Source organism: Neolamprologus brichardi, chromosome 16, assembly GCF_056152115.1.
Source record: "Neolamprologus brichardi isolate AB-2024 chromosome 16, ASM5615211v1, whole genome shotgun sequence".
In the NCBI taxonomy this organism is placed as follows: domain Eukaryota; kingdom Metazoa; phylum Chordata; class Actinopteri; order Cichliformes; family Cichlidae; genus Neolamprologus; species Neolamprologus brichardi.
This window is the reverse complement of record NC_142119.1, coordinates 30,090,812-30,148,238: the sequence shown is the minus strand read 5'-3', so window position 1 is coordinate 30,148,238 and position 57,427 is coordinate 30,090,812. Positions and strand designations below refer to the sequence as shown.

Sequence of the window (57,427 nt, the reverse complement as noted above, 5' to 3'; positions counted from 1 at the left end):
AGCATGAATCTGTCACTGAAAGGGCATGGGTAATGTAGTCACAAAAAATGCAGATTACAGTACTTTTGCTTTTTCTCAGTCTCTCTGAATCTCAGGTGGAGGTTTGCAGGAGAAAAATTGCTGAGTAACAATCAAGCTCCCTCGTGCTCCTGAAAACGGCTCATCTGCTAATGTGGCTTTTCTCTCTGCCTTGAAGTCACCTTGGTAGTTATCTGAAGACTTCCTTACATGTTCAGTACCTCAAGAATCTCCTGGATTCATGGAACATTCCTAACATTGCAAACTCCCCACTCCTGCCTTGATGTAAAAGTTAGATGCAGCTTCTGGGTCTGAATAGTTAAGTGCTTTAAATCTGCATTATTTTTAATAATGGCCACCAGGAGGTGATACCTGTGGTTGCAAAAAGACATCTACATGCATGTGGGAAAAAAGCTCCTCAGACTTCTAAACACTTCCCTGCTTAGTTTAGGGTCTTAGTCATTGATTTTTGGGTCATGTTGAATAAAAATTAAATAAACTTTGTATATCCCCTGTTTCAGAAAGAAGGGATATTTGGAGTATTCTCAGTCAAAGTCAGGCCTGTTCCTATCTTATCACATCTGGTTTCAAAACCAAGGTAGTGATTGGACTGGTGACAGAGAAAATGTTAATCCCAAGGCTTTAAAATGGGACTGACGAATGGTAAATGGTAGTGATGGCCAAATGAAGCTTTCTGAAGCACTGAAGCTTGTATTGAAAAACGGTTCATTACTCGAAGCTTTTAAACACAGTCCTCTCTGGTGATATCTGGTGGGCATAAATATGAAGAGCAGCTTGAATCCACAAAATAAAACCAACCGCTTCATTATGACCAGTGTTGGTCAAGTTACTTGAAAAAAGTAATCAGTAATTACTGATTACTTCCCCCAAAAGTAATCCAGTTACTTTACTGATTACTTATTTTCAAAAGTAATTAATTACTTAGTTACTTAGTTACTTTTTAAAAACACGATTTACAACCTGAATAGGTGATAAAGCGATAGATCTTTCAGCCCAATTCTACTTTTTCTGCATAACCCATCATACAAAATGTAATCAAATGGAAAAGTCTCTTTTTAAAACTTATCTTATTAGTTTTAATCTTTTAACTTTATGCATCAAGCAAACATTTAATTATATGCAACATTCTCTGACTGGAAGAAATTTGTTTAACATTTAAACCTATTTTCTGCACATTCCAGCACATAAAATATTTTTTTGTGTGTGTTTACACTCAGTCTTTCAAATAGATGCAAGTAAAACACAGCAGAAAATAAATAAAATCAAAGACTAGCGGTCCTTTGGCTCTATTTTCACCTGTAAAGCAGGAGCAGGATAGGCGGAGGTTTACCCTGGTGCAGGTGTGCCGTAGCGGTCAGTGGAAGAATCCTCGAGTTTCTCTGTAAGTTTCTCATTACGTCGTTGCGCACTCGGTGCTTGCTTGGAAGTTTAGGGGTTTTTTTCACTGTAAAAAGAAGTTTTCTTCCCACGCAGCAATCAGCGTACGCTAATGTTTTTGTCACTTTTTATGGAATCAAACTCAAAGTAAGGTCAGTACTTCCACGCTTTAAACGCTGCACGCTCATACTCTCTCCCGCACTCGATGTATTATCCATTGTTGATCTGCACACAGCTGTTGTCACAAATGTCGCACTCGCTTACGTCACTGTCATGAGACACTCTCGCAAAAAATCACGGTTTTAGTAACGCAGTAACGCAGCATTCCTACGAGAAAGTAACGGTAATCTAATTACCGTTTTTGCAATAGTAATCCCTTACTTTACTCGTTACTTGAAAAAAGTAATCAGATTAACGCGTTACTGCCCATCTCTGATTATGACTGCTCACTCTACAGAGTGGAATTCTGTCTGATATTGGGCCTCCGTTGTGTTGCTTTGAACGTGTATTTTTGGGGGATTAAAAAATGTGGTTTAGTTGTTTAAGTCAAAGGAGCTTGCAAAGAAAAGCGTCTGGACTTCTTTAAGTTACTTGAAGACGTTTCACCTCTCATCCGAGAGGCTTCTTCAATTCTAAGGTCAAATGGTGGAGAGTCCCAGATATAACCCTAGTGGGAGTGTCCCCCCACAGAGGGACAAAAGGACCCCCTGATGATCCTCTAATCGCCTGAGCCAAGGTGTGGAACTGGGTGTGGGTCCCAATCAGCCAGAGTTTCGGGTGAGTTCATTGTGAAACCTGGCCCCACCTTATCATGCGAATTCCTGAGGTCAGATGGCCCAGGGTGTGAGTGGGCCTTAAGGCATCTGGGAAGGGATCTCAAAACTGGATTATAGATGGCAGAGAGTTGGTGTCGTAAACCACCGCCTCTGTTCAAAGATGGTCGCTCACAGTGGACATAGATGGCTTCTTTCACTCCTCTTTCAAACCATCTGTCCTCTCTGTCCAAAATGTGAACATTGGCATCCTCGAAAGAGTGTCCTTTATCCTTAAGATGCAGATGGACAGCTGAATCTTGTCCTGTGGAGGTCGCTCTTCTGTGTTGTGCCATGCGCTTGTGAAGTGGCTGTTTGGTCTCTCCAATGTAGAGGTCTGGGCATTCCTCGCTGCACTGTACGGCATACACCACATTGTTAAGTCTGTGTTTTGGCGTTTTGTCTTTCGGGTGAACCAGTTTTTGTCTGAGTGTGTTGCTGGGTCTGAAGTACACCGGGATGTCATGCTTGGAGAAAACCCTCCTGAGTTTCTCTGATACACCGGCTACATAGGGGATGACAATGTTGTTGCGCCTGTCCTTCTTATCCTCCCTCGCTGGTGTCTGATCTTCTTTTCTGTGCCTCTTTGCTGACTTTAAAAACGCCCATTTAGGATAGCCGCACGTTTTGAGTGCTTCCTTTACATGTGTGTGTTCCTTCTTTTTCCCTTCAGGCTTAGAGGGAACATGTTCTGCCCGGTGGTGTAGGGTCCTAATTACTCCAAGTTTGTGTTCCAGAGGGTGATGGGAGTCAAACAGGAGGTACTGGTCCGTGTGTGTGGGCTTCCGGTAAACTTCGATGTTGAGGTTGCCATTCTCTTCAATGTGCACAGCGCAGTCCAGGAAAGGCAAACAGTCATCCTTCGTGTCTTCCCTGGTGAACTTGATGTTTTTATCCACAGCGTTGATGTGCGCAGTGAAGGATTCCACTTCTTGTGTCTTGATTTTGACCCAGGTGTCGTCTACATATCTGTACCAGTGGCTGGGTACTCTTCCTTTGAAAGAGCCAAGAGCCTTCCTTTCCACTTCCTCCATGTAAAGGTTGGCTACAATAGGTGACACGGGGGAGCCCATAGCACAGCCATGTTTTTGTCTGTAATAGCCTTCGTTGTATTTGAAATATGTAGTGGTGAGGCAGAGGTCTAACAGTGTGCAAATCTGATCGGGTGTGAAGTTGGTCCTGTCCTCCAAGGAGTTGTCTTCTTGTAGTCGTTTTCTGACAGTCTCCACTGCCTCCGTGGTGGGTATGCAAGTGAAGAGAGAGACTACATCAAAGGACACCATGGTTTCATCTGGATCCAGGGTAAGTTTCTGGACCTTGTCAGTGAAGTCGGTGGAGTTCTTGATGGGGTGTGGTGTTCCCCACGAGAGGAGCAAGGATGGTAGCAAGGTGTTTTGCAATGTTATAAGTGGCTGAGTTTATGCTACTGACTATGGGTCTGAGTGGGACAGCTTCCTTGTGGATTTTTGGAAGTCCGTAAATGCAGGGTATGGCATCCCCTGGGTAAAGGCGGTGATAAGTAAGGCGGTCAATGATTTTGTCCTTTTCCAAGTCTTGAAGGCAAGCTATAACTTTCTTTTTATAGCTGCTTGTGGGGTCTCGCTTTAAGGCTTCGTAGGTATTGTTGTCACTGAGGAGAGTAGTGATCTTTGTATGGTAATCTGTAGTGTTTAGGACCACGGTGCATCTTCCCTTATCCGCTGGTAAAACAGTGATGTTGTGGTCTTTGCTCAGGGAAGCGACGGCCTTCTTTTCCTGTATTGTGAGGTTGGACGGAGGGACTTTGGCACTGGAGAGGGTGGCTGAGACTTTCATCCTGATTTGCTCTGCTTCTGTCTGTGATAATTTATTAATCCGAATGGCAGATTCTGTGGCTGTGATGAGGTCCACTATGGGCAACTGTTGTGGAGAAATGGCAAAATTGAGACCTTTGGCTAATACTCTCTTTTCAGGTTCAGTGAGATTCCTGTCTGAAAAGTTCTTAACCCATTTCTCCTGACTGTCTTCAGGTGTGTTTTCTTCTATGGGTTGTGTAGGTTCAGATTCAGAATGAGGAGTGTGTGTTTTTGAAAGCAAGGTGTGAAATTTCCTGCGTTGTCTTTCTTTTCCTTTCGAGTGTTGGGCCCGCTGAGCCTTGTCCACAAACTTGTAAACCTCTTCTAAGATTGGAGAGGTCAAATGGTGGAGAGTCCCAGATATAACCCTAGTGGGAGTGTCCCCCCACAGAGGGACAAAAGGACCCCCTGATGATCCTCTAATCGCCTGAGCCAAGGTGTGGAACTGGGTGTGGGTCCCAATCAGCCAGAGTTTCGGGTGGGTTCATTGTGAAACCTGGCCCCACCTTATCATGCGAATTCCTGAGGTCAGATGGCCCAGGGTGTGAGTGGGCCTTAAGGCATCTGGGAAGGGATCTCAAAACTGGATTATAGATGGCAGAGAGTTGGTGTCGTAAACCACCGCCTCTGTTCAAAGATGGTCACTCACAGTGGACATAGATGGCTTCTTTCACTCCTCTTTCAAACCATCTGTCCTCTCTGTCCAAAATGTGAACATTGGCATCCTCGAAGGAGTGTCCTTTATCCTTAAGATGCAGATGGACAGCTGAATCTTGTCCTGTGGAGGTCGCTCTTCTGTGTTGTGCCATGCGCTTGTGAAGTGGCTGTTTGGTCTCTCCAATGTAGAGGTCTGGGCATTCCTCGCTGCACTGTACGGCATACACCACATTGTTAAGTCTGTGTTTTGGCGTTTTGTCTTTCGGGTGAACCAGTTTTTGTCTGAGTGTGTTGCTGGGTCTGAAGTACACCGGGATGTCATGCTTGGAGAAAACCCTCCTGAGTTTCTCTGATACACCGGCTACATAGGGTAGAAGTGTTTCCAGTTCCTGCAGAGTCTGGCTGATCTTGATTTGGAGGGCATCTATAGTGAAATGGACCTGTCTTATCCTTTCACTTAAAAGGTGATTTTGCGCTCTCTGTAGAATCAAGTCTGCTCTGTATCCCCTGACAGTGGATCCAAGGCGCAGGCTCTTGGGAACAACTCTGGTTTGTCTGCATCTTAGGTTGAAACGGAGATGGTTCCTATAATCCGCTAGTTTCCTTGATTCCCTTTCATACTCCCGCACCAGTTGAAGCGTGTTCCTCCCAAAATGTACGGCAATATGTCTGTGAAGGTTCTCAGTCATCCAGGTCATCGTAGTCAAAGGAGCTTGCAAAGAAAAGCGTCTGGACTTCTTTAAGTTACTTGAAGACGTTTCACCTCTCATCCGAGAGGCTTCTTCAGTTCTAAGGTCAAATGGTGGAGAGTCCCAGATATATATATATATATATATATATATATATATATTTAGTTGTTTAATAAATAATCTTGACCAGTAAACTCTCCTTGTTCAAACATGCACCATGGTGTGGTCTTTCTTTGCTTGTGACTTCTTGATGTTGGTAAATACAATAATTGAAAAATACCACATTACATATAATATACATATAATAATGTACAACACATTATGGAGTATGCTTCTGCTGTGAGGTCCTGCCTCTATGCACTTGTGCAAGTGCTAGACGGGTATATTTATAAATAATATTATATTAGGAAAATTTTCCCAGACATATTTTTGACCTGGGGGTAGAATTGATTGTGAACTGGAAAGGGAAAATGCTTATGAACTTGCAAATTAAAAACACGATGCATTTAAAGTAACCCTTTTTCATTTTTATTTAAGAAGAGAATTTGTTCTAGTGTGCGATGGCCGAACCTGTTCCTTTTCGTGGAGATCATTTCTCCTGCCTTAAGGAAAATCCCTTCGCATGGCACAGAAGAGGCTGGAGTGCAGAGAAACTGGTAGAGATGCAGTTATACAGTCTATCTGGGCCCCACAAACTATCAGCTAAAGAGAATAAATAGATTAAATTCCTGCACATTTGGCAGACTAACATTTTCAGATTAATTAAACAATAAAATATATATATATATAATTATAAATAAATATAATGTTTGATGATCTTAGCGTTGGTACAGATGTTGGCAAAACCATTGAAATGGTACATGCCTACAAATATTTGGGAATAAAATTCGATGACAAGTTTCTCTCTAATGTACACATTGCTAGTCTTATTATGAAAATTAAAGGGAAAATTGTTTTTTACTTTAGAAATAAATCTTTTTACCCTTTTGCCTGTAATTGATTATGGTGACACACTGTATGTTTCCTCTTCAGTTCTCAGGAGTCTTCATGTAGTCTACAATGCATCAATATGTTTTATCATAAAGTCTCTGACTTACCACTGCGTTCTTTATAATTTGGTGGGTTAGCTATCACTGACCATTCAAAGAAAACAGCACTGGTATTTTTCTTCATAAAGCTGTTTTAGGTAATCTTACAGTTTCCCTGTCCCAGTAGTTACCAGCTATACTCTTCGAAAGGGTTGCTTCTTGATGTACCTAGAGTTCTGACAGATATGTCAAACATTCTATGCACCTTAGACAAGGAATATAGAGAAAAAATCTAAATGTACTTTAATTATTATGCTTTAAAACATGTAAAAGCATAATAAGTAATAAAGTGAAGGAGAGTTATTGATGTTTCCTTTGAGAAGCCACTCTGTGTTCTAATGTTTTACATCAGCGGGCCCAACCCTCGGGCCACGGACCGGTACTGGTCCATGAGTTTGGTACCGTGCTGCGAGATTTCAGGCTCGAGTGTGAATTTCATAGTTTTCAGGGTTTTTAAATCTGTTTTTAGTGTTATTTTTGTTATTGTTTTTATCATTAACTCGGTGTCCCTGGGTCTTTTCCCATGTGTTATGAATAAATCTTCTCGTTTTAATACCTGTACTGGTTTTATTTTGTTGTATTTATCCGTCACACCTTAAAGGCCGGTCAGTGAAAATACTGTTGTGGATAAACTTGTCTGTTGGGAATAAAAAAAGTTGGGGACCGCTGTTTTATATTATTGTTTTTTGTTTTGTTTTGTTTTTTAAAACTGTGTTTGTTGTGGTTTTATACTTATACTTGTAGTATTTTTTAGATGTTTTGGATGGCTGCTAACTTGACCACGTCTGGCATATAAAAGAGAAGTTGGGCAATAAAGTCTTTCTCATGATCAGTATTATTCCAAGTAATCCAAGTGTTTGAAGTGGAACTGGGGTGAGCTTAGTGCAGGCTTTTAGATAACAAAATTTGCTAGCACCAGTTTGCTCAGGTGCCAGGTGAAGTCTGTATAATTTTATCTATATATCTCCTTATTTGTCAACCAATGCTCACCCCATTTATGTATGGATTTAATTTGCCAAAGATAAGGCAATCATGTACAATGCTTCTGTTTAAGAGAAAATCAATATCTTTGTTCAGCAAGAGACTGTTTTAGAGCATCTGTTGTGGAATAGCATTCATCAAACATATTATGGTTTGTACACATGAAGAAAATAAAATCTGATTATGTCATGTATTTACCTTTATAAAAGGCCCATTTCATTAATTCAGTTTTAAATTGTTTTGTAAAAGCTACTGTGCAACCTCTAATTTCCACTGAATTACTGACATAATCTGCAATGCATGATGTTACCCTCAGACAGGAAACCAACTGCTTCTCTGCTACAACAAAAATGATTCAAGCAATCATATAGTTATCAGGAAGTTGCAGCAGTAAATGCTGAGTTGCTCATTTGAATCAGTGAATTCTTAATCCCAGGAGAATTTATGCAGTCACAGTTGCTCCAAGACAATACGAACAGTAACTAACTAAACTAAATGAAATGATACAAAATAATACAAGTTACAAAATAACAAAGTCACAAAATAGCTCAATAAATACAAATAGCTCTAATTATAAGTCTCGTATAGAAGACAAAATGTGGTGGACACTGAGTTGCCCCTCTTACTATATTGACTTTGCAATTTTCTCTGTAAAGGATGTGATTAAGGGTGTGCGACTATCGTAGTGTGTAGTGTGTTGCAGATCAGTTTATTGAGTCTGTTATATCTGCAACCCTCAACCTTCTGCCCCATCATGCAACAGCATAGAGAATTGTTCTGAAATGTTCAGGGTAATAATAAGTGTACTTCCATTTCTGTGCTTCTTTGCCCTCCCTAACTAGGGCAAACAGTGGCTCCACCTGTGGAGAGCAATTGGCACAAATCCATAGTCTTCTTCTCTCTTGATATTCTTTTTATAATGAAATGAGTAAAAATGAAATGAAAGCGGGAAAGCTGCTGCTGTGTGTGGATGAACAGCAACCCTGAGTATAAATAAAAGATGCTGAAAAGCATGCCATGGTCATTTACAAATACCAATTACTGTCTCCGATAGGACATGAATTGTCCAGCATTTTGGCTAAACTAAACTCAAAGATGTTCAAAGGATGACTGGAGGGCAGAGGGAAACTGTTTTGGCCACTTGGTGAATGTTACCCTGAAGCTCTGGTGTCATATGAAAACTATGAATTGTCCTACTGGGAGAGTTCATTGCTGAAATGGGCACAATCAGTGACAGCTTCTTGGGATACGATTATGAAGAAAGGTCTGGCTGATCTGAACCTGAGGGGTATTCTGTTCTTAGGCTCCTTTGCAAACTACAGCTTGTCTATAACAAACACAATGCTTAAAAATAAGGGTATTCATAGATGAACATGGCACCAGGACACATTAGGCCATAGGTTGATGATCGATTTTGTAATAGTTTCACCAAATTTGCAGCTGGATGTTCTACACTCAATGGTACAAGATAATTAACAAGACCGACGACGGAATGGATCAAGTGTCAACCACCTCCTCTACATGGATGACATCAAGCTGTACGGCAGGAATTATCCATACCACTAGGATCAACATGAACGATATCAGAATGTTGTTTTGACTTGGAAAGTGTAGTTGATTTTTTTTATATGAAAAGTTGAGAATGTGGAAATTCAAATCCAATTTTGGACCACTTAAGAAACATTTGAATTTCCCTTGAGAAGAATAAAAAGGTTATTATCCTCTACAATTCTGAAAACCTGTGGAATTTATGGTAGTTAAAACAAACAAAAAACTCCAAAGAGGAAGAATGCCATTGTCTCTAACTCTGGACCTCAAGATTAGCCACGCCCACCTCATTCTCCTCCTCCGTGCTGCAGCCATAAATACTAGCAAAAGAGTTTGTCTTGTTTAGTTGCGGGAAGAAGCTGAACTTATTGTTATGTATTCTTAGCATGTGAAGACTCTCTGGAATTGAATCTTGTAAAGTATAAACCTGCTTGCTTTTTGTTTTGTGATTCCTGATGTTTGATTATTATTAGTTTGTCTTTTTCATTGTGTGACATTATGCAGAAAAAAGGAAACTCAAGTGAGAGTGTATCATTTGTGCTGGCTGCTTATGGAAATGTTGGAGCTTTTAAATACCCATATTTTATCATAATATTGTTTTGGTATGTCTCTATATGTGTGGCCAACACAGTTCTTATTGTGGTCATACATGTGGACAGAAGACTGCATGAGCCAATGTATATTCTGCTCAGCAACTTATGTGTGAATGAAATAAACTGCAGCACATCACTGTATCCTCTTTTGCTCTCACAGATGTTCTCAGACAGCCATGAAGTGACCCTGCCGTGGTGTTTTCTGCAGATGTGTTGTATGTACATAAGTGGACCTGCTGAGTTTTGGAGTTTAGCAGCCATGGCCTATGACAGATATATCGCAATCTGCCATCCATTTAGCTATAATGTCATTATGAACACAGAGAAAGTGGGTATGTTGATTCTGCTTGTGTGGATTTTTTCATTTGTTAGTTTTTTACTCTCATTTTCATTCATCTTTGGTTTAAGGTTTTGTGGAAATATTATTGATAATGTATATTGTGACCACCAATTAATAATTAGACTTTCATGTTCAGTTCCAATCCAAAGCTCTATATCTATGATATTCTTTACGTTATTGAGTATTTTCATGCCATTCAATCTTATTTCAATTTCTTACCTGAAGATTTTACGAGTTTGCCGTAAAACATCTACAGAAAACAAGCAGAAAGCCGTGACTACTTGCACCCCTCAGATCGTCTCTGTGTCAAACCTATTTGTCGGGTGCATTTTTCACTCTATTGATTTCAGCCTTCTAGCTGCTCAGATACCAGATGAAGTCCGTATAACTTTGCCTATGTATCTCCTCATTTGTCAACCAATGCTCACCCCATTTATGTATGGATTTAATTTGCCAAAGATAAGGCAAGCCTGTAAGATGCTTCTGTTTAAGAGAAAATAAATCTTTGTTCAGTAAGAGACTCTTATCTCGCTATCGACAGCATCTCTGCCGTGTAGGAAAGTAACATTCAGCATAATTGGAGATAAGCAGATTTCATTTTCTTTATAAGTAATGTATTTGAATTTACAGAAGACCTATGATATTCAAATTATTTTCTTTATTTTGCTAAAGTTACTTTGCAACATCTAATTTCCTCTAAAAATGTCAGTTAGGCTCTTTGATACATATTTAATCACTACACTGGTGAGGAGGAGAGAGGCCAGGAAACTACATTTACAATTTACATCACATACCACCTCTTACCTGATTCAGGGTTTTGTAAGAAATTATTTTATTTAATTTTATTCTTTTTTCTTTTTTTTTTGCTGTTGTTTAATATTTCATTTGTCCATTCTGAACTAACAACTGAACCGGAACAATTTAGAAATGTACACTGAAATTCGACAAACTACCTAGAAATAAAACTCTACCAAAGAAGTTAGCACACTTATTCATTAAAACATACACTTGCATAGACAGTTTGCCTACATTTACTATAGTAAAAATGGTCAAATTAGTTCTTTCAAAAATAAAGCACTTATATAAGAAAATTGTGTAAGAAGTACTTTGTAATATATGTTGCACTGAAACCTTTGTCTAATAAAAAAGACTTTTAAAAGAAAGAAAATTGTGCAGAAAAAGAAAGACTAAATTGTCTTGCACTAGATTTGTTACTAATGTATAGAATGTCTGAGTTCAGAGGAGAGTTCAGTGTGAATCTGGGATAAAAGCACTTTTCTTTTTCATCATGTAGTGGTTACTTCAATGGACCTTTAACATTTGTTGGCATTCATACAGCTGATGGGCATGGTGAGGTGGGTCCTTTAGCATGTGGCATACTTTCTGCAGACTGTGGTCATAAGGTCAACACAGATGTAGCAAACTTGTCCACTTAAACCCTGAGTTTCCTTCAGTTTTTTTTTTGTGATTTGATTTAAACAGTATTACCTCAGTGTTAGATAAACTTCATGACAAATCCAAAAATTGCTTTTACTTATTTTTAAAACCGGGGCACTTTCTTAAGAGAAAGCTGTATGATTTAGTTAATTTTTTTTATTCCCTTGATTTGCACTTGATAAATGAGTGTTATGTCATGTTCCCCTTTTCTATTGCTCTTTTAATAAATTTATAAAGTATTTTTCTTTCTTTGACAGTAACTCATTAGATTTATTCTGAAACCACAGTAAAACACTAAACATCAAATTGGTCAAATGAAATTACAAATATTAGACTTTGATATTTTTGTGTAGGCTGGCATATACAATATTAAAAAGCATTCATCTTTGAATTTTAGTCAGGATCAAACCGTAACAAACTGGATTCAAAATAGGAGGGATGATGAGGAATTTAATGGCCATGAAGTTCTTTAAATGCTGTGGCGGAGATGCTGATCCAAACCTCGAGTACATGAGATCAAAAAGCAAAGCAGTCGTGACATTCAGCAGACAAAATAAATGTGACACAAAAGTCTGTGTGAACTTTTTCCTGCTTGTTATGAACATGCAATACATTCACTTTTGTTGAACCACAAGCAAGTTTGACAATTGACAAGTTCACAGAGTAAAGCTTGTTTATGATGGATCCAAATAATTTAAGTGATGCTAAGCTTATAATGAGAGTCTCAAAGCAGAGAGTAAGAACAGGACAGAGTGACTAACACAGCAGTCCTTGGTACAGAGATTAGAGAGTGATACTCCAGTGGTCTACATATGGTCACATATCTTTCATAAGACATTAGGAGTAAAATAGTCTGCTTTTGTGTTTAAATATAAAACAAAATCTAGAAAGGGGCATCAAACATATGAGATTAGATGAGTGTCAGACAACAGATCAAAGGCAAATCTGGGGGGGGGGGGGACCCAGCAGTCGCATAGAGTTAATACACCAAGAACACAAAAATATATACATGGGTTCATGTAGGTTTTGACCTTATAGTTGAAATAAGAGTGTTTACCATCAAAATGAAATAATAACACAGCAATGTGTGAGAGAAAAGTTTGATTCTGTAGTTCACTGATGTACTGAAGTCAGTCAGAGAAAGGAAAACTATACTAGAAATATTCCTTCTTCTATCTAGATGTGTAAAAACATCATTATCTATTTTATTGGCACCTTTACTGTTAATTCACTTATTTTAGAGAGATGCAAAATTTAAGGCAGGATGTTGGAGAAGACTCCTCCTTCTACAGGGTGGGCCATTTATATGGATACACCGTAATAACATGGGAATGGATAGTGATATTAAAGTCCTGTTTCTGGCACATTAGTATATGTGAGGGGGCAAACTCCTCAAGATGGGTGGTGACCATGGTGGCCATTTAGAAGTCGGCCATCTTGGATGGCCACAGCGTAGCACTCGCCGCATGTCACTGGAGAGTGGCATTAGTCGAACATCCTTTCGGCGGATATTAGCTACTCACAAATGGCACCCTTACAAACTCCAGCAACTGCAGCATCTCAACGAGGATGACCCAGATCGGCGCACAGAATTTGCAGAATGGGCAAAACAAAAATTGGAACAGGACCCTCAGTTCACGCAGATTTTGTTCAGTGATGAGGAAAACTTTTATGTGAATGGTGAAGTTAACAAACAAAACCACCGCTATTGGTCTGAAACTAACCCACATTGGATGGATCCTTCCAAGACTGTTGGAACAACAAAAGTGATGGTTTGGTGTGGTATATGGGGTACAACGATAGTGGGTCCATTCGTCATCAATGGAAACCTCATGGCCACTGGATATTTGAAATTGTTACATGATGATGTGTTTCCCTCTTTATGCACTGTCTCCCGATCTGACCCCCTTAGACTTTTATCTTTGGGGTCATCTGAAGGCAATTGTCTATGGTGTGAAGATACGACATGTGCAGCACCTGAAACTACGGATACTGGATGCCTGTGCTGGCATTTCTACTGCAGTGTTGCTATCAGTGTGTGAAGAGTGGGAGAAGAGGGTTGCATTGACAATCCAACACAATGGGCAGCACATTGAACACATTTTATAAGTGGTGAGAAACTTGTAAATAACTCATGAAAGAATAAGGTTACGTTGAAACCAAGCACACCATTGTTTTTCTTGTGACATTACCAATACGTTTGATGTGTCACATGGCCCTCTTCCTATTGAAAAAAACAAAAGTGGCCGACTTTTAAATGGCCACCATGGTCACCACCCATCTTGAGGAGTTTGCCCCCTCACATATACTAATGTGCCACAAACAGGACTTTAATAGCACCAACCATTCCCATTTTATTACGGTGTATCCATATAAATGGCCCACCCTGTATATTGCTGCCGTGTCACTAGCTGACAGTTCAAAGGTTTTAAAATTCATACAGTTTAGGAATTCTATATTTCTATTTCTATATTTTCTACCACAATCAAAGGAAAGCAATCTTATCCTGTCTTTAGCCTACAATACTTTTGAAGGAGCAAATTAATGTTTCTCTCTAAGAAAGAAAATTAACAACATTTATCGAGAATAAAAAGTCTCTTTTTTTTAAAAAATGGGAAAAGTGTGCCATTTTAATAATTGTTCATTAAGGGATGGATTCTTAAATGAGGAAATCAGACAACAGTTTGATAAATATGTTACATTAATTTTATAACAAGAGTTTGTTGCATTTCTGTTTAAAAAATGTCCCTTTGAAAAATTATTTCAAATGATAAAATACTTTTACTACTTTAGCAGTGTATTTGGGATCCTTGTTTTGCTGAAAAATGAAGATGTTGCCAAACATTCCCTGTGCAACCTCCCCACTGCTGCCCCACAGACTTAATGTCAAAGTTTGACAGCTTCTGGGTCTGAAAGTGAAGTGACTTAAACCTGTATTCTTTTAAATGGCCCCTGGGAGGTGATGTCAAGGTCAAGTTCAAGTTTATTATCACATACAGAAAACATTGTAGCAACATTTACCCATAATGAAATTCTTAGACTCGTGTTCCCCAACCCTGCATGAACATATAGTTTACAGATATATTTAAAAACAACAACAACAACAACAATAATAATAATAATAATACTTATAATAGTATTAAAATGTAATAAAATAATAAATAATAATAATAAAAGTGTTAAAATGTTGAGAATTTAAAACAAATAGTTTAGTATTTACAGTTTGTGTAAAACTGTGCAGTGAGGATTTAAGTGGTTTGAAGTGACAGTGTGTTGAGTCCAGCAGTTGTAGTGAGTGTAATCGTGTGTGCAGAATGTCAGCAAGCCTGATGGCTTGTGTGTAGAAACTGTCTCTATGTCTGCTAGTGTGTGTCTGAATGCTCCTGAACTGACTGCCGGATGGCAGGAGTGTGAAAAGTCTGGGGCTGGGGTGGCTGGGATCAGAGAGAATCTGCTGCATCTTCCTCATGCATTGCTGCCTATAGAGATCCTGCATGGCTGGCCTTTCAGTCCTGGCGATCCACTGAGCTGATCTCACCACCCTCTGCAGAGCTTTGCGGTCCAGAGCGTTACAGCTGCCATACCAGGTGGTGATGCAGCTAGTCAGAATACTTTCAATGGTGCAACAGTAGACGTTTGAGTATTCTGGAGTTCATTCTGAGTCTTCTCAGGCGCCGTAGAAAACATCTTGCTTTTGTGATAACACCTCGCTGATGTTGATGCCTAGGAATCTGAAGCAGCTGACTCTCTCCACCTCTCCTCCTCTCTCCATGTCTGTGGTTCCAAAAAGACAGCTGGTAAAACTAAAGTGTAGTGCTAAGGTTGCCCATTTGATGTTTTGCCCTATGCTGGCCTCTCTCTCTCATATAATAATAATAATAATAATAATAATAATAATAATAATAATAATAATAATAATAATAATAATTGATTGATTGATTGATTGATTGATTGAATCTTTATTTTGAACATGTTGAAAAAGTACAACAACATAGAATTAAAAGAGACAAATAAACAAAGCAAAACAAAAAGAAAACAAGCAACCACAACTACAAATATCTTTCATGTTCAAAAAGAAGCAGGAAGAAGCATAAGCTTATTTAATCCCACCCCTTTTCCACTATCTAGTAATTTATAGACTACAGAAATACCTCCTTGCAATCACATTATATGTCATGTGTATTTTTCTTATTATTCTTTTATATATATATATATATATATATATATATATATATATATGTTTCTATCTATCCATACATACGTATATACACATACGCACATATACACATTTTCAATAACCCCATTAACACCTCAAAGGATACACAACCTACAAATATATATATACCCATACCAACAGTCCCGTGCACCCGCACACACATGAAAACATTAGACAAGAACACCCTATCAAATCTCTACCTCTTCCGTGTACCCTGTAAAAACCATCTCCTTAAACCGCTTTTTAAACTGCGCCATGCTCGGACATTGCTTTATATCTTTACTTAGTCTGTTCCACAGCTTCACTCCACACACAGAGATGCAAAAACTTTTTAATGTTGTACGGATACGAGGATGTTTTAAATTTAATTCCCCCCTCAAATTGTATCCCCATTCCCTCTTAGAAAACATTTTTAGAATATTGTCAGGAAGCAGGTTATTTATTGCTTTATATATAATTTGTGCAGTGAGAAAATGAACCAGATCTGTGAATTTTAGAATTTTTGATTTTAAGAATAGTGGATTTGTATGATCTCTGTAACCAGTTTTATGGATAATAATAATAATAATAATAATAATAATAATAATAATAATAATAATAATAATAATAATAATAATAATAATGGATTGCATTTATATAGCGCTTTTCAAGACCCTCAAAGCACTTTACAATTCCACTATTCATTCACGCTCACATTCACACACTGGTGCAGGCAAGGTACAGTTGTAGCCACAGCTGCCCTGGGGCAGACTGACAGAAGTGAGGCTGCCATATCGCGCCATTGGCCCCTCTAGCCATCACCAGTAGGCGGTAGGTGAAGTGTCTTGCCCAAGGACACAACGACCAGGACAGACAGAGCTGGGGATCGAAATGGCAACCTTCCGGTTACAAGATGAGCTTCCCAACCCCCTGAACCACAGTCGCCCTAATAACAGTAAAACACAAAACCTACAGTTTAGTTTTACACAAAACGTCATTTAAAATTAAAACTAATATTTAGAAGATTAATTTATTATGTTGTATTCAGGGCTAAAGAGCAGGTTATGCATTTGAGTGCATGATTCTTTAACAATGGGACTTTGTGTGCAGTCTGAGTCCATTCTGTGTGACTAGGATGGTGGCAAGTAGACAACTAGAGGTTACCCAACTAGTCAGAACTTTTTTTGTGTTGATTTCGCATTAACTCAAGAAAACTTTTTATAATAACTATATTTTATAATGCTCTTTAGTTTTGTAGTTGTTTTATCAATGAATTATCAATCATTTCTTTGCTTTTTGGTCTACTTTATTCTGTAAAAGTTACATAAGATTGGGGAACTTTTTTCATTAAATATCTCCAGTAAGGAGATATTTCTCCATTATAGACTATTATCTCTCACTTGGGTCACATGTAAGCATCTTAAGGTTTTCTAATTAGTCAGTGACAAATATTTGTCTATTTCAATGTTACTGGCTCTTTACAAGGTGGGAATAATTTCATTTATGAAATAAGCTCTAGTATACATTAGTTTTGACTGTTATTTTCAGTAAAGATGAGTGTTGTACACATTGACCTGAGGTTTATTTGAATACAAATATATTTAAAAATAACAAATGCCCACAGAAAATATTTTTCTTTGTTCCTTAGTGCCTGATGTTAGTGGACTTCGAGTAGAAGGTTTAGCCCACAGTTACATCAGCCTGGAGACTGCTGCTCCCTGAGCATCACACACACAATTAATGTCCTGGGGATAAAGGAGTGCGCTGGACTAATGACCCTGAGGCTTAATCATCATGTTTACTTGATAATCTTTTAGTATATTTTTATCTTCTGTTAGAAATAACATGCTAATCACATGTGCATGGAGTTGTTGTGAAAGAAAGGTCTCCAGAAAGGTTGTTTGTTTTATTTCAACATATACACACAAATCAGTCATGCATGATGTTTACTTTAGTTTACATCTTTAACTGAAGTCAGGGCTCTGACAGACAAACATTTACATAAATGTGGTCATTTATTCTTGATATTATCATTGTTATTAATACTCAGGGGATTAAACATGCAACATTTCAGATTGGACATGCAACCTCTAATTTCCTCTGACTGTGGTTCAGGGGGTTGGGAAGCTCATCTATAACCGGAAGGTTGCCGGTTTGATCCCCAGCTCTCTCTGTCCTGGTCGTTGTGCTACTAGGGATGGGTATCGTTTAGGTTTTATCTGATACCGGTGCCAAACCGGTACTTTTGAAACGGTGCCGGTGCTTAAACGGTGCTCAAACCGGTGCTTAAAGAATGGAGAACACAAAATTGGTCCAAAAACCTCTCATGTTCAGCTGGTTTTTTTGTAAAAATAACAATGTTAGACTTTTCTGCAGCTATAGGGCATATATGGTATCACTCTAGGCTGGAAGCAGTGCTTAAACAATGGTAAAAACACAAACTTTGTCCAAAAACCTCTCATGTTTAACTGTTTTCCACTTTTTCATTGGTCATTTTAGCCTTTTTGGCCAGGGTGAAGGGAGTATCTGCCATCAAACAAGAAGACAGCCGCATGTAGCTATGATGATGTTTGCTAGTTCACCTTACATGCATTAATGTAATAACGTGGTTAGCCTACTCAACATAAATTACACACGAACAACATTAAGCTACTCACGCAGAGAAGAACAGCTGCTGCTGCATCATCATCCGTCATCATTTCTGCTACACTGGCAGGGCTACGGCTACACCCGCAGTAGATGTGCACGGTGTGAGGTCTCGCAGCAAGCTATCAAATACGTCGCATTTCTCGGCTTTTAAAAAAAACGCTATGCGTTGCCAGGTGTTTCATTGGATTTGAGGTGTTACCTCCTTTGACAGTATCACAGTATCAGCTTAAAGCACTTGTTGCAGGCTGCTGAGTTTGCATATTTTGCTGTGAAGTACAGCCAGACTTTTGACCGCTTCGCCTTGGGCATTTTTAATCTGTAGCTCTGCTCTAAAAGAACGTACGTACCTGGGCCCGCCTACTATCCTCGGAAACGTAAAATGATTGGCTAGAATCTAAAGTGTATCACAGCTCAGGAAAAAATAAAGCACCGAAATAAAGCACCGAAATGTGCACTGCTTTTCGGTCTGGTTACTACCGTTTATGTCAGAACCGGTGCAATCATGGCCCCGGATACCGGTACCCATCCCTACCGCCTACTGGTATTGGCCAGAGGGGCTGATGGCGCAAAATGGCAGCCTCGCTTCTGTCAGTCTGCCCCAGGGCAGCTGAGGCTACAACTGTGGTTTGCCTGCACCAGTGTGTGAATGTGAGAGTGAATGAATAGTGGAATTGTAAAGCGCTTTGGGTGCCTAGAAAACCGCTATATAAATGCAATCCATTATTATTATTATTACTCGTTACTTCAGTAATGAATAATCTAACTAATTACTATTTCTATCGTTACAACGCTGTTACCTTTACTAACAAGAGACCTGCAGGTATCAGGCTTGGGATGTTCTCCTTTATAGTGGACAGAAATTATTTTCTGGAGGGGCACAAATAATTTGTGTGGCATCTTATTTAATGAAGAACACCTGATTGTTATGTAAATAGTTTGAAATGATTATTTTAAAAAAAAAGGTAGAAGGTAAATGGCTGCAAATAACTTTGTTTGCAAAAATTGTGCATAGGATTTTAAAATTTACAGTTTATATTTACATTTAAAGTTATGAAATATGATTCATTAAACATGTTTGTAGTTGTTAGAGTAAAAAGTATAACTTTTTCTATTCTGAGTTTATGTTTTTTTCTGATTTTAGATCAGTTGTGCTAAAACAGTATGTCAAACTGAAAACAAATGTAAATTCAGACACCTGAGGTTGTGCTGAAAAGAATGATACCAAACTAGGCAAAGTAAATAGTTTTTAAAGGTGAAATGTAGAGAGAAAATCAAAAGTAGTCATTGGTGGTTCAGGCCGAGAACCAGCAGGTGCGCGGGCCTCTGGCAGGTTTGACGCTGACTGGAGCTGGGTAGCACATTGGTTTGGCTCAGGCAGCGACAGCAGGGTGCAGTCCTCTGCAGGCCGAAAGAGTTCTCCAACACACCCAACAGAGGACGAAGGTGGATGGGTGAACTCACTAGAGCTCTCAGCGAGTGCTGACGGCTGAGACTGCTCAGTTGAGTTCCCAGGTGAAGCTGCTGGCACTGGCGTCTTAACCTCTAGGGGTCCAGAGTTGGCTGGTAGCTGACACCCAGCCTCTGGGGCGGCCCAGGAGGAAGTAATTGTGTCTATGAAGGCCAGCTTTAGAGAACCAGCAGATGTTATTGTATAGTGTGTTCCCTTTTTTTTGCCTGTCCCGTTTGGCCCTTTTGCCATCAGAATTATTGTCTAAAAGCAAAGAAAGATGCCCAACGGATTTACTTTACCAAATTGACCATCCCAGCCTTGCCGTAATGGTCTATTTGATTCACCTTTTATTGTTTATTTTATTTTTTATTTTTTATTTTCACTTGCTAGATACAGGACAGACTTGAATGAGGAAAAGAAAAGGGAGAAAGGAAAAGGGGGAAAAAACAGCGGAGAAGAGGGACGGGGATAAAGGGCAAAAAAACAAAAACCAACTAAATAAGCAGACACAAAAAAAATACATATATCAATCACCTGGATCACCTGTTGAGAAAGAAAAAAGAAAACAAGCAGAAGAAAACGAGAGCAATACAATAAACAACATCACGATGATATATGGGAATATAACAGTAAATACTAAATATTAAACATTATTGTGCAGTACGGAAGATCGACAGCGCACAGTGTGCTTTGAGGTAGGAGCCAAAAAGGGTGTCGTTTGTGTGTGTGAGCACCCGTGTGTACACCTGTGAGCATGGACGCGTTTGTTTTTAAAAGGTTCCTTCATGTAATGATCTGCTAGAGGGTGTGGGGGGACCACAGCCCCGTCCTCCAGGGCATGAAGTAGGTACGGAGGAGATCAAGACTCCAGACATCCAGAGGCCCCCAGAACACAAGAGACCAAGGAAGACCAACAGAGGGGCAGCTGCGCCACTGTCCCAGAAGGAGCTGAGGAGAGTCCCAGATGAGGGGTCACTCAGCAGCCGCGGAGCAGAAGCCAGGGGGGGTTGCAGTGACGTGCCCGTGAGCTCCGCCGGCAGCCAGCTGTATATATAGTAGTATAGTATAGTGTGTTCCCTGCTTAGGATGAGACGGTGAGGATGGTGGCTGAATCAATGAGTGGGCTGACAGCTGAGCTAGCGGCAACTGAACAGGGGACTGAGCCAGCGGCAATTGAAGTAATGGTTGAGGTGAAAATGGTGGTGGAGTTAGCGACTGAGCTACAGGTAGCGGGGCTGAAGACTGAGATACAGAGAGCAGAGCTAAGTGCTGACCTACAGGGAGCAGAGAGGATTGTGGTGAAGGTGTAACAGGAGGTGGAGTGGCTGACTGGATGGGTGACAACACTGGAGGCTGAACTGGTGGTAGCTGAGCAGGAGGTTTGGGAGACTGAGCTGAGGGTAGCTGAGCTGGGGATTGATTAGGTAATAAATAGTTCTTATTGTCTTTTGCTGTACAAAACACAACCCCAATAATCAGTCCTACAGTTCAACCAGAAATATTGTCCATCCTACTCACCACAGCTGGCCGCTCTGAAATCCCCTGTGGCAAGGGGCGTCGACGGCGTGAGCGCTGCTTCCTGTTCGAAGGCTGGGCCGACGGGCCGGGCAGAATAGCCTCCATCGGGCCAAGTAGCAAAACATTAGTTGCTAGACGAGAAGTTGGGGGGCGGGGAAACAAGGTGAAGCTTGTCCAGAAAAAAACCCTGTGCGAGCGGGAGAAGTAAGTAAGTAAAGTTTATTTATTAAGTGCTTTTCACAGACAGGCAGTCACAAACCACTGTACACAAATATTAAAATAAACAATACAATCAATAGACATTATACACAATGTAAAAGGTTAAATGTAAATAATGCAAAAAATATAAACTACGTCAAACAACAAAAGGCTTGTTTGAACAGAAAAGTTTTTAACTGCTTTTTAAAAGAATCCACAGAGTCAAGCAAACTTAATTGTAGTAGTAAACTGTTCCACAGCCTTGGTGCAACAGACTGAAAGTGTCATGATCCTGGGTCTTTTGACACAGCGTTTTGTGTTTTCTATTGTTGTGATATATTTTGGTTCTGGTTTTCTATTTCTTTAGGTTTTGTTCTTCCTCAGTTTAGTGTTTAGTCTTTTCTGCCTGTGTATTCCTGTGAGAAGTCCGCATTTCTTAGTCTGTGTTTTTGCATGTGTGAGTTTCTGTTTTATTTTGTAGGTCTGTGTCCCTCGTCAGTGTTTCTAGTTTCACTCCCCTTGTCTCGTTATGTCCACTTACTCCCAGCCCTGCCTCCCTCCTGTTTCCCATTCCCTGATTGCCCTGTGTGTATTTAAGCCCTGTGTTTTCTCGTGTGCGTTGCTGGTTCGTCTGTGTATCTTCCTCCGTCATCTCTGGTTGTCTTTCTATGTCTCCCTGCATCTCCGTGTGTCTCTAAGTTTCAGGTTTGTTTTCTATGCTTAGTTTTTCCCAGTTTAGGTTTTACTCAGTTCTGTTTTTCGCCACCCTCACCTTTGTTTGTACATTACTCTCATTAAATAAATCTAGCTCCCACCAGCAAGTGCCTGCATCTTGGGCCCTTCATTAACCGTGACAGAAAGGCTCTGTCCCCTTTTGTCTTCAGTCGTGTACGGGGAACAACCAACAGACTCTGAGTCTGTGAGCAGAGACGACAAGCATTAAAAAATATAAATGTATTTTATAAGAAGCTTGGATAAATAATCTGGGGCCTGGCCATTTAGTGCTCTGTATGTTAAAACAAGAATTTTAAAGCGAATTCTAAACTCTATTGGGAGCCAATGTAAAGACTATAAGATGGGAGTAATGTGAGCATGTTTGGTAGAACGAGTTAGTAGTCTGGCTGCTGCATTTTGTATTGCCTGGAGGTGAGAGAGAGATTTATCCAAGTGTGGTAGTACGAGGTGGGAATAAAATAAATACTCTTCACAGTTTAAAAGACAACGCCACCCTGGGAATTTCACCCAGAAAATACTAGAAGTAACACTAATCACCAGAAAGGCGCTTAGGTTCGTTTATACTCAGTACAGAGACGAGGTTCAATGATAAAACAGTTTTAAATAATTATTAATAAATTGTTAAACGGCATATAAAAGCACAATCATAAATATCAATATACAAACATTCTAAAAAAAGAACATTCAGAGCCGAGGCTTACCAGTAGAGGGGCCAGGATACCATGCACCAACTCAAAAAAAGAAAAGAAAACCCAACCATACACTGGTGCAGCAGACTATCACCCACACACACTAGGTGTGTAACACTCAAAAGATCCCGCCACCAAGGCACCCACAGTCTCCTACACGTCAGGCCCTCCGCATCTGAATAAAAGAAAAAAAGAAAATTATAATACATTACAACAAAACTAATATGCAGCACTTGGGGATAACCCAACTGCCGGACCACACTGGTGATCCGCAGCTAGAAAAAGGGCCTCCCTCCAGTGGCGTAACAAAAACCCAAACTACAAATCAATACAACTGAAAAACAAACATACAACCTAAATAAAACTTTAGGACGGAATCGCCGTATTGCTCCAACTTGCCGTCTGCCCGACTATAAGTTAATCATCCAGTCAATCAATGTGCACGCCAGCCGACTCCCATAGTCGGCATGCATATGGCCGTTGTCCATGCTGACGTCCACTTTAAAAGGCTGGCAGCAGCAGGGAAAAGAACCCTCGCCACAGGAACAGACGGTAAAAGCACTTCAGTTAGCGTAGTGTAAAAAAAAAAAAAGCTGTAGCGACCTTTCGGTAAGGCTACTGGTCGCTCACTAAGGCCCACACTTCCAAGTAAACAGCGTCACGAATCATGAACGGGGTGGCTCATAGGAGGCTTCTACAGCTACGACCAGCCATGATGAAGGCTTCAGAAGGGTAATCCGCAAGTGATCTCTGCAACACCAAGGGAAGTCAGGTGACCAAAAAGGAGATCACAGGTAAGCGATTCAGGAATGCTCAAATGGCCACCATTTATACTAGCGCCCCCCTAATGCGCCAGGCCGAAAGTGGGTTGAACCAAGACATAACATTCATCCTGCCACACAAGCTAGTGAACAGGGAATTACAGTAATCTAAGCGTGATGATACAAATGCATGAATGAGTTTTACCAGTTCAGCTGAAGACACCATATGTCGCAGTTTAGAGATGTTTCTTAAGTGATAGAAACAGGAATGAGACAAAGATTTTACATGAGAGTCAACGCCCAGAGAAGAGTCAAATATTACTCCAAGATTTCGATTATTTGACTTGACAGAAGGACAGAAAGTGGCAAGAACCTGACTAATTTTAGAATGTAGCTCAGGAGGAGCTATGATCATGGTCTCGGTCTTGTTAGTACTTAGAACAAGGTAGTTGCTTGAAAGCCAATCAGAAACCTGAGTTAAGCACTGGACTAAGGTTGACAGCCTATCCAGCTGATGAGGCTTAAAGGACATATGCAGCTGAATGTCATCAGCATAAAAATGATAAGATAGGTCGCATATAAAAAGAAAATAATAATGGACCTAAAACTGAACCCTGTGGAACCCCACAGGTCTGTGCAGCAATGTCAGAGGTGAACCTGTCAGTCCTAACAGAAAAGGGCCTATCTGATAAATAGGAAGAAAACCAGTCTAGGGCAGAGCCAGATATACGAGCCAAAACCTTAAGCCTGTTAAGTAGGATTTTGTGGTCGATGTTATCAAAAGCTGCGCTAAGATCAAGCAAAATGATCCCAGAACAATTCCCTGATGATGCCATTAATAGATCATTATAGACTTTTAAGAGAGCGGTCTCTGTAGAGTGCTGCTTTTGAAAGCCAGACTGACAAGGGTCAAGAATGTGTAATTTACATAATAGGGACCTGAACTGATTTTCAACAATTTTTTCTAGTAATATACTTAAAAAATGTCGATAATTACTAGTGGAGCTAGGATTCTGATTCTGTTTTTTTAATAGAATAATAGAAGTGAGCTGACTAACCAGGGGAGACCCAATACTAAGCGCTGTAGCCGATTAGCTATGGCTTGGCGAAATTCTTCCCCCTCGTGCTCCAGCCATAAGTTGATTAATCTGTCCGCAGAGTAAATGATATCCTCCCAGAGATTCTCGGGCGGGTCGAATGCTGCTGGATCCATTGTGGCTGGTTCATACTGTCACGTCCGCAGTGGCAGACGAGTGGAGGTTGGAAGTAGGACCCAAGATGCAAGCGCTGACTTTGATGAGAGTGAGCTTTATTGAGATGGTGATAGAACAAACAACAAAGGAGGTGGCAAGTGCTGAACCTGAGATAAACTAGACTGGGAAAAACTAACACAAGCAGACCTGAAATGGAGACGCTGGGAGACTCGGGGAACCAACATAGGATGACACAGGGAAAACCCGCAGACCAGAGAACAAAACACCATATAACACAGACGAACCAGCAACAGGCAGGAGAACTCACTGGGATTAAATACACACAGCAGTAATCAAGGGATGGGAGACAGGAGGGGAACGCTGGGAGGATTGGTTGCTGAAGAAATCACAGCTGACGAGACGGGGGAAACCTAAACTGAACAAACTCACATAAGACAAGGACCTTCAGAATAAAACAGGAAACTAAAAGACCAGGACCAGACAAGACACAGGAGCAGACACAGTGACACCATGGACAGACAGAGGGAACATAGGCAGGCATAAAACAAAACTCTAACACATAGCAAACCTAAACAAAAGACATAACAGAATAAACAAGAACATAGAATAATATAAAGAAATACAAAACGCTGAGTCGTCAGACTCAGGACCATGACAGTAATTGAATCTTGAATCTTGTAAAGTATAAAACTAGGAAAATGTTGGAGCTTTAAAATACATGTATTTTCTAATAAGGGACTCAAAGAAGGCCAGGTACTCGGTGTCAAGGAACAGGTTGTCCCCGACCTGAATGACAGTTCAAAGGCACACGGAACAAACCCAGCTATCCTTAGCCGCCACTCGGCATGCAGAACAACTGATACCTATGGTGCATCGTGGTGGTGGGCCTACAGGAGGGTGATCCCATGTCTTTCTTCGGGCTGCACCTGGCGACAGAGCTAAGGCTAAGGCACCCTCCCTAGGCCTGGTTCCAGTGAGGGGCCCTGGTAACTCTATCCTGGGCAGGTTAAACTGTTCTCTTGATGTTGTGCTTATAGGGGTTCCCCGCCCAACAACATAGCTCCTGAGATCCCTGGGACACAGAAACCTCTCCACCACGATAAGATAGTGATTAACAGAGGGGACTACTGTTATCTTTTGATAAGTGTTTTTCTACTACATGTTGACAACATTTTGGCTCGCTTCAGCAATTTACAATTTCAACATTTATCATAATTTTTTGACAATGTCATAAAATGTGTTTTTTTTAAACACACAGCAACAACTTAATCAAAAATGACAAAGTAAATTGAAACTTTGATGAAATATACACTGTAAGCCTAGGTGTACTGTGATGATTGTCAGTTTTGCTATCCCCGACTATGGCAAAGAATGACTCTACTTTGAGAAGGTACAAATCTCTGGATTTTCTTTTTCTAATGAAATCATGCAAAATTATACACCTGGGAAAAAAATAAGTGTATGTGATAGCTCCAGAACTGTCCAGCATTTTTACCTAAACTAAACTCAAACGTGTTTTAAAGACAACTGGAATGCAGAGGGGCACAGATGTACAGTGAGGGTGCACTGGGAGTGTCTGGTAAAGGCCCCAACCTTTGAGATCTTCAATTCGACTTTGATGGTGTCAGGATCTCAACTTAAATTATATGGTTTTGTTGGCTTGTATATTTGACAGTTGAGTTCAGTGGGTCATAGTATAACGTAAAATTAGACTGTTGGACTGTTCAAAAAATTTTATGTTGAAATTTTAAATTTCCCTTAAGAAAGGGAAGATACCTTTTTCCCTCAAGAAAAAGGTATCTTCATTTCTTTGATGTAATAATTTTACAATGTATGTTATTTAAAACAAACAAAAAAGTGAGAAATATCTGTCAAATGAAAAGAATGCCATTGATTGGCCCTCCTCCTCCTCTGTGTTGCAGCTATAAATATTAGCAGAAGCTTATTTTTGTCTTGTTCAACCTGAAAGGAAGCAGCTGAGTTTATTGTTATGAGTTCTTAATATGTAAGAATCTGTGTAATTGAATCTTAAATCTTTTAAAGTATAAAACTACTTGCTGTTTGTTTTTGATTGCTAATGTGGACATTGTACAACAGGTGCAACAGCTGCTGAGAAGGAACGTGAAATAATCAGGTAACATGTGTGTGTAAAACAGCATTTGAACGGTATCATAGAAACGTTGCTCAGCCATATTGATATCTGGTATTTCTTTCTAATGAATATAATATATCATTATTACTGATCTATCTTATTCACTGTGACATATTATGGAGAAAATGGGAAACTCAAGTGAGATTGTTTCATTTGTGCTGGCTGCTTATGGAAATATTGGAGAGTTGAAATACCTTTATTTCATCATAATACTCATCTGGTACCTCTCTATATGTGTGGCAAACACAGTCCTTATTGTGGTCATACGTGTGGACAGAAGACTGCATGAGCCAATGTATGTACTTCTTTGTAATTTATGTGTGAACGAAATAAATGCCAGCACATCACTGTATCCTCTTTTGCTCTCACAGATGTTTTCAGACAGCCACGAGGTGACTGTGCCGTGGTGTTTTCTGCAGATGTGTTGTATGTACACAAGTGCACCTGCTGAATTTTGCAGTTTAGCGGCCATGGCCTATGACAGATATGTCTCAATCTGTCATCCATTACGCTATAATATCATTATGAAGACAGAGAGAGTGTTTTTGTTGATTCTGCTGGTGTGGCTGTATTCATTTCTTAGTTTTATTTTCTCATTTTCATTCATCTTCAGTTTGAAGTTTTGTGGAAGGATTATTCACAACACGTATTGTGACCACCAATTAATAATTAGACTTTCATGTTCTGTTCCAATCCAAAGCTTTATTTCTAACATATCCTTTCTCTTATTGAGTGTTTTCATACCCTTCAGTCTCATTTTAGTCTCTTACATGAAGATTTTGAGAGTTTGTCGAAAAACCTCAAAAGAAAACAAGCAGAAAGCTGTGACTACTTGCACCCCTCAGATCGTCTCTGTGTCAAATCTGTTTGTCGGGTGTATTTTTTACTTTATTGACTTCAAATTTTTAGTTTCTCAGGTACCAGATGAAGTTCGTATAGTATTGCCTATGTATCTCCTCATTTTTCAACCTATGCTCACCCCATTTATGTATGGATTTAAGTTGCCAAAGATAAGGCAATCATATCAAAGGTTTCTGTTTGAGAGAAAATAAATATCTTTGTTCAGAATGAGACTATCCTGGAGCATCTTTGCTCTGTAGGAGAATAAAGGAATTTGCTGCATTTCTAACTGAAGTCACGATACAATATGACTCCTTTCTTATTGTCGGGGATTTTAATATTCATGTGTGCTGTCCAGAGTTGCCCATGGTTAAAGAATGTTTTAATCTTACTTAATCTTGATTCTTTTAATTTAGTTCGATGTGTGTCTGCACCCACGCAACATTGTGGTCACACTCTCGATCTGGTTTTACCGCACTGATTGCCTGTTTTTAATCTGAAAATCTCTGACCCTGTTTTCTCTGATCATATGCTGGTTCTGTTTGACATCTCTTTATCTAGAAATGAATTCAGGAGGCATGTCCCTGCTAAGACATCTCGTTTGTTAAATTCTTCCACTGCAGCTCGGTTCTCCACCTACTATAATCAGTTCTCCATTCCTGAGACACTCCAATATGTAGAGGAACTACGTATGAACTACGGTTTCATACGACTTGTCAGACTGCCTTGGATATTGTTGCCCCTCTAAAAATTAGGCATCCTAAGACTAAGTTTGAACCCTGGTTGAATGATGAAACTTGTGCTGCGAAGCGTGAATGTCGTAGGGCTGAGCAGAGATGGGAAAAAAAGATAACTTACAGGTCTCTTAACAAAATTTAAGAGAGCGCTGGGCCTTATATCAGCTTACAATAAAAGAAGCAAAGCGGAAATACTTTGCAAACATTATTATGGTGAATTATCAGAAACCACATATATTGTTTAAGTCAATTGAGACTATTTTAAGCCCTCCCTCTGCTCTTAGTTTTGAGCCTTCACATGAAATGTGTGAAAAGTTTCTGCACTTCTTTATGAACAAGGTAGCCTCGGCTAGGGCGTGGATTATTTTGCCAACATCTGACCCCTCTGATCTTCCAATTTGCTCAGCTGTCTTTCAACAGTTGTTGAAAGTTGTTGGTTAGTCTTGCTCAGCTACAGGAGGTGGGGGATCATTTAAAGCCTGTAGGCTCACATTACGATGCTATCCCTCCCCGTTTTCTGAAAGAAGTTTTTTCTACCATAGGTCCAACTATTTTAAACATTTTAAATAGCAGCCTTACCTCAGGTGTGGTTTCAAAGAATTTCAAAGATGCAATTGTGCAACCACTTCTTAAGAAACCTGGGCTAGATACAGGCTAAACTTTCTTTGCTTTAACAATTCTAAACTGAAGTAATGGTGTTTAAACCTGCCTCCACTGCTGTTCCGTGTGTTGATTTGCAATCCCTGAAATCATTCTGTAAACCAGAGATTGTTAATCTGGGGTCTTGTCACCAGTGTTGGTCAAGTTACTTGAAAAAAGTAATCAGTAACTAATTACTGATTACTTCCCCCAAAAAGTAATCTTGTTACTTTACTGATTACTTATTTTCAAAAGTAAGTAATTACCTAGTTACTTAGTTACTTTTTAAAAACACGATTTACAACCTGAATAGGTGATAAAGCGATTGATCTTTCAGCCCAATTCTACTTTTTCCGCATAATCCATCATACAAAATGTAATCAAGTGGAAAAGTCTCTTTTTAAAATTTATTTTTATTAGTTTTAATCTTTTAACTTTATGCATCAAGCAAAAATTAAATTATATGCAACATTCTCTGACTGGAGGAAATTTGTTTAATATTTACCCTATTTTCTGCACATTCCAGCACATAAAATAATTTTATTTATTTTTTTGCTTACACTCAGTTTTTCAAATAAATGCAAGTGAAACACAGCAGAAAATAAAAATAAATAAAATCAAAGACTCAGCGGTCCTGTTGCTCTATTTTCACCTCTATAGCAGGCGGATGTTTGCCCTGGCGAAGATGTGCCCTATGCAATAGCATAAAGGATGCCACTGGCCACAACAGACTTGCAAAGAATCCTGAGAATTGTCTGACAAATGTTGAAAGACCTCAGTTGCCTTAGAAAGTAGACATGCATCGGGGGGGTATGTGTACTCCAATGTATTTATAGGCCTCCACAACGTCCACATCAACCCCCTGGACTGGTTCCAAATGACCCTTTTTTCCTAGAAGGGTCATTTAGAAGGGATTCAAGGGGAGAAGGGTTCCACTTTGGTGGTGTCAGGATCTCAACTTAAATGATATGGTTTTGTTGGCTCTATTACTACTTTGGGGGGAAATCAGCTTTTAGTTCGTATCCCAAAGATAGGAAAAAAGCGGGGTTGAAATAGCCTTTGTTTTCAGTGGACCAAGATGACTTGGAAGGGAAACACCAGCTGAATAGTGTAGCAGAGATCAAAAGGGGGATTGTGAGAAAGTATTAGAGCAGGTGGCATGTTTCAGTTCCCTTATGATGTGCAGAGATAAGGAGTAGGTTGTAAAGAAGAACAGAAAAGCAGGAAACTACAGAGGAACAGTTGGGGAGTGTACCCTTCTATGTGAATGTTTGGGGGGTGTGTCCTTGGGTGTGGTTGATAAGGAAACAACCTGTATTCTTTTCGTGACTTGTTTTGCTGACTGTAGCGAGCATGAGGGTGGGCTCACCTGTAGCCCCTGTGCAAGAATGTAAGCTAAAGGTTGCAAGATGCTTGTGTTACTACTAGATAACTATAGAGGCAGTCCCTTAAGGAAGCGCCCAGAGCCTTTATAATAAACAGACTGAGGAGTTGCTGCTCAGATCCACTGCTGTGGCTGCATATAGTGTGATCTCCCAAAGCGCATTGGTAATAAAGCTTTGATGAAAGGATACTTCAGCCTCACCTGACTCTTCTTCTCCAGCTGCATTATTAAAGGATCGGTGAGGTCGAGAATTGAACCTCAGCAACCTCCTCCTCCTCTGTGTTGCAGCTATAAATATTAGCAGAAGCTTATTTTTGTCTTGTTCAACCTGGAAGGAAGCAGCTGAGTTTATTGTTATGTGTTCTTAATATCTAAGAATCTGTGAATCCCCCGCCACCTGATCCAACTCACCACCAGATGGCAATCAGTTGATAGCTTAGTGCCAATCTTCACTCAAGTGTACAGAACATACAGAACTGAAGATACAATTACAAAATCAATCATCCTGGTCCCATCTGCACCCTATGGACAAATGGTGGTTTGCACATTCATCCAGTAACAGAACACTGTTCAGGTTCAGGTCAGGCAAGTTTTAGGCTTTTTCAAAACATTTGTGGAGAAATTTGAGTTAATAATAAGAAAAAAGTTATCTTCTACAATACTAAAGACTTGTAATAACTGATGTGTTGATGTAATGATTTTACATTGTATCTTATTTAAAACAAACAAAAATTCAGGAATATCTGTCAAAAGAAAAGAATGCCATTGATTGGCCCTCCTCCTCCTCCTCCTCTGTGTTGCAGCTATAAATATTAGCAGAAGCTTATTTTTGTCTTGTTCAACCTGAAAGGAAGCAGCTGAGTTTATTGTTATGAGTTCTTAATATGTAAGAATCTGTGTAATTGAATCTTAAATCTTTTAAAGTATAAAACTACTTGCTGTTTGTTTTTGATTGCTGATGTGGACATTGTACAACAGGTGCAACAGCTGCTGAGAAGGAACGTGACATAATCAGGTAACATGTGTGTGTAAAACAGCATTTGAACATCATAGAAACGTTGCTCAGCTATATTGATGTCTGGTATTTCTAATCTATATATCTAATGAATATAACATATAATTATTACTGACTATCTTATTCACGCTGTCATATTGTGTAGAAAATGGGAAACTCAAGTGAGACTGTATCATTTGTCCTGGCTGCTTATGGAAATGTGGGAGAGTTAAAACACCTTTATTTCATTATAATACTGGTCTGGTATTTCTCTATATGTGTGGCAAACACAGTCCTTATTGTGGTCATATGTGTGGACAGAAGGCTGCATGAGCCAATGTATATACTACTTTGTAATTTATGTTTGAGTGAAATAAATGGCAGCACATCACTGTATCCTCTTTTGCTCTCACAGATGTTTTCAGACAGCCACGAGGTGACTGTGCCGTGGTGTTTTCTGCAGATGTTTTGTTTGTGCACAAGTGCTTCTGTTGAGCTTTGTAGTTTAGCAGCCATGGCCTATGACAGATATATCTCAATCTGTAATCCGTTCACCTATAATGTTATTATGAACACGGAGAGAGTGTTTTTGTTGATTCTGCTGGTGTGGGTGTATTCATTTCTTAGTTTTATTTTCACATATTCATTCATCTTCAGTTTGAAGTTTTGTGGAAATATTATTCACAATGTGTATTGTGACCACCAATTTTTAATTAGACTTTCATGTCCAGTTTCAATCAAAAGCTTTATTTCTGACATATCCTTTCTCCTATTGAGTGCTTTCATACCCTTCAGTCTCATTTTAGTCTCTTACATGAAGATTTTGAGAGTTTGTCAAAAAACATCAAAAGAAAACAAGCAGAAAGCTGTGACTACTTGCACCCCTCAGATCATCTCTGTGTCAAACCTGTGTGTCGGGTGCATTTGTTACTTTATTGACTTCAAGTTTGTAGTTTCTCAGGTACCCAATGAAGTTCGTATAATTTTACCTATGTATGTCCTCATTTTTCAACCTATGCTCACCCCATTTATGTATGGATTTAATTTGCCAAAGATAAGGCAATCATATCAAAGGTTTCTGTTTGAGAGAAAATAAATGTCTTCGTTCAAAATGAGGCTGTCTTAGAGCATCTTTGCTCTGTTGGAGAATAACATTCAGCATTCATATTATGGGTCAGATACTAAACAAAGCAATTTATTAAATGCTCTAAAATTGTGCCTTTTTATGAATTTATTTAAAATAAAGTACATATATATACAGGAAGATCATGCTCATGAACTTATACCAACGTACAGCAAATGCACACAAGATCTTTTCACTGGATGCAATGTTACTCCAAAGGCCAAACAACAGAGATGGAATATCCAACCCCTTTTCATGAAGTTCCACCTAGAACATAGTAACACAGGCCTACAATCACAAATACAGACTAACTCATTCATAAACACACAAACAAACAGAACCCTAGTTATTATTATTACTATTATTATTATTGTAACAAGAAAATCAAAGAATTGGTTTTCTTTGCCTAGTGCCAGTTCCACACCTGCAATAATGCGGCAGCTACACCTGACTGTAGTTCCAAAGTGCTTGCTGCCCGTAATAATAGTAATCCCTGAATGAGATAGTTGGCACTAAATTTCAGTATATGTTTAGATTAGTTCAGGTAGGACAAGCATATTGCAGTTATAATATCAGCTAAAGCAAAAACTCAGGTGTGGGAGGCCATGGAACAAGATGTAGGGCCTACTGGGTGCAATTTTTGCAAAATTTAAGTTTACTCAGGAGAAGAAAACAGTCCTCTACTCAGACAGAGAATAGTGCTGGTCAGGTGCCACTTACTTTAATGTAAGATACTAAGATAGCAACACACTCTGTGAGGGCAAATCGCTCCACTGTGTCACTCAATTCTGGCTGTCCGGAAAGGATTTGACCCACCTGCAGACAGCAAACAAACAGTGGGCCGACTGTTCAGCAAACACTTCCTTTTTTAATCTCCAAATTTTACGAGTGGCTCTCACACAGAAAGTACTGAACTGGACAATAGCATTTTCCCCAAAAGATGTCTTGTCATATATGCTTCATTCGTGATGTTACCTGTTCTGTGAATTTATACTGGTAGGGGATAATGAAGGTAATTCCTTCCTTTGCCATTTTTAGTAGGAAATGTGAGATTTTGTCGAGCTGACACAATAGCATGAGCTGTTCTCAGCACACACACACGCACAAAACATGTACACTGATACTGATGCGCCCTCACTATAACCATAGCTGGACTGGCCATTGGGCATACCAGGCATTTGCCCAGTGGGCCAATGGTGATTTTTCGTTTTTTATGGGCCGATGTTTTTTTTTTTCTTTTTTGCGTAACGGTATAAACACTGAAAGGTGGTGGATTGGCCAGAAGCTGGGAGATTTAGTTTCGCGATACGCGTTTCGTGTTGAGCTGAAAAGGAACACAGTTTGTCTCGTACTTCAGCTACAATGAAAAAGACACAAAGCTGGAGTTATTCTGTGTCTTTATGCTGCACAGCTGTTTCTTCTTCTCTCATTCTCTCCCCCTCTCTCACCTGTTGTTATTTCAATCATGAAACTGATCAATGATCAGCTGATCGGCTTTTCTGTCTTGTTTGTTTATCGCCCACTTTGCGCCAGAAAGAAGAAACCAGTGGATGTCGTGCTAAACAACAGCAGCACGTTTAACTTGATGAGGTGTTGTTAGAATTTATTTAATATTAATTTCTAGTATCAGCTGATGTTTGCTGGAGCCACAGCTGTAAAAGCTGCTGGTCATGTGATCGGTTTGGATATGTGGTGAGAGGGAAACATGAAGAGGAAACCAGGAGATGTCCTTACTGAATCATCAGAGCTGAACAGGTGATGGAGAAACAGGTTTACCTTTTAGGTGACATGAATGAGTTGAAGGGTTGTTGTGAACTGTTTCTGAGAGACAAATAACACCAGGATCCTTTTCTATGTAGCTGACAGCTGGTAACTGTGCAGGGGCGGGTCTAGCAAAGTTTTGCCAGGGGGCCAGGTAGGGCATTAACAGGGAGAGGGGGGCACAAAGAAATACTTTTCTTTCTTATTCTCATTTAAAATGTCTCGCTTTTAACAAATAATTACCTGAATCTTACAAACGTTTTCATCTGATCTGTAAAATGTATAGAAATCCATTATTGTACATAGTAATTTTTTTCAGGGTCCCATCATAATTTCTTCAGAAGTAAGTAATGTATATGATGCCAGTATTTTCCCACATTTTCTAGATTCTGTACCAGTACTGTGTTTAAAATGCCATCAAAAAGTTTTATTCTTTCTCACCTGTCTTGCTGTCTCCTTTCACTTTTTAAAGGTTGCCATGTTAGAAAAAATATTTTGCCCTGCCATGCTGTTTATTGATGTGGTAAATGAATAGTTTATGAAAATATATCTAAATCTGGTCCTGTGCAGAGAATAGGCTTCTCTGTCTTAATTTCAGGTTTCCACCATGTGTTGTAGATAGTTCAGGAGCTTAACTCGACCAAGAAGTCTTTGGGTTTTGGCTAAGTACTGTTTAGAATACCAGAATAGGGAGGATGGTGTAGTTTAAGCTTATTAGATTGATACATATATACCAACAAGACAGTGTACATCACTGTAACAACAGTTTTTGTTTTCATTCATTTCAGTCAAAATGCCCGGGCCGATTTTTTGTCCCAGTCCAGCTCTGACTATAACCCTCCCTCCCCCGAATCTCAACTTATTGCGCCCATCACATTAAAAATGACTTTATTTCCTAAAAGGCGATGTTGTGAGTAAAATATGGGTTTATGAGATTTGCAAATGATTGTATTCTCTTTTTATTTACATTTTGCACTGTGTTCGAACTTCAGAAATGTTGCTTTTAATTTTTTCTATGAACATGAAATTCATTTATGTTTCATTTTTACCACTCCAGAACTAAATGTCTGTAGATTCAAATTCCAATTTGAAACACATGACAAACATTTAGAGAAACATGTAGGGACATTAGACTTTCCCTACAGTTCTGAACAGTTTTGCTGATTTATAAAAAATATAATATCATACTTAAAACAAAAGTCAGAAACAGACAAAGAAAAAAAAAAACAAAGGAACGTCTGCCATTGTCTCCAACCTTGACCCACCCACTTCATTTCTTCTCCTCTTTGCTGTTGCTATAAATGTTGGGCTTTTGTCTCTTTGAGCTGGGGGGGAGGGTAATGACTATAATGTTATGTTATAATGTAATTTGTTCTTCAGTTCAAATTAATTTCTCAGCTCAAATCTTGAACCTTATATAGAACAGTTTATTGTTTGTTATTTCACTGATTATGTAAACATTTTGTCACAGGTGCAACACCTGCTGAGAATGAAGATGTCTTAATGGCATAACAATTATTTGTAAAATAGCATTTAAACAATATAATAGAGACTTCTCTTGGGCATCTGATACCAATATCTATATTTTAAAGAACCACTGATAACATTATTGATTTTGTTCTCTGTCTCATATGAAGCAGAAAATGGAAAACTCCAGTGAGATTGTGTCATTTGTGCTGTCTGCTTATGGAAATGTTGGGGATTTAAAATACCTGTATTTTATCATAATATTGTTTTGGTATGTCTCTATATGTGTGGCCAACACAGTTCTTATTGTGGTCATACGTGTGGACAGACAGCTACATGAGCCAATGTATATACTGCTCAGCAATTTATGTGTGAATGAAATAAATGCCAGCACATCCCTGTATCCTCTTTTGCTCTCACAGATGTTTTCAGACAGCCATGAAGTGACCCTGCCGTGGTGTTTTCTGCAGATGTGTTTTATGTACACAAGTGCACCTGCTGAGTTTTGGAGTTTAGCAACCATGGCATATGACAGATATATCTCAATCTGTCACCCATTACGCTATAATGTCCTTATGAACACAAAGACAGTGTTTTTGTTGATTCTGTTTGTGTGGATTTTTTCGCTTAGTTTTATATTCTCATTTTCTTTCATCTTTAGTTTGAAGTTTTGCAGAAATATTGTTGACAATGTTTATTGTGACCACCAATTAATGATAAGACTCTCATGTTCAGTTACAACCCAGAGCTATGTATCTGAGATATTCTTTGCCATTGTGAGTATTTTCATCCCATTCACTCTCATTTCAGTCTCTTACTTTAAGATTTTGGCAGTTTGTCGAAAAACATCAATAGAAAACAAGCAGAAAGCTGTGACTACTTGCACTCCTCAGATCGTCTCTGTGTCCAACCTGTTTGTTGGCTGCATTTTTCAATCTATTGACTTTAGGTTTTTAATAGCTCGGGTACCGGACGAGGTCCGGATAATTTTACCTATGTATCTCCTCATTTGTCAACCAATGCTCACCCCATTTATGTATGGATTTAATTTGCCAAAGATAAGGCACTCATTTAAAAGGCTACTTTTTAAAAGAAAATAAATCACTTTGTTTAGCAAGAGACTGTTTTAGAGCACCTCTACTCTGTGGGAGAGTGATATTTAGCAATCATCTCATAGACATATTTTATTCATTTCTTGATACATACAGCAAAAGCTCTTTACGGACTCAAATTTCCTCTTAGCTCCTTTAATGAAATGTTAATGGTACTATTCTTGCAAACAAAACATTTATGGGTATGCATGCAATGGGTTTGTTAAAATAAGAATTTATTTAGAAAACTCCACTGATGTATGGATTTAATTTGCAAAAGGAAAGGTAATCATGTAAAGGACTTCTGTTTACCAGAAAATACATCTCTTTGTTCAATATCTTTCCTGTGTGGTAGAATAGCATTCAACAATTATCTTATAGTTTGTGGACATGGTATGAAGAAAATAAAGCCTGCTGACTTCATATATTTGCATTAACATGATCTATTGTTTCATTTTGAATTTTTTTTTAAATCAACTTTTAACATGTAATATCCTGTTTTCTAGTGAGATTATTTATTTTTTCAGTGAAAGCAAATGTTATTATTCTTGCAAACAAAATATTATATTAAACACATATAAGTATAAATAGATGTTTTAAAATTTTGTCCTCTATGGAATTCCAGTGTCATTACTATATATCATAGTGGTGTTTATAGCACCACAGACACCAACCAGCAACCACCTTACAGCCACAGATGGAAGCTGGATGGAGGTGTGGAATATTACATTGAGCCCAGTTGGACCAAAAGTCTTCTTCCATGGTTTCAAAAAACTCCTTCCACTCCTACATTTTTGATTTAGAACTTTTGTTAGAACTGGACACTGCTTGGCTTGCCAGAAACATTCTGCTGCCTCAGAAGTCTAACAGACTCAATTCAGTATACACTATCTGGTTTGGAGATTACCACCACTACAGGCAGAAACTACCTTGCAGCCACAATTTTGTGCAGCTACTTGAACATTGCATGTGTAGAATATGGTCCACTCTGAGTCAATGTCCTCAGCTTTCCTTGGAAAACTGTTGAAGTTCTGCTGCAGGTGGGAGTCAAAGATGTCACAGGCTGGTGCTTCTGCCAGGTGTTCCCAGCGCAACCTCACTATGTTTAGGTCCACCAGGTCTTTCCAGCATCCTCTCTGTCACTTTATCCTAATCACTACCAGGTGGTGATCAGCTGACAGTTCAGCTCCTCTCTTCATCCTAGAGTACAGAAGAGCAAGTAACTTTGAGCTGCATGAAGGGAGTAAAACAAGCATTTTCTCGGTTAAAAATGTCTTAGCTTAGCACCTCTATCTTACAGGTGTCGGGTTGCTCGGCCTTTTGTTACACACAAAACAAAAATAAAGACGATAAGTAACAAGGGCAAACCTAAACTAAGACCTAAACTGGAGAAAACTACAATTGACTATGACAACTATGAAGATGGTGTGGAGCAGGAACACGAGTGAAGCTATGAAGTATAAACATGAACCAGAAACATGAACATGCCCTGAACCGAAAGACGACTTGACGAGGAAGTTTACTTTTATTTGTTTAATTGTTTACTAAATGATTGAGGTGTAAAATAAACTGCAGTGGAGTTTGAAAACAAAATATGGTTGTGTGTGGTTGGAGGATGTGTTTGTGCCGGGGGAGGTGCAAAGATTTTTCTTGGAAAACAAAGGAGGGCCTAGCAAAAAAAGTTTAACCACTGACATAAAATAACCTAAACTAGACTTAAAACTCCAGGCAACCTGATAATACTACAAGAACTTAAAATCCTTTCAATATACCTAAGAAATCACAAATATAACAATAAACTCAAAATGCTTGGTCACAGACCAAGCCGCTGACATAGTGTTTCTGTGCTCAGTCTCCCTTTTGTGTTTCCATGTTGCTCTACTTGTGTTTCATCTCATCTCCCCATTTGTCTCCCTGTTTATCCCTGCTGCTGTGTCTTGCCCATGAGTCCTGCGGTGTCATGTTCATTTGTATTAGCTGTGTTCCCTGTGTATTTCCACTTCCATTGTCACCCTTGTATGTATTTATGTGGTCTTTTGTCATTCATTCTTTGTCAGGTCATCTGCATTTGGGTGCTCCTCTTCTCTCCTCACGATTTGCCATGGCAGATTGTGACAACATGATAACATGCAGTGCTGACGTTCCCGTGACTGGAGCAAATTCTGATAAACTACCCAACATGTGTACCTTTGCTCTCAAAATTTGTTCTTTGGGTTGGACCTTCCTCCCAGTTTTCTTTATTTAGGACCACCACCTCAGCGGCATCCAGTTGAAAAGCAACTCAAAGGGAGAACAGAGTGAGGCCACCTAGCGCAGTGCAGACATTACATGTCATGTACTGGTCATTAATGCATCCCAGAGCTGGCAGTTACTTGCCTTCATCCAGCTAACCAGGAACCAATGGCAGCGCTCCTCCAGAGAGGCCCAGTCAGTTTCGATCACCTTACTTAACATTATTAATGATAAAGCTTTATAAAGATTTTAGAACAATGAAATGTCTCTTTGGCTCTCGGAGGAGGCGGACGCATCTTTCACCCTCTCCTTCCCTTATCTTCCCTGCTGCTGCTTCTATGTCTTTGTCTAGTCTCGTCTAACTCTAACCCTCAAAGAGTTTCTCAGTCTTGTTCTCTAAAACCTAAAGAATTATGGATTTGATCAACTGGTCCCGTAACGGAATTGACACCTTCCTGGGCTTGGGAGAGCCTGACTGTCTACTGACTACTCGATGGTCGGTTGTGTCGTGCATCTGGCAACACTCTCAATGGAAGACATTGAATAATATCTACCAATTCGGAACCACGGTAACAGAGTTCTAGCTGATTGGAGCTGGCTCTGACCTGGCTTATTCGAAGAACAAGTAGCGGCTACAGCTGTTCAAAATCCCATAAGGCTGGCCGACATGATAGACGATTGGCAGGGCTGTGAGTTCTCAGACTATGTTTTGAATGCAATATGGATCGTGGAGAAGCTCATGGCTCTGCAATATGGATAACATCTTGGAAAAGAACAACGGGAATTAAGAGAATTGGTGACCAGTGATGGACATTAGACCAACTGTAAAAATTGGATGCAGTTGTTCGCACTAAACACAAACATTCACCATCTTCACTCATGTGGCTATCCCACTGGCGCAAGCTGAAGGCCTGCCAAGGTCGAAGCTGATTGGACCAACAAACTTCTCCATGATAACAGGATTGTTGTCAGAACTCTTTGTCCCTCCTTCAAGGCCGCCTGGGTCCACTGGAGACTGTTTACCTTCGCTTAACCGGGCCTGGTGACACTTTCTCTCAGCTGAACACAGGATACGCGTGCACACACACACACGCACAAAACATGTACACTGATACTGATGCGCCCTCACTATAACCATAGCTGGACTGGCCATTGGGCATACCAGGCATTTGCCCAGTGGGCCAATGGTGATTTTTCGTTTTTATGGGCCGATGTTTTTTTTTTTCTTTTTTGCGTAACGGTATAAACACTGAAAGGTGGTGGATTGGCCAGAAGCTGGGAGATTTAGTTTTGCGATACGCGTTTCGTGTTGAGCTGAAAAGGAACACAGTTTGTCTCGTACTTCAGCTACAATGAAAAAGACACAAAGCTGGAGTTATTCTGTGTCTTTATGCTGCACAGCTGTTTCTTCTTCTCTCATTCTCTCCCCCTCTCTCACCTGTTGTTATTTCAATCATGAAACTGATCAATGATCAGCTGATCGGCTTTTCTGTCTTGTTTGTTTATCGCCCACTTTGCGCCAGAAAGAAGAAACCAGTGGATGTCGTGCTAAACAACAGCAGCACGTTTAACTTGATGAGGTGTTGTTCGAATTTATTTAATATTAATTTCTAGTATCAGCTGATGTTTGCTGGAGCCACAGCTGTAAAAGCTGCTGGTCATGATATCGGTTTGGATATGTGGTGAGAGGGAAACATGAAGAGGAAACCAGGAGATGTCCTTACTGAATCATCAGAGCTGAACAGGTGATGGAGAAACAGGTTTACCTTTTAGGTGACATGAATGAGTTGAAGGGTTGTTGTGAACTGTTTCTGAGAGACAAATAACACCAGGATCCTTTTCTATGTAGCTGACAGCTGGTAACTGTGCAGGGGCGGGTCTAGCAAAGTTTTGCCAGGGGGCCAGGTAGGGCATTAACAGGGAGAAGGGGGCACAAAGAAATACTTTTCTTTCTTATTCTCATTTAAAATGTCTTGCTTTTAACAAATAATTACCTGAATCTTACAAACGTTTTCATCTGATCTGTAAAATGTATAGTACATAGTAATTTTTTTCAGGGTCCCATCATAATTTCTTCAGAAGTAAGTAATGTACATTGGGGCAAAAAAGTATTTAGTCAGCCACCGATTGTGCAAGTTCCCCCACTTAAAATGATGACAGAGGTCAGTAACTTGCACCAGAGGTACACTTCAACTGTGAGAGACAGAATGTGAAAAAAAAATCCATGAATTCACATGGTAGGATTTGTAAAGAATAAAAATATAATATCATACTTAAAACAAAATTCAGAAACAGACAAAGAAAAAAAAAAACAAAGGAACGTCTGCCATTGTCTCCAACCTTGACCCACCCACTTCATTTCTTCTCCTCTTTGGTGTTGCTATAAATGTTGGGCTTTTGTCTCTTTGAGCTGGGGGGGGGGGGGGGGGGGGGGGGAGGGTAATGACTATAATGTTATGTTATAATGTCATTTGTTCTTCAGTTCAAATTAATTTCTCAGCTCAAATCTTGAACCTTATATAGAACAGTTTATTGTTTGTTATTTCACTGATTATGTAAACATTTTGTCACAGGTGCAACACCTGCTGAGAATGAAGATGTCTTAATGGCATAACAATTATTTGTAAAATAGCATTTAAACAATATAATAGAGACTTCTCTTGGGCATCTGATACCCATATCTATATCTTAAAGAACCACTGATAACATTATTGATTTTGTTCTCTGTCTCATATGAAGCAGAAAATGGAAAACTCCAGTGAGATTGTGTCATTTGTGCTGTCTGCTTATGGAAATGTTGGGGATTTAAAATACCTGTATTTTATCATAATATTGTTTTGGTATGTCTCTATATGTGTGGCCAACACAGTTCTTATTGTGGTCATACGTGTGGACAGACAGCTACATGAGCCAATGTATATACTGCTCAGCAATTTATGTGTGAATGAAATAAATGCCAGCACATCCCTGTATCCTCTTTTGCTCTCACAGATGTTTTCAGACAGCCATGAAGTGACCCTGCCGTGGTGTTTTCTGCAGATGTGTTTTATGTACACAAGTGCACCTGCTGAGTTTTGTAGTTTAGCAACCATGGCATATGACAGATATATCTCAATCTGTCACCCATTACGCTATAATGTCCTTATGAACACAAAGACAGTGTTTTTGTTGATTCTGTTTGTGTGGATTTTTTCGCTTAGTTTTATATTCTCATTTTCTTTTATCTTTAGTTTGAAGTTTTGCAGAAATATTGTTGACAATGTTTATTGTGACCACCAATTAATGATAAGACTTTCATGTTCAGTTACAACCCAGAGCTATATATCTGAGATATTCTTTGCCATTGTGGGCATTTTCATCCCATTCACTCTCATTTCAGTCTCTTACTTTAAGATTTTGGCAGTTTGTCGAAAAACATCAATAGAAAACAAGCAGAAAGCTGTGACTACTTGCACTCCTCAGATCGTCTCTGTGTCCAACCTGTTTGTTGGCTGCATTTTTCAATCTATTGACTTTAGGTTTTTAATAGCTCGGGTACCGGACGAGGTCCGGATAATTTTACCTATGTATCTCCTCATTTGTCAACCAATGCTCACCCCATTTATGTATGGATTTAATTTGCCAAAGATAAGGCACTCATTTAAAAGGCTACTTTTTAAAAGAAAATAAATCACTTTGTTTAGCAAGAGACTGTTTTAGAGCACCTCTACTCTGTGGGAGAGTGATATTTAGCAATCATCTCATAGACATATTTTATTCATTTCTTGATACATACAGCAAAAGCTCTTTACAGACTCAAATTTCCTCTTAGCTCCTTTAATGAAATGTTAATGGTACTATTCTTGCAAACAAAACATTTATGGGTATGCATGCAATGGGTTTGTTAAAATAAGAATTTATTTAGAAAACTCCACTGATGTATGGATTTAATTTGCAAAAGGAAAGGTAATCATGTAAAGGACTTCTGTTTACCAGAAAATACATCTCTTTGTTCAATATCTTTCCTGCGTGGTAGAATAGCATTCAGCAATTATCTTATAGTTTGTGGACATGGTATGAAGAAAATGTATGCTGACTTCACATATTTGCATTAACATGATCTATTGTTTCATTTTGAATTTTTTTTAAATCAACTTTTAACATGTAATATCCTCTTTTCTAGTGAGATTATTTATTTTTTCAGTGAAAGCAAATGTTATTATTCTTGCAAACAAAATATTATATTAAACACATATAAGTATAAATAGATGTTTTAAAATTTTGTCCTCTATGGAATTTCAATGTCATTGCTATATATCAAAGTGGTGTGGATCAGTGAATTGATGTCTCTTTCACTTTTGGCATACAGCTTGATGTCATCCACTTGATGTCAACTCTGCCTCCTTGTCCCAACTCTGGTTAGCTGCTAAAAGTCGTTTTTTGGACATCACTCAGGTAGCCAGCAATTTAAGGAGAACATACAACTAAACATGTCGCTCCTGCTCCGATTGGAGGGGCAGAAAATGCTGGAATCCAACATTGTTTTGCAAAGTTACACATCAATTCAATATTGATTTAGGTGACATCCAACTGCTGTAACCGGTTGTCATTACTACTGGAGTGAATTATAATTTTACGTTGGCTACACTACCTTCATCTGCACTGTCTGGCTAGCTATGGGTTTTTCGAGAGTGTGAAGCCCGTGATCCTGGCCTGCAGAGCCGCAAACAAGCTATGTTTATTACAGATATTGTTAATACTAAAGGAGGCTGAGAAGTAACAAAACATCTGAGACAAATGAGCAGAAAGGTGCAGGAGGGACAGGTGAGGAGGCCATACTGCTAGCAAGTTGGCTACAAACTATGCTAAGCTAGCAAATCCCTAAAGACACAGTAAATGAATACTGTGAAAATAACAGAGCATGTGCTTTCGATGAAGCACGTAATAATACACCATGAAATTACAGGCTATCTATTAGTTTTTAATTAAATTGGCTACACAAAAAACACCACTGTGTATTGTAACAGGAACAGGAAGTGATACTCTATGACAGAGAGCCAACAAAAATGACAGCACCACCCAAAAGTCCAAGGTTCGCTCAAAGGTTGCATCATGCACAGAGCAAAGTGACATCAGAAGAGCAGCAGCCCTTGATGTTTTCAAAGGAAATAATGACATTCTCTCTAACCATGACTATCAAATTCAGCCCCGCCTACTTCATTTCTTCTCCTGTGTGCCGCAGATATAAATGTTAACAGAGGCTTTTAGCTGGGAGGGAAGTAGCTGAGTATAATGTTATTGTTATTGAAAGCTGATGGATCTATACATTTAAGTTTTAAACTGTTTGGTGTTTTTGATTTTTAATGTGCACATTTCTACACAGGAAAAGGAATATGTCATGATGTGGTAACATGTATTTGTAAAACAGACCCTAAAGCAAAGATCATAGAATTTGCTCAGGTACTCTTTTTTCATATCTAAAAGGATCATACATAAGATTAATACAGATCTATCTTGCTTAATATATGATATGCAGAAAATGGAAAACTCCAGTGACATTGTGTCATTTGTGTTGTCTGCTTATGGAAATGTTGGGGAGTTAAAATACCTGTATTTTGTAATAATATTGTTCTGGTATCTGTCTATATGTGTGGCCAACACAGTCCTTATTTTGGTCATACGTGTGGACAGACAGCTACATGAGCCAATGTATATACTGCTTTGTAATTTATGTGTGAATGAGATAAACATCAGCACATCACTGTATCCTCTTTTGCTCTCACAGATGTTTCAGACAGCCATGAAGTGACCCTGCCGTGGTGTTTTCTGCAGATGTGTTTTATGTACACAAGTGCACCTGCTGAGTTTTGTAGTTTAGCAACCATGGCATATGACAGATTTCATGATTCTGCTTGTGTGGATATATTCATTCCTAAGTGTAATACTATCATTTTCATTCATCTTCAGTTTGAAGTTTTGTGGAAATAATATTGAAAATGTGTATTGTGACCACCAATTAATAATTAGACTTTCATGTTCACTTTCGGTCCATAGCTTTTTATCTGATATATTCTTTCTCATTGTGAGCTTTTTCATACCATGCACTCTCATTTCAGTGTCTTATGTGAAGATCTTGGCAGTTTGTCGAAAAACATCCACAGAAAACAAGCAGAAAGCTGCGACTACTTGTGCCCCTCAGATCGTCTCTTTGTGTCAAACCTGTTTGTTGGCTCAATTTTTCACTCTATTGATTCCAACTTTATAATCACTCAGGTACCAAATGAAGTCCGCATAATTTTACCTATGTATATGCTCATTTTTCAACCAATGCTCACCCCGTTTCTCTATGGATTCAAGTTGCCAAAGATAAGGCACTCATGCAAAAGGCTTCTTTTTAAGAGAAAATCAATAGCTTTGTTTTAGAGCATCTCTGCTCTTTGGGAGAGTAACATTCATCAGCCATCTTATAGATAATACGAAACAAAGATATTAAAAATAAATATAAGAATATGCAAGAATTGTGTTTTGTTGTGCAATTTATTTACTTAGAAAAATAGCTATTGAAGTGTCTGTCTAAAAACACACATACATATACACGCACAGACATATACATAAATTTTATACATACAGTCCCGATCAAAGGTTTAAGACCACTTGAAAAATGGCAAAAAATTATAGTTTGCATGGTTGGATCTTAACAAGGTTCCAAGTAGAGCTTCAACATTCAACATTAAGAAATTGAATTGAGACAAAAAAAAAATTGCGCATGCAATTTATTGAAACAACATCTCAGATGGCATCTGAGTCTGAAGGGCTTCCAAAACAAAAACATCTTCAAAGGCCTCGTCTCTTTGAACGCCACAGAACTGATCATTTGGATTTTGCAAGAGAGCACCAAACATGGGACATTGAAAGGTGAATGAAAGTTTTTCCAACAGTACAACGCTACAGTACACATGCCAGCGGCACAAGGGACTTCTTCCAACAGAATAACATCACTCTTTTGGACCATCTTGCGTGTCCCCTGATCTAAATCCATTTGAGAACCCTTGGGGATAGATGGCAAGGGTAGTTTACAAAAATGGACAACAGTTCCAGACAGTAGATGCCCTTTTGTGCCTCTGGTTTTACCACTTGGAGAAATGTTCCCACTCACCTCATGGAAATGCTTGTATCAAGCATGCTGCAACGAATTTTTGACGTGATCAACAATTACGGTGGAGCTACTTATTACTGAGTTTATGTTTGGAGCTCTGATTTCTGTTTTGGGGAGGTTTGCGGTTTTTTTGGAAATGTGGTGCTGTTTTTCAGTACAGCTTTTCCGAGCCACTGGTAAGATTTCTGGATGTCAGCTACTTCCTCTATCTGCTGGTGGTACATACTGTGCGGGGACTTGTCATTCCATGATGGTTACTGCTCTTGCTCCTCTTTCTTGGGTTTCTGCTACATGAGGTATTCACTGAGCATTCAGTCAGTTGTGGCCATCTTCCTGATGTACTCGTGGATGTTTGCTGACTCAATCTGGATTGTGGTACTGATACTCACTAGGTCCTCGGCCTCATTCCTTCCACTTAGCATACAGCCTCAAGGTGCTGGACTTGGGGTGAAACCCTCCATGCATGGTCAGGAGCTTCTTCATCTTGATGTCAGTGGCTTCTATCTCTTCTTTTGGCCATCTTTTTATTCTAGTAGGGTACCTGATTACAGGCAGGGAATAGGTGTTGATAGCCCGGATCTTGTTCTTACCATTCAGCTGACTACTTAGGACTAGGGATGGGTATTGTTTAGGTTTTATCCGATACCAGTACCAAACCGGTACTTAAACGGTGCTTGAACCGGAATGGAGAACACACACTTTGTCCAAAAACCTCTCATGTTTAGCAGTTTTTTTGTAAAAAGATAACAATGTTAGCCTTTTCTGCAGCTATAGGGCATATATGGTATCACTCTTGGCTGGAAGCAGGTCTTAAACAATGGAAAAAAACACAAACTTTGTCCAAAAACCTCTCATGTTTAACTGTTTTCCACTTTTTCTTTGGTCATTTTAGCCTTTTTGGCCAGGGTGAAGGGAGTATCTGCCATCAAACAAGAAGACAGCCGCATGTAACTACGATGATGTTTGCTAGTTCACCTTACGTGCATTAATTTAATAACGTGGTTAGCGTACTCAACGTAAATTACACACGAACAACATTAAGCTACTCACGCAGAGAAGAACGGCTGCTGCTGCCATCATCATCCGTCATCATTTCTGCTACACTGGCAGGGCTAGGGGCCAGGACTCTCCTCTTCGGGTTCTTGGGGGATGTTGCTAACCCCAGGTCCGATAACAGGCACCACACCGCAGTAGATGTGCTGCTCGGTGTGAGGTCTCGCAGCAAGCTATCAAATACGGTGCATTTCTCGGCTTTTAACAAAATGCTATATGTCGCTAGGTGTTTCATCAGATTCGAGGTGTTACCTCCTTTGCACAGTATCACAGTATCAGCTTGAAGCACTTGTTGCAGGCTGCTGAGTTGCATCTTTTGCTGTGAAGTACAGCCAGACTTTGACCGCTTCGCCTTGGGCTTTTTTAATCTGTAGCTCTGCTCTAAAAAAACATACGTACCTGGACCCGCCTACTACGCTTGCAAAGGTAAAATTATTGGCTAGAATCCAAAGTGTATCACATCTCAGGGGGAAAAAAAGCACCAAAATAAAGCACCGAAATGTGCGCTGCTTTTCGGTCTGGTTACTACCGTTTATGTCAGAACCGGTGCCATTACCGGTACCCATCCCTACTTAGGACTTGCCTGATCCTCTGCAGGTACTTGGTGGCTGCAGCTTTCCTAGCGGCGTATTCATAGTTTCCATTTGCCTCTGGGATTCCCCAGGTTCTTATAGCTGTCCTCGATGTCTGCAATGTTACATTCTGTAGTTTGATCCCCTCAGTTCTGACTACCTTCCTTCTCTTCGTTATCCAGACTACACTTCTCCAATCTGAACAACATTCTAATGTCGTTGCTGTATATCCTGGTGGTGTGGATCAGTGAATCGATGTTTTGTTCACTTTTGGCATAAAGCTAGACGTCATCCATGTAGAGGAGGTGGCTGACCATATTCCTCTCAAAGACCCATAGGCAGTCTTATCAAGGAGCTCACTGAGGCGGGTTCAGGCCTATGCAGAACAACAGTGGACACGGCATCTCCTTGGACAATCTTGCACTTGATGGTGACTTGTGCTATTGGCTTCAAGTTGGCCTCTAGTGTTGCATGCCACATCCCTACTGAATCCCCAATCCTGATGACGACTGATAGGATCCTGTTGATCTAGGCATTGATCATAGGCAGGTTCTAAGTATTGCAGGGTCCATGTGTGGGGCAGTAAGTCATAGGCTTTCTTGTAGTCAAACCAGGCAGTAAACTTGCAATGTTCAGTACTATTGACCATAAAATCTTATTGCAGTGATAAAAGGTACTACACCGCAGTGGTTTGAACCTCATCTATCTAATAGACTCCAATTTGTTCATCTAAGTGGAGATTCCTCTTCACACACTTAGATTAATTATGAAGTTCCACATGGTTCTGTCTTAAGACCAATTCTTTTTACATTATACATGCTTCCCTTAGGAAGTATCATTAGCATACATTTTTACTGCTATGCAGTTGATACCCAACTTTATCTATCCATGAACTCAGAAAATGCGCACCATTTAGTTAAAGTGTGGGAATATCTTAAAGATACAAAGACATGGATCACTTCTAACTTAATTAAGATAAAACAAATCATTGCACTCTGTTTTTATTTACATTTTACAGTGTCCAAGGGGGGTTGAAATTTATTCTGCCAACAATTCCACTGCATTCAAAGTTTTGCCACTCCAAAATTGAGTATCAATAAATTCAAATTCAGTTCTGAAATTGTTAAGAAATGTTATAATTTTTTAAGGAAGCATATATAAATAAACAAAAAACAGTCAGAAATATTTGTCAAAGGAGAGAATTTCATTGTCCCTAACCTAAAGCTCAAGTTCAGCCCCACTCCACTTCATGTCTCCTCCTTTATGCTGCAGCTATAAATATTTACAGATCGTCTCGTTCAGCTGAGAGGAAAGCAGCTGAGTAAAATGTTATGTGTAATTTATTAACATCTTATGAAAAGTTTAAGTTTGAATATTGTATATAAGTGCTTGCTGTTTGTTCTTTGATTAATCTGCTCATTTATTAACAGGTGGCTGAGAAAGAATATGTCATAATGAGGTAACATGTATTTGTAAAACAGTATTTAAAGAACTGAAATTTCTTTAATCTGGTCAAATACTCTTTTTCATATCGAAAAGGATCATCCATAACATTATTATTGAATTGTCTTTTTTACTCATCTGGTACCTCTCTATATGTGTGGCAAACACAGTCCTTATTGTGGTCATACGTGTGGACAGAAGACTGCATGAGCCAATGTATGTACTTCTTTGTAACTTATGTGTGAATGAGATAAATGTCAGCACATCACTATATCCTCTTTTGCTCTCACAGATGTTTTCAGACAGCCATGAAGTGACTGTGCCGTGGTGTTTTCTGCACATGTTTTGTTTGTACATAAGTGGGCCTGCTGAATTTTGCAGTTTAGCAGCCATGGCCTATGACAGATATATCTCAGTCTGTCGTCCATTACGCTATAATGTCATTATGAACACAGAGAGAGTGTTTTTCATGATTCTCTTCGTGTGGATATATTCATTCCTTAGTGTAATACTATCATTCTCATTTATCTTCAGTTTGAAGTTTTGTGGAACTATTATTGAAAATGTGTATTGTAACCACAGATTAATACTTAGACTTTCATGTTCACTTTCGGTCTATAGCTTTTTATCTGATATATTCTTTCTCATTGTGAGCTTTTTCATACCATTCACTCTCATTTCAGTCTCTTATGTGAAAATCTTGGCAGTTTGTCGAAAAACATCCACAGAAAACAAGCAGAAAGCTGCGACTACTTGCGTCCCTCAGATCGTCTCTGTGTCAAACCTGTTTGTTGGCTCAATTTTTCAGTGTATCGATTCCAGTGTTATATTTGCTCATCTACCAGTCCGCATAATTTTATCTATATATCTTTTCATCTGTCAACCAATGCTGACTCCATTTCTCTATGGATTTAATTTGCCCAAGATAAGGCAATCATGTAAAAAGATTTTGTTTAAGAAAAATCAATAGCTTTGTTCACCAGGAGACTTTTCTAGGGAATCTCTGCTCTTTGGGAAACTATCCACAATCATCTTATAGTCTGTAAACATAAAGAAAATCTATTTTATTTTATTTACAATAGGCCAGTGTCATTTAGTGCATGTGATGGGGTTTTTTTTTTCTTTTTTGGGGAGGGGGTACACTTTCCACTTTGCTCCTGGGATGTGTGTGATGCTCACAAACAAAACAATGTATTAAACACATGTGTATGAATACAGTGATTTTTTTCTTAAGAAGAATTTATTTAGAATAAACCATCAGACTAATTTCACAGCTTAACCCACTGTATACTGTTACCCTTGACAATTAAGATAAGGCACATTTTTCTTTTGCAGGGTTTTTATATTTGGGAATAGCTTTTGATCCTCTTTACAAATAATCTCTAAGGTTATGAATGTTGAATAACTACATAAAAATATTTCTGCTTATTGTAAGCTTGATATAGACATATGTCTTATGGGGATACAGCTTATATATTGTAATAACAGCTCTAAACACCAACACTGCACGTTATTAGACTTGAATCGTGATATACTTGGGATTTAATCACATCAGCTCAACACAAAAATATGTTGCATCCTTTAAATGACCAGGTCAGCAACAAAGGTTATAGTGAAGCTACAGTTACACAAAAGCATAAGATGTATGTCTGCAAGTATTAACTAAATATTTATGTGTGCTACGTGGACATAATAGTAAATGTGCTTAGGTGAAATTGACCTTTCAATAACTTTATCACTTTAGTCTGTTAACCAGCAAACTAGTGTATGCTGGTAACTAGCAGTTTTCCCTTTACCAACCTAAATTAAAGGCTAGCATTAGTATTTGTTGGCATCAGTCAAAAAGGTCTGAGGCTAAAACTAGGGTCTAAAGTAAAGGTATCTGTAAAACACGAGTCATTATTATATAACTTATGAGACTCCCAAATTATTCTTTCTTGTTTATACCTGTTAAGGCAGACTGAACAGACTCAGGTGTGGACTAAGGGAGAAAATGCATTGAAGGTTTATTTACAAACAGTGAGTTATATACAAATGTGGGGGAGTCCGGGGTCCTAGGGATCCACAGAAAGGGGGTAGAGGGACATCACACTTGACCGTCGATCCACACACCACGCTCCACTTCAGCCACAGCACAAGCTCCACTCCTGACACACCACGCCACTCTGCCAAACACTCACGCTCAGGAATCCAGGGGAGAGAAACAAGGATAGGTCCAAGAAATCTATGCACAATAAACAGATAATGAGATCAGAACCAGGAAATCAAAGGAAAACACGAGAGAAGGTTAGAGCTGGGGCTACACAAATGTGAGGGTTTTTTTTTTTACCTTATTTTTGTTTTTAAGAAAAACAAGAGCCACATATGAGGACATTTGTTTAAAATTTTGATAGAACAGTAGCAATATAATGTCCTCGTAAGTAGATATCAGGCCCTTATAGAGCAAAATTGAGTATTTTGGTCTAAATAACCCAGAATGTGATGTCCACATATGTGGAGTACCAGGATAACAATCCACAGGTCACAGGAGTGATTGCTGCAGGTGCGTGAGCCAAAGGCAGGCCCAGGAATGTAATCAAACTGTTTATCAGAGGAAAAATGTGATTTTTGGGGGACACTCAAGCCAAGATTAGCTGTGACAATGTTAGTTTATGACCAGCTGTTGCTATTTAGCCAGCTCTTGTCAGCTGTCCAGAGACAGGAGGGTTGCATGTGTGATCAGCTGACGATAAATCAACATGTTTTTGCATGTTTTCGTGTGTCAGAGCCCTGATTTAAGTTCAGGAGGTGAAGCTTGATGTGAGAAGGAAGAAGGCAGTGTGTTATTAAGATGCCAAATGCCAGTCTCTTTCATTTCTCTGTTGACGATGACCACTTTGCTGATGATAAAACATATATATGATCTTTCATATCTTGAGTCTGAAAGTGCAGGCACCAATTTAAATAATGCAAACAACTTCTCCTCCACCTTCGGCATGCTACATATGTCACTGGCAGGGCTGGACGGGGACAAAAAATTGGCCCAGTGACCGCCTCCACAAACCGCAAACTCACTCTTATGTATTTTTAAGAATTATAAGTTTTGAGAATGCATTTGTTTGCTGGAAGGTGTACTTACACATTACTGTCTCTATATTTATGAGTACAGTGTCCTTTGTCTCTGAAAAAAAATCAAAAATTACTGACTGTACCTTTAAAATAAAACATATCAAGAAACTGCATGTATAATTCTACTGACTATCATAGATGCATTCAGCAAAAAAAAAAAAAAATAGATGCATTCAGCAGCTGTGGCCACCAGAGGTCAGTACTACACCTGGCATTGGAAACCTGAGTGCTGGGATAGAGGTAGTTCCTCTGAGCTGCCTGCTGGATAGTTTAAGAGCAGCTCCTCAGAAGGTAAATCAAACCGTACTCACAACATTTGCAGTACTCTGGCATTTTTAATATACAAGAGTCAACCATTCATTTTCTGCTTAATGGCATCACAGTGTTGCCTGTACATCTTTGTTAGTGTTTGTAAAGTTATGCCCATGCAAGAAAAGTATTTTCACTGTCAGGCCTAAGTGTCTACATGATAAGTGAATGTAATAAAAGCTGAGCTGGCTGCTGGGCAGTTTAAGGATTGCTGAAATAGGGAGTAAATCACTGCATCGCATAGGACAGTGTTTGTTCTTGTTGAATTTTTAATCTACAGGGTGGGCCATTTATATGGATACACCGTAATAAAATGGGAATGTTTGGTGATATTAAAGTCCTGTTTGTGGCACATTAGTATATGCGAGGGGGCAAACTCCTCAAGATGGGTGGTGACCACGGTGGCCATTTAGAAGTCGGCCATCTTGGATACAACTTTTGTTTTTCCAATAGGAAGAGGGCCATGTGACACATCAAACTTATTGGTAATGTCACAAGAAAAACAATGGTGTGCTTGGTTTCAACTTAACTTTAAACAGAACTTTAATATCACCATCCATTTCCATTTTATTACAGTGTATCCATATAAATGGCCCACCCTGTATATTATTACAAGTCTGGATCTTTCCTATTAAGTCCTGCTTAATAGCATCACATATCAACTGTTTATGTTTGATAATGTTCTGAAAGTAAGAACCATGCACCAAAGGCCTCTTTCAGGAATTTTATGATTTATTTAAAAAAAATAATGGCAAAAGGAATCAACACAGAATAATTCACATCTCCCAAAGAAAGTCTTTTTCCTTTCTGTTTTTTTTTTTCTTGTTTGGTTGGTTGGTTGTTTTTTTGTTTTTGTTTTTAATTCTGTGGTAGCTGGGATACAAACACCAAAATCACCATTTGTCATTTCACCACACAAGGGAAGTTTTGTGTTTCTGCAGCAATATAAAGAGTAAAAATAGTTCCAAAAAGTAATTTTTAGTGGCTGAATTTTATGTTTAATTCATTTCTGACTCCAGTGTGAAGTCCAGTGTGCCGGCTCAAATCTGAGTATCAAGCATGAATTTTGTTTGGTATTTGTCTAATGTATAACAATATAAGTTTTAGTTATAAACAAGTTTTTAACAGATTTCTAAAAATATTTGTCTTTTTTTGCTTTTATAACAGGTGGTCTGATAAACATGTTGAGAACTGTACCTTGCTTTATTGCGTCTTCAGTCACTTTCAAACAGACCAGAAAACAGTTCTGCTGCATCAAGTTTAGATACATTTTTTCATATGAAGGGCATGTTTCTCTCGATGTCGATACTTGCATTCCCAGTGTTTATTTAGTCTGCATATCATTATGTTAGCATTAGCCAGCTTTTCCCAGTATATGACACTCCTGAGCTGTGTCCCAATTCAGGGTCTGCTCACTTGAAGTAGGCATTTTAATCGTGATTACGTCACCGCCACGTGACAAAGGCTGTCCCAATTCGAAGTGTACTTCAAATGCATACTCCAAATGTGCCGTCGATTTCCCCAAATATCAAGCGTGGTCCGGTGCACGCTTCCTGGTCCCATATATCCCACAATTCATAGCGCGGCGGTGGGTGTGGATAATTTTGCCGCAAAATACGGCAGAAGGGAGCGGCCGAAGAGTGAACTGTCAAAAGTAAGTACTGAATATGACGTCACTTATTTATGTGCGAATGTTTAATAACGAAGAACATTAAAACATGGCAGTCCTGGCGTTCCATAGTAAAGTATATATATATATATATATATATATATATATATATATATATATATATATATATATACATATATATATATATATATATATATATATATATATATATATGTCAGATTATTATGATATATATATATCATAATAATCTGACAATAACTATAATATTGGCCATATTATATTTACATTACCACAGTGAGATGATTTTAGTCTCATGAACAACATTAGCTAATTGTTATTTACTAACTACTCTTGTAATGACTGTTCAGTACAGAAATGAAGCCCTTGAATCATGTTTTACGGTCCTGTGGTCTCAGCCTCAGATACTCAACTAATCACAGTGATGTCATGACAAAAATGAATGACCAACAAAACATTTTTTCTCCTTCATTTCTGTCAAACAAAGCTGTATAAAACGTTTCTCGCGGTTAGTATCATGGTTGCTAGGCAACCTGAACAGCGTGACGAAGGCTAGACCGTCCCGTTTCACAAGCCTCTCACTTCCACACTTCTCGTACTTATAGTACACACCGTACGTAGTACGCGTAGTGCGCGTACTTCAAGCGTGCAGACCCTGAATTGGGACACAGCCCTGGGCTGAGACTACTGATGCAGTGAATGAATGACCTGATGCAGCTTTTTGTATTTTGTAATAATAATATATGCTTTCCACAAACCCTAAGACCCAACAACTAGCCTTCTCATTTGAGAACCACTGACTAATATAATGCTTTCTGTCCCTGAAAGGGTTTCGAGGTGACTGGGAGACGTGATTCCCATTACAACCTTACTGATATCAGCAGATATCTTCCCCGTCTTGCCTGAGAATGAACCATTGTGTCCTTCTGTTTGTTTGCATGAAGAGTAAACACAAATTAATACAGATTGTTTAGAAATTCAGGATGTAAGAATATTTATATTTGGTCAGAAAGTTATGTTGTTCTGTTTGAGAGTCTGGACTGTTGCCATGCACATACAAACAAGCCATGCACCAAGTTCAACAAAAATTGAGTGTAAGCACACTCAATTAGAATAACTTTCTCTTGTATGATTAAAGCAGCTAACTCTACCTCAGTGCTGTATTTAGGATATTTTTAAGTGCAAATTATCATTAATCTTTGTGACTTTTGCTGCCCACTAGTTCACCAGATTCCTCATGTATATGTTTCCTAATCTACATAAACGAATGCCCATACAGCTAACTTTATTGTGGCGCTTTAGTATTTAAGTTAGTGAAGGCATACCTTGGCTGGGGTGATCAAAAATTACTTAAAAATATCCACGTAAAGTGTGAAAACCTTCTACTTGTGCTGCTGACATTTGTTTAACAATACACGTGACTCACAGTTTGACAAAACAACCCAAACTCAAGCCCAACTTTGACTGATTTCCAGGGTTAAAGACTGTAAGAGCTACTACATGCCCTTATTTGGTAAAATATGTTGTCATAACATGTTATGAACATTGACTGATTTAAGTATATTATTGTGTCATGCATACACAATACGTCCAGCCTGAAAAGGCTTACAGCAACATAAAACCAGAGCCAGAGTAGCACCATAACTTACAAATACTGAACAAATAATCCAACCTGAGATCTTTCCCAAGCTGACTGCTGACTTATAAACACCAAAATTATTAAACAAACATTTCATTCAGTACATCAAAATATTTCTGGGGACTTTAACAGACACCTCACGGATTATATATGTTCTTTTCTCATTATAATAACAACAAGACAGAATAAAATGTCATTTGTTTGTTCACTTAAAGACCTGTGACTTGAATCGCTTTGAAGTCACAGATTGCAGTGCTGTACTTTTATTTTACACTAAATAAACTTTCTGTTTGTAGATGTGAGATATTGAATATATTTTACATCACCATTTTGGGGAAGTGTCTGCCTCGAGGCCTATGCAGCAGTAAATCCTGCTTCTCCAGTTTGGGGTAACCATGGTACAGAGTTAAACACTACAATGCAGTGACTGCAAAATCCTATAACAAAGGGGTTTCATTATTCCAACCACAGTGGCCAAGTTCTGTAAGAAAAAAAACTATAAAAAATGTAGAAGAATTAAATCACTATGAAAAATTCATGATAGGAATTCTTCTGATGCAAACAAACTTCACTAGGTTTGAGTCACTGAAAGTGAAAATGACAAAATTGTTAGTTGGCTCTATTTTTCATGATATGCAATTAGGTCAGTTCTAATACCACAAGCTTTTAATTTAAACCAGAAATGAATAAAATACATTTTGACTCTTTTAGCAGCAAGAAATGTGCAATGCAAAGATCCTGGTACCCTACAGTGTTAAATATTTTAACAGGTTTGGTTGTGGCCAGAACTCTTTTAGGAATTCTTACATGTAAATTCTTTAAGTAGTCTTTAATAATAGTTCTCCAGGCTTCTTGAAGGACTCAAAGTTCTTAGTAAAAAGATTTAAAGAAACCATATTGAGTAGTATATTAAACAAAAGGGCACTGAGATAGCTGTACCACACAATTTTTATTTTTTTTAATGTGATGCCCTATGACATCACAGCGATGCAATAACAAGCTTATGTCATCATATTGTAATAAAAACAGGCTGAAGTCAGCATGTTATAATAAAAACATCATGAAACATCAAAGTTTTACTATAGTCCTTGACTTCTGGAGAGCTGCGCTCTTTAAATGTTCTTGTTCCATCAGTTTTGGCATGAAGCTGAAATGCAGCCCCAAACTGTGACAGTGCCTCCACCGTCTTTAATAAGAAGGCCGCAGACACTCAGTCATACACGTGACTCACAGTTTGACAAAACAAAACAGACACTCAGTCATACCTCTTTACTGAACTCCTCTGCACATACAGA

At 39.0% G+C, this 57,427-nt stretch overlaps 6 protein-coding genes and 2 pseudogenes across 6 annotated transcripts; 7 read left to right on the top strand and 1 right to left on the bottom strand.

Annotated features, from left to right (window-relative positions):
- Positions 1-9,524: 9,524 nt before the first annotated feature.
- On the top strand, positions 9,525-10,460 carry LOC102776142 (olfactory receptor 8G17-like). Its single transcript, XM_006802425.2, has one exon. The coding sequence runs from the start codon at positions 9,525-9,527 to the stop codon at positions 10,458-10,460; it is 936 nt and encodes a 311-aa protein (XP_006802488.2).
- Positions 10,461-11,725: 1,265 nt separating this feature from the next.
- Positions 11,726-21,313, bottom strand: LOC148098292 (olfactory receptor 10J5-like; annotated as a pseudogene).
- Positions 21,314-27,073: 5,760 nt separating this feature from the next.
- LOC102775857 (olfactory receptor 11A1-like) lies at positions 27,074-28,009 on the top strand. Its single transcript, XM_035912801.2, has one exon. The coding sequence runs from the start codon at positions 27,074-27,076 to the stop codon at positions 28,007-28,009; it is 936 nt and encodes a 311-aa protein (XP_035768694.2).
- A 3,705-nt stretch (positions 28,010-31,714) lies between these two features.
- Positions 31,715-32,647, top strand: LOC148098291 (olfactory receptor 7A42-like). Its single transcript, XM_087829789.1, has one exon. The coding sequence runs from the start codon at positions 31,721-31,723 to the stop codon at positions 32,645-32,647; it is 927 nt and encodes a 308-aa protein (XP_087685915.1). The 5' UTR covers positions 31,715-31,720.
- A 3,419-nt stretch (positions 32,648-36,066) lies between these two features.
- Positions 36,067-37,002, top strand: LOC148098290 (olfactory receptor 1500-like). Its single transcript, XM_087829781.1, has one exon. It carries the CDS (start codon positions 36,067-36,069, stop codon positions 37,000-37,002), a length of 936 nt encoding a protein of 311 aa, XP_087685907.1.
- Positions 37,003-41,958: 4,956 nt separating this feature from the next.
- LOC148098289 (olfactory receptor 1500-like) lies at positions 41,959-42,894 on the top strand. The gene has a single exon (XM_087829780.1). The coding sequence runs from the start codon at positions 41,959-41,961 to the stop codon at positions 42,892-42,894; it is 936 nt and encodes a 311-aa protein (XP_087685906.1).
- A 1,849-nt stretch (positions 42,895-44,743) lies between these two features.
- On the top strand, positions 44,744-45,627 carry LOC102775571 (olfactory receptor 8I2-like; annotated as a pseudogene).
- Positions 45,628-49,439: 3,812 nt separating this feature from the next.
- On the top strand, positions 49,440-50,398 carry LOC102800017 (olfactory receptor 13C8-like). Its single transcript, XM_087852930.1, has 2 exons — positions 49,440-49,444; positions 49,525-50,398. Exons 1-2 carry the CDS (start codon positions 49,440-49,442, stop codon positions 50,396-50,398), a joined length of 879 nt encoding a protein of 292 aa, XP_087709056.1.
- Positions 50,399-57,427: the final 7,029 nt, after the last annotated feature.

Bases quoted from the DNA above. Each gene is read 5' to 3' on its own strand.
- LOC148098289 (XM_087829780.1), top strand. From the start codon at position 41,959: ATGAAGCAGAAAATGGAAAACTCCAGTGAGATTGTGTCATTTGTGCTG.
- LOC102776142 (XM_006802425.2), top strand. From the start codon at position 9,525: ATGCAGAAAAAAGGAAACTCAAGTGAGAGTGTATCATTTGTGCTGGCT.
- LOC102775857 (XM_035912801.2), top strand. From the start codon at position 27,074: ATGGAGAAAATGGGAAACTCAAGTGAGATTGTTTCATTTGTGCTGGCT.
- LOC148098290 (XM_087829781.1), top strand. From the start codon at position 36,067: ATGAAGCAGAAAATGGAAAACTCCAGTGAGATTGTGTCATTTGTGCTG.
- LOC148098291 (XM_087829789.1), top strand. From the start codon at position 31,721: ATGGGAAACTCAAGTGAGACTGTATCATTTGTCCTGGCTGCTTATGGA.